The sequence below is a fragment of the Benincasa hispida genome, chromosome 8, assembly GCF_027475165.1.
Source record: "Benincasa hispida cultivar pf3 chromosome 8, pf3_genome.v1.1, whole genome shotgun sequence".
NCBI lineage: Eukaryota > Viridiplantae > Streptophyta > Magnoliopsida > Cucurbitales > Cucurbitaceae > Benincasa > Benincasa hispida.
The window spans coordinates 63,313,364-63,385,452 of NC_143485.1; the positions used below are offsets into that span (position 1 = coordinate 63,313,364).

The window sequence follows — 72,089 nt, forward strand, 5'->3', positions numbered from 1 at the left end:
TTTTTACAGGTTCTTTTCTTGATGTACCATTATTTTGCTGCTGCAGAGATATACAATGCCATACGCATGTTTATTGCTGCATATGTATGGATGACCGGATTTGGAAATTTTTCCTATTATTACATCAGAAAGGATTTTAGTGTTGCTCGCTTTGCTCAGGTTATTTTTATTTACGCTGAAAACTTTTTCCACCTCCTAAGCTTTATGAATAACTCACCCCCTGGCGCTGAAAAGAGATGGCGATCAATAACTTTTGTTAATATCTATTATTATATCCAGATGATGTGGCGGCTAAATTTCTTCGTTATCTTCTGCTGTATCATTCTCAACAATGATTATATGCTGTACTACATCTGCCCAATGCATACACTTTTCACTCTAATGGTTTATGGAGCTCTTGGTATTTTTCACAAGTATAATGAGAAAAGCTCAGTGATAGCAGCGAAGATTCTTGCGTGCTTTCTAGTTGTAATTCTCATTTGGGAAGTTCCTGGTGTTTTCAATGCATTTTGGAGTCCTTTGACATTCCTTTTAGGTAAGTACTGAATCACGCCCCTTGCTTAAAAAAAAAAAAAAAAAAAAAAGGAAAAGGGAAAAATGAGATAGAAGTTCCGATAGTTTTCTTTGTCTCTTCAAGTATTTCGATCAATCTTATGTTTTGTGGAGTAGCAAGGTCCAATTATTTTGATTTCATAAATCTAGTAATTCTTTGTTTTTGAAAATTAGTTGCCTATCTAACTGTTTAGCTTGGTTGTATGCTAAGTTTTGGCTATACTACAGGTTCAATATTACAAGTTCAAAAGTTTTGGCTTTACTACAACATACTTTATTGAAAACTTAAATACTGATGATTATTAAGACTTCAGATGATCTATTTTCTTACTGGTAAACTTTTACATAATTGGATTTCTTTAAAAACTGTAGCAACCTTTTGAACCATTTGGTTTTTTCTAATCCAAGAGTTGCATAATGATCACTTTTCCTTCACTTATGCCTTCTCTTTCTCTCTCTCTCTCTCTCTTTTTGGGATATCTACCAGGTTATACTGATCCTGCAAAACCTCAACTCCCTAAATTGCATGAATGGCATTTCAGATCTGGACTCGACCGATATATTTGGATTATCGGAATGATCTATGCCTACTTTCACCCCAATGTAAACTGATACGTTTGAATTTGTTATGATTCTTTGTTTTCTTGCTGTTAGTTTATTTTTTATTTTTTATTTTTTTTAAATATCTTTTTGTTTGCTATCCTTAAATTAAACAACTTTTTATAACCTAGGTTGAGAAATGGATGGAGAAATTAGAGGAAGCTGATACCAGGAAGAGAATCTCTATAAAGGCGTGCATAGTTACAGTTGCCTTGTCGGTAAGTTGGATGAACTTTGGATTACCAAAGTCTTTTGCGTGGCAACAATAATCTACTTTTAGTAATTGCGTTGCCTTCTTTTTTCCAGGTTGGTTATATGTGGTATGAGTGGATTTATAAGCTGGACAAAATTACATACAACAAGTATCATCCTTACACATCATGGATTCCCATAACGTATGTATTGAAGTTTTTCTTGTTTAACTGTTATCTGTTTTTCAGTATCTTATTGCTGATCTTGTTTTATTTTGATTCTAGTGTTTATATATGCCTGCGGAATTTTACCCAGCAGTTCCGAAACTACTCCTTGACACTCTTTGCGTATGTATTTCTTTTCTATGGGGTACTATGATATATTAAAGTTTTGAAATTCTTGCAATATATACTGTTGGATTTTGAACTATTTTAAATGATCAGGTGGCTTGGCAAGATTACCCTTGAAACTTACATTTCACAATTTCATATATGGCTGAGGTGAGAATTTTTTGTTTTGTTTTGTTTTATTTTAATTATTTATTTATTTTGCAACTCTTTTATTTAATCCATTCTTTTCTAATGTGATGTGATTATGAATTCAGAATAAATCACTAACTTGAACACAATGTTTTTAATTACTTCTTCCAGTATCATTTTTTCGATTATCGAAATGGGCCACCGTTGTGGAATCATGTATGTGGGATTTAAAATACGTTTTCTAATATCACATGCAAATTTTATTTTCTTGGTCCGTTTCTGCAGATCAAATGTACCAAATGGACAACCTAAGTGGCTTCTTTCTATCATTCCAGAATATCCAATGCTCAATTTCATGCTCACCACAACGATCTACATCTTTGTAAGTGAAATTTTACATGGCCCTAAGGAAGGTTCAGTATTTATAAGATTTCATTTCCTTGCATGATGATTTGTAAATTGATTCTCTTTTGCAGCTCTCTCTTCGGATATTTGAATTAACAAATACACTTAAGGTGGCTTTTATCCCCACAAAAGATGATCGACGTCTACTGCATAATTTACTTGCTGGTGGTGCAATTGGTTTATGTTTATACAGCTTCTCATTGATTTTCTTCGGTTTCTTCATTTGATGGTAAGCCCTTTTCTCAACTTGCTTTGTTGTGATAAAAACATATGAACTCAATTCGACACTTAAACCATAGTTCAATTCTCATCACTAACCTCAAATTGTATGTGTGCTAATCTACTTCTCATCTTCCTACTTTTTTTTTTCAACTTTTATTTGAGGATTACGGAGGAAGTGTCATTTTAATAGATACTTTTTTCAGTTGTAGGGCATTCCCTTCCGTTTCTTGGAATTCTAAATTGATTTCTTATGGCTTTTTAACCTGTTGAAACTTATCAGTTGATGAGTGGCTATTTCTAATTGGTGATTCAGATATTACTGTGAATGCAAAGAGCCATTTCTACACTGTTTATTTCCAGTTAGAAATGTGCAAAAGTGAAAGGGAAGTGAATTTTTTAGGTAGCATATCCAACTCGTTCGATACGCTTTCAAGCTTCAAAGACGAGGCTGTAGAAATTTGCAAGCACAGTGGTATGTTTTAAACTCCCCCACAGAAGAAGAAAAGATATATATAGCCGATTTTGGTGACGTAGCCTTATCCTTTTAATGTATTATAGTATTCAATATTGAAGTTATGCCAATTTACAAAAATGGATTTCCATTTCCATCTGTTAGAAATTATTGATATGTTCGTCGTATAATAAATTTTTCTTAGTAGTTTTGCCTCTTTTTTCTTCTTCTTGTTGATGGAATTTAACAATTGCCCTACTTTTGCTTTGCTTGCATACTTCGCCAATGAAATAATGTTAGAGGATAGAAGAGAGGTTCTTATTTTATGTGGTTTTTGCTGACTTTTTGTACACTTTTTAGTATCTTTTTAAAAAGTACACCCTGTTTTTCAACAAAGGGGATGTGAAACGTTCTGGGTAAAATTCTGATGGTGGCTGTAACAACCAACTAGTGCACTGTCATTTTCAAATTTTAGGAATGGCTTACTTGTCGGTTGTGCTAAGAATCTAATCAACACGAATAAATAAAAAGCAGGACGAGAGTAGGAAGAACCGCTCGTGTCAATTTTGTATTTAAGAAAGATAATGTTGTTTAAGATATCTAGAACTATTTAACAATCTCATTCTTATACATGTAGATGTATAAAACATAAGCAATCTTGCAGCTACTGCTGCTGGGCAAAGTAAGCCATCCAAAATTGAACATCTAAATTCAACAAGAAAATTTCTAATATTATGGTAGTATAAAAATTTTTTCCATACTACCTTAGTTTATTACTTATCGTGAAAATAGTATTTAAAAATTATATGTAAGGTCTATGGAATAAATTTAAATCATTTGATTACATGTCGAATAGTGAATGAGAATAATAGGTAGTATTAGAACATTTTCTCTAACTTAACCTCATAATAAAATTACAAAAAAAAAATTTATTTAATGACCAACAATAAGAGATCATAACTCATAATTGGGATCAACCTAGATTCAAAGGTTTGTCTGTCAAATATTAAAATAGTTGTAATTATCTGATAAATATTTGATTGAATATAAATTACTATAAGGTCCCGTTTGATAACTATTTTGTTTTTAGTTTTTTTTTTTTTGAATTAATTTTATGAACATTACTTTCACCTCCAAATTTTTCTTTTGTTACCCACTTTTCACCAATGGTTTATAACACAAAACCAAATTTTGAGAACTAAAAAAAAGTAGTTTTCAAAAAACCAAATAGTTATCAAACGGAGCCTAAGTTATGAACATGTATTTTGTTATGATTTTGTAATTTATTATATTTTTTTAGATAATATACTACGTGATACTTATTTTATTTTTAATAGAAATGAAATGAATTTTTCAATTCATAGTATTGTATCGAAGTTCTTATATTATAAATTATAATGCAATTATATATTTTAAATTTTAAATTTTCAAATTGGATTAACTGAAAAAATAAAAAATAGATGCAATTGCAAATATGTCAATTAGGCCTAAAATATTTACAAATATAGCACAATGCAAAAGAATTTGCAGATATACTAAAATTTAGACTTCATTGCTAATAGAGTTTCACCAATCATATGGTCTATCACTAATAGCCCCAGTGAGACTATATCACTAGTAGGGATTTATTAGTGATAGACCATATGATTGGTGGAACTCTATTAGCAATGAAATCTATCAATAATCGATTTTGCTATAAATGCAATTCGTTAAAAATTACACATAATTATTATCCATAAAAATATTCCTCAATGTAATTACCCTAAAATTATGGTTTTTCAAAATTTCTGCTTATCTAACTAAAATAATTTGATTAAAAAATAAAATTTGGATTGGATGCTGAATAAGCCCCAAGGTATATGTTTTCTTTTTTGGTTAAATTTACAAAATATCCATGTTGGGATATATTTAAGTTATGCCCCTAAATTTTAAAATGTTTTATTCCAACTCATGAACTTTGAAATTGTTCCCAGAAATACCCTTAAATATTTTCTCATTAAAATAATGAATGAAAAATGACACATTAAATGTATAAAAATTTAAAAATATGTTGATTTGTTTATAACATTGATCATGTAAATTGACATGACAATGATATGTAAAATTTGATTTTATAAATGATGTTGTAGATGATGTCAATGACATTTTCTGATTTAAAATGAATAATTACAACGATTTTAATCATGTATATAGTTGAAATTCAATTGTTAATGATGTTATGTATGGTTTCCAATATCTATAATCAAATGGTCATATCAATTTACGCCTTTCAATTTAATGAAAAAAGCACTCCAAGGATACATCTTAAAATAATCTCATCCCACTCAAAATCCTTCCTCTAGTTTTCATTCTTTATTTTATTAGCTTCCATAATTTTTAACTAAAGCTCTGTTTACTTAATAGAAATCAGAATGAACTAAGATCAAAATGAAAATGAAAATCACTTGAAATGAAATCAAACAAAATGGAAATGTTATATGTATTTGATGTTCTTAATTAAAAGTTGTCTTAAATCAAAATTATAAATTCATTGATGTTGGTTACTCTAATAAATGTCATATTTTCATTTTATTTGATATGGGAAGAAAGTCTCATTTCTTTTTTCATTGATTGTCTTTTCAAGTAAATATGTTTAACTCTTTTGGGATTATTTATTTAGTATTAAGCGTTTTTCTTATAATTGTTGTGGAATTCAGTTAGAACAACGAAAATTTTCTAACACAATCGAGATAATTCCTTTTATCATTAGTAAACATCATTAACAAAATATAGTGAGTCTAACAATTTTTAAGTAAATGACCCTTACTTATTTGCAATCTTTACCCTTTTCTCTCGACTATTAATTAGATTGACAACTTTTAACTAAAAAGTCATTCTAATCCATTTGCGATTATGGGAAAAAATCTAGTACTACAGTAGTACCAACATTTACAATTCATTATTTGACACATCATTAAATGATTTATTAATTTATTATCTATTTTTCATAGATTCCACATAATTTTTAAATCCTACTTTTATGACAATTAATAAATGTAGGTAGTATGAAAAAATTTCCATATTACCTTTATACTAGAAATTTTCTCATTAATTAGACACATAACATCTCTCTCAATACATGGAGGTTGCTTTTTATTATTATTATTTTTTAATTTAAATCTATATTTTTTTCATTTTGAATATTATTATAACTCGAATGTTTTGATGCCTAAAATTGTGTACAAAGTCAAAATTCCAAATTTCATTCAAATATAATTTATATCTTATCAATCAACCAAACAAATTTGTCTGTACAATTTTGGTTTATACAACGTTTGGGATAAAAATAAAACTATAAATTTAAATAATGAAGGTCCGTCTATTTCGTGATTCATTTTCGTTTTTATGGTTTCAAAAACAAAAAATACAAAGAAAACAATCCAAACAACTTTGGTATACTTATTTTAAAAATATGACAATGCTTAAAATAGCCCATTTTCAAAAAACAATAAATTGTCATTTTTTTTTATTTTCAAAATTTGTTTTAAAATATCATGAACACAAAATATACTTAACAAATTCATGTCAGACTACACAAATTACAAATTAAATAGTATAATTTTTTTCTTTAGAGTCGAGAAGGATGTTTCTATCTATAAACTGTATCCCTTATCCATTTTTAGTCGGAAGTTTTTTATCATTAAATATATGAAGAATATGCCACTCATTTAAATGATACAATATCTTATCAACATTATTTCTACAAATGTGTAGGATCTTTCTTTTAGATAAAAGATTTTTTTTTTACTTTATTGTGAGAGAAATTCTTTTTATTATTTTCTCATAAATATTTTTTTATTCTCTTACACATTTTATCACTTGTATTTCCACAAATAAAAGACTTTTCTCCATCATGGATCTCTCTCCACTACTTTTTTTCCCTTATGGACAACAAAAATTCATTATAATTAGAACAAAATGATTAAATTATTATTTTTATTTATCTAGAATAATTAATTTTACCAAAAACAAATTAATCTTCTCTCACATTTTCAAATTTACAACCAAACACAAGTTTTGAATTATTAATTCAAATTTCAAAATTTTTTGAAATTTGAATATGGAACCAAATGTGTTTCAGATATTATAAAAATAAAGAATTTGTTGTTGTTTTCTACTAATTATTTGTTTCCGAAAACTATTTTTTGGATCACAAACCAAATCGAGCCTAAAAAAACAACAAAACTTACACATCTTAATTTTGTATCACAATTTTACTCCCAGTTACCTAACAAGAACAAAATTAACTAAATAATTTAAAATTATATAACAATTAAACTTAAGTAACTCTAGAATTAAGTAAATAACTTTTCAAATTAAAAGTATTTAGCTTAACTTGATAGTTTATAAATGAATAATGAGCTCAACGTCAAAACTTATAAACTTCTTCTCGCACTACAATTGAAACAAGAACATTCTACTTTCAAACATAATGATCAACTTACCATTAACATATATTTATAAACATAACAACTACATTAAACTTTTCAAAAATAACATTTAAACCAATCCAACAAACCTCTAAATTTTTAACTTATCCAAGCTTATGAACATAAAATTAACCAAATTTACCTACATTTCTATAATTAAAAAAAAAAAAAAACAATCCCTAACCTTACACTCAAAACGACCCCTTAGGATTCATGTTCCCACCCTTATCCTCAAACTTATGAATATATCAATTAAACAAAAATTTAACTAAAACATAAACTTTTCTCTTTTTCTAAAAAAAAAAGAAAAAAAAAAAGAAAATGTATTCAAGAACCTAAACCAGAATTTCACAATGATATTTTGTGTCATAAAAATAAAGTTTCTTACATGAAGATCGGTAATATTATTACTATTTAACCAATTTTGATAAAAACCAACTCCAAAGAACTAATTTTATGATTTATTTTAGCTTTATCAATTCATACACTACAATAAATATGACTTATTATAGCTCTTAAACATAGCATTTGTAAAAATAGGCTATAGAAACATTTTTTTTAAAAAAAGAAAATGTTAAAAATCAAAATTTGAGGGTGCACTCAAAATTTCATAGTTATCCGCACACGCAAAATTTTGGGGACCGCACACTTCACCCCTTCTTCAAATGCACAAAACCCATATTTTCTTTTTCTCTATTTCTCTTCTTTCCTTTCTTGGTCTTTCCACATAAAATCTCAATCTTTTTTCTCCCAAATTTCAACTCTTATTTTCTCAAATCACAACTTCTGGTACTTGAAACCCATATCATTCTCATTCTTCTCTTTATCATTCTCAACTCCGCACCCGCATTCTACCGTCGACGGCTGATTTTCTATCGTCTCCGTTGGTTGTAGCAACTTTAGTGGGTGTGATTTTCCTCTCTTTACTCATCCTTAGATCCATTTTCATTTTCTTTTTTATTTAATTTTAGATTTTCCTTTTTGCATTTTTCTATTGACAATTGATTATTGTTTGTATCTGGTTGCTGCTCGATTATAGTTTCTACACTTGAAGGAGATTGAGCTAGCTAAATGGAATGCAATTATGTATTGGGTTTTGTTTCCTCTGATGGTTGATGATTCTGTAACCCTAGTCTAAAAATTTTATGCTAGAACTCAATCCTTGATCCGGTCCAAAACTCGATCCTCAATCCCCACTGTGAAGAACTCGATCCTCAATTGAACTCGATCCAAGTCTTGATCCGGTCCTCGATCCGATCCAGAACTCCCCCACTGTGAAGAACTCGATACTTGCCCAGATCTGTCGCAAAACAAAACCCACTCGATGCTCCCCCACTTGATGCTCCCCTACAAAAAAAATGTTTGTATAAATAGACGCAACGGTTTCTCTTATGTATTGTTATTTTACGTCTATTGTGTGTTTCTTTACCTCTTTCATTTTAATAAGTTTGTTTATTGATTACTTTGTTATCTTGTATTGTAGAATTTAGATTCTTGATTTTAACATTCTTTTCTTTCTTCTCCCTTTAGTTGAGTAGTTTTTTACAAGTCAAGATGGTGGTATACAAATGATTCTTAATTTTGAAAGAGTGAGGTCCGCGATTTGCTTTTGACTTATTAATTAAAGGAGTTTATATTTATTTAAGACAGATTTGTGCAAGTTCTTAAATTTCTCATATTCTAAATTTGATTTAAATTTGTGTATGAGTAGGTGTTGTAATTAGTTATTTAGAACATGGATTTTTTTTACTGTAGCTGATTGACCTTAATATACTATCTTTGGTTGATATTGTTACCCAAATATGTGGGAATTTTGTTGCATCTTTAATGAGTTGTTGTGGTGTTGAATTGATCAATTTTTTGCTGCTTAGTTTGTTGAAAGTAATAAATATTTCTAAACTTCTTTGTAATAGAAGTTGTGAGAAGTTGTATATTTATATATTTTTAGAACTTTGTATGAATGTTAATTAACGCATGGATTTGGAAGATTTCTTAGTAGGCAATCTATTTTAAAATGTGCATCAATCATGCCTATGCGTTCAACCTATGCTTACTAATTATACTCTTACTTCCTTTGCGAATTTTCAAATCGTAATTTTTTAAGGTAACGAAAGAGCTCTTATGGGACAACATTAACAAAAAATGTTTTTTTTGGAAGATTTTGGGATGAGAGGAATTCTAGGATTTTCAATGGAAAAGAAAGATCCCTCATAGATTTTCTTGATTTATCCATCCATTTTCAGTGCCCTTTTTTGGTGTAAAAGTCCAGAATTTGTTGATAATGGTTCTCGTGATTTCCTATTCTTAAGTTTGGTCTTAAGTTTGGTCAAATATTCCAGTAGATGATAGTGTGAGAAAGGAAGTCGTCACAAGATTGACAACGAATGTGGTTACGGATAAGGGGTTCTACACCGATTCGAACATGAGAGATTTTTAAAGTGGGTAATAACATACAAATGCTCAAATCTCGATTTAAAACATCTTTTAGAACATTTTGAATTATCGCTTTCTTATTCTTTTAGTAAAAATTCTCTTTTCTTCTCTCTTGTCCTATAGTATTTCTCTTCTCGCCTTCAATTGTTTATTACTCTGTTTTTACCATGAGTATTATTTGTAGGTTCGTAACTATAGATAAGATTGAAATCTTTTTGTCAATGAACCACAAGTAGAAAAATATTATTTTAGCATGTTTGTCATGCTTATTTTTTGCTTTTTTCTTAATGGGTAAACAAGTTACACTTTACTCTATTGTTGATTTCAATCTTATTAGAATGGTAAAACATCTCCATATTTTACATATTGTTCTGAATTTGTTTTTAACATATTTATTCATGTGCCTTTATTTCTATTTTATTACTATTTTCATATGTTTAAAGTTCATGAACATTGCTTGTATTATTATTGCTTAATTAGTGGCATTATCTCAATGATCTATGAAGTTTAATGTCAACTTATCCTTCCTGACCAATGCTTATATACATTTGTTACATTGAGAATAGCTAAAATGAATGACAGGCTCATGAATTTAGAGATAATTAAATGTTTAATAATTATGTTTATGTAACTTTGTCGATTATTAATAAACCACATATTTTTAGGTTGTTTTGAGAGCCACAATGACATTTATATACTTGTTATATAGTTTTGACATTCAATTGTGGTTTTGGGAACAATCTTATGCTAATTCACTTTTTATGTAGGTAGATGAAGATCAAAGATAGAAGCTCAATTCCATGATGCTATAATCCTCAAAACTTGACGAATTTTGTATTTTGTGAACCTTGTATGATTAAAAATTACATTTGATGTATTTTTTTGTATTATTGAATAAATTTTTTAGTTTCTAATGTAAATTGATTACTAAATTTCAATAATGAAAGGAAGTCATTGTATTTAATGCATCATTGTGAATTATTTCATATGTCTATTTAACTTAAAAACAAGTGTTTGTAATGTAAATGGACATAATTTCAATGTTGTTTGTTATAACATAAGATTAAAGCTATATATATGATATAATAGCTTTAAAAAAAGGTTATCATATATCAAATCAAGCATTAAGAAAAGGCTATTGTATAATAAAGATAAAATTGAGAGCAAACTATTATATGTTAAAGATAGCTTTAATGACTAATGCTATTGAATATTTTTATAGCCATGTATAAATGTTATATCTCCATACTCTATTATAGCATTCATTATAGTTCTACAAAAATATTATAAAAAGTCTCTGACTTTTGATAACATGAATTGTCAGGACCTTCGAAAAAGACTGTGAAAGGTCTTATAATATTTACAAATTTTAGGTTGAACTGTACCCTACGTTTTATTCTCGATTTTAGTAAACACCGAAATAAAGTTGGCTCACATTTTCTTTTATTCTTATTCCTGGATTCTTGAACACGCTTTAAATGTTCTTTCTTACTCAAATAACAGTCGGAAAAATGAAGAGTTACCTCAATATCATAAACAAATAAAGGTACTTTTCTTTCTTCTCAAAATTTTTGGTGTTTTGTAATTTACAAGCAATTGGGTCCTAATTTGTTGTCCAAGAAGATAGAAAAACAGTGTAGTCATGGAAGAAACTCAAGAAAAGTTCCCACTAATGACAGGTTAGTATTCTCTTAAAAAGAACATCAAAGAAAAATCTGGAGTAATTTTATAAGCTTTTTTATTATTATTTATTTTTTTGTATGGTTTATTTAATTTTTGAAGTGCAGAAATTTTGATGATATTAGAAGACAAATTTAAAATGTTTTACTTACAACCATATTTCTCATTTCATTCTGTTTCAGAGAAGAGAAGTAGAAGATGTGAGCTTAACTTCTTATTATGTTATTCTATTTTCATTTTTGTATTATGAGAAGTACATTAATATTAATAACTAGACTCTAAAGTGTATGAAGAGTGTTATAAATGATGAAATTGTCTTATTTCTCTCTACTTAATAATCGTTAACCATTTAGGTCCCATTAAATAATGTTTTTTTTTAAAAAAATTTATGCTTGTTTTTTTCCCTTAAATTATTATGGGTTTCATGTTTTTCGAAGAAATACTTGAATTCTGAAGTCAAATTCACAAAAAAAAAAAAAAAAAAATTTAAAACTATTTTTTTTAGTTTTCAAAATTTAGCTTTTTTTTTTAAACATCGATAGAAAGTGAATAAAAAAAAAAAAGGATATAGTGTTTATAAACTTAATTCTAAAAAACCAAACGGTTACAAAAAAAATTACCTTAATTTTTTTGTTTGAAATTTAAGTTTCTATGTCCATGCATAAGTTTCTTTATTTTATTAAACTTTTTATAAATACTTTAAGAAACCAAGTCATCTTTTAAAGTCATTTGAAGAACTTGTTTTTATTTTTAAGTTTCAAATGTTTCTTTAGAAAATGTGAAAATTGTAGCAACTAAATTGGGAGGAAACAAACGTAAATTTTAAAAACGAAAACAGACATGAAGCATTAGAAGCTTTTTAGTATAGTGATGATTAACATGATATTAGTTTATAACATTGAATGAAACCACATTGTATGGCATTGAGAAGAAGCTTATTTCATTTTTGTAAGAGGTTCACTGTTCAACAAAACCACGAAAGTGAAGATCAACTCATCAGCAGCAAGAAATGTTTTATGTTCTATAACTGTTGTTCATTTTTTGAACTGTCATCACTCAGAATCAGATCAGATAACCAAAGAAGTAGGCTCAGAATTAAATGAGATAGAGAAAGAAGGAAGCTCCTCAGAAGGAAGCTCCTCAGAATCTTCAGAACCAAAAACAAAGTACATGAAGTGGATTAAGATCTCTGTCTATATCATCTTTCTTCTTCTAGGACAGGCAATGGCAAACCTCCTTGGAAGACTCTACTTTGCAAAAGGAGGCAATAGCAAATGTATTGGAACCTTGGTGCAAGTAGTAGGCTTCCCCATCTTCCTTCCTTATTACTTCATAACAGAAACAAAAAAAAAAACAAACACACACAACATTTCACAAACAGAGCAACAACAACGTCAAACAACCTTGGAACTGGTTGTGGTTTATGTCTCATTGGGGCTGTTTTTAGCTGCAGATGACTACATGTTCTCAGTTGGCCTAATGTATCTCCCTGTCTCCACTTATTCCCTCATTTGTTCCTCACAAATAGCCTTCAATGCGATCTTCTCCTTCTTCCTCAATTCCCAAAAGTTCACTCCTGCAATAATCATCTCTCTTATTCTTCTCACCCTCTCCTCAACCCTCCTTGTCTTTCAAACCGAATCAGATGGCTCAGTCAAAGAAAAGGCCTCTAAGGCCAAATACATCATTGGCTTCGTCTGCACCATGGCTGGAGCAGCAGGCTATGGCCTACTGCTTTCTTTAACGCAGCTGTTCTTCACCAAGGTCATGAAAAGCGAGTCATTCAAGGCGATGGTCGACATGATTGTGTACCGGTCGTTGGTTGCTTCTGTAGTCATTATTTTTGGGCTTTTTATGAGTGGAGAGTGGAGGGATTTGAAGAGGGAGATGAATGAGTTTGAGTTGGGGAAAGCGTCCTATTTTATGACATTGGTTTTTATTACCTTTATATGGCAAGCTTTCACTATTGGGTGTGTTGGTTTGATATTTGAGGTTTCTTCTCTGTTTTCCAATGCTGTAAGTGTTGTGGGATTGCCTATAGTTCCTGTTGCAGCAGTGATCGTCTTTCATGATGAGATGAGTAAGCTGAAAGGTGTTTCCATGGCTTTGGCGATTGCGGGTTTCATTTCCTATGTTTATCAGCAGTATGTTGATGATTTCAAGTCCAAGAAGGATTCCAAAAGTTTATTGTGATTTGTCAAGAAAGATGAAGAAATGCGGAATATGGCACCTTCTTATTCTTCTTCTACTTCATCTACAGCAAATTTTTTCAGTTTAGCCTACTAAATTGTAACACAACAACAGATATCTTTTGGAAAATTATAAGGCATTTGAAAGTATGTATTATCCATATCCATGACTAATCGATAACATTTTGTATGTTTCGTGGATGCGCATTACAAGATATCAGATATATCAATTGGTCCTTAAATCAATATCGAATATCAATAGATATTTCAATTACACAAATGATATTGCACCAAGGATTTTGAAAATTGAATAGAGGTTAATAGGAAGGTTAGGCATATTCTTGTGACACTATATTCTACTCATGCCAATCCACATTCTTCTGGTAGGAAAAGCTATGTAACCTAATCAGGAGTGAATTCATACAAATCTTTGTATAACTTATTTTCTTCTACTTTCATTTCATTTTTATGCATAGTATAATTCATTAACCTCTGTGGGAAACCTACAAATTCCCCAAAAAAAACTCCAATAGACTTGCCAGTTATAAGTTTGATCTCGGAACATTCACATCAACGTCTAATAGTTAGTTCCTTATGTTTCAAAAGTATTTAATAAGTCACTGGATTATAAATCCATCAAATTTGACTCCAAACTTTTGGTGTGCCTAATAGGTAATAAATTCATGAATTTAGAAAGTTCTAAATAGTTCAATAGTCTATTAGACACGAAATTAAAAGTTCAATAACTTGTTAGAAATAAGATCGAAAATTCAGAGACTTGATTTAATGCATTTATAAGTTTAGAAGTCTTTGATACAAATTTGAAAGTTTAAAAACTGCAATTTAACTGGAAAAAAAATAAGAATAGGATCTACTCATTATCAAATACGAATCAAACAAAGAAAAAAAAAGCAGACGTAAAGTAAACAAGTCGTGTGTTTATTTCCACAGAATCACTATACATGTTTGACAAACATGGGCAGATCGCATTGGCACCAAGGAAAGACATCGAAATGAGCATGTAAACAGTGTACTTCACACGCAACAAAGTAAGGCCCCCACCAAATGGAGAGCAGAAGGAAAGCCTTGCTCTTAAAAAGGGAATGGACTTTCAAGCAATGAACCACACAACATATACAATATATACATCTATACATATCCTTTCGTCCTTGGATATGGGCGTCGCATTAGCATTGCGCTCCAAAGACCCACATTTCATTGGGACATTTCGTCGAACACTTGAGCTGCCCCATTGGCGTTTCGTCCAATCTTTCAGCACCACCGGCTAACACATTGTGATTCTGCCCCAAATTAAACATTAAAAAGTAGAAGATCCTTTAATCTTCGTAATGAAATGGCATGAAGTTGAGGAAAAAGCCAGTCCAAATGAAAAATGCATATTTTCTTTAAAACCAATAAATTTTGACTTTCTGTTTATGCATCATTGACAGGGTCCGAGACCTACGTCGTTAATAAACCTTGAACTTGATCAAAAGAAAATTTGTAAAATCACCGAACTACTCCTATTATTACTAAAATGTAGCAACAGTGGTAAGTGTGGGGTCGAACCACAGAGAAGTGAAGAATTAATTTCTTTTGGTTTAGATTTGACCATGGAAAAATAGTAAAAACGAGTTTTGAGTTTTGGTTTTGATATTGAAAACATGGAAAGATAAATTGTAAGGGATATACAGAACGATAATGAATTCATCTAGTTCTTGGATCAAGTAGCCATTCGATGTAAATTAAATCATTGTTTTCTGGCAAAATATCATGTATTCAAATTATGCATGCATAGTGTAACGGTCATGCTTGTCCAGGGCCTGTTGCCCATGGCCGCATGCCCAATCCAACCCCTTTCTAGCTTACTTTCACATCCTGTATTGTATTAGTGTAGTTAGCTTGCTTTCTTTACATTTTCATTGTAAGTGACCACTCGCCCTTTTGCATATGCAAGGGCGCCAGTTGGCTTTTTGTTCAGAATGCACTATATGGGGATAAGACTAACCATCATTTCCTCATACCCGGAGTAGTACTCTATAAAGCCGTTGTTGTTGCTTATTGCTTTCTAGTCTACTACAATCTTTCTTTCTTTATTCACACTCACAAATCTTCTTACGAAAACCTTTTCTCCAAACCCGTTTTCTAAAACCGTTTTCCCTAAAACGGGGGTGGAGGTTGCAAGAGGCACTCGGTGTGCCATCGGCAGTCCGTAATCGAGTTGGCTGGCTTGTTCGTGAGCGGGAACAAGTGCCGCACAATCGCTAAGAGAAGCTTCTGAAAGAGCGATTGTGACAGTTGGTATCAGAGCCAAGGTTGGCTTATAGAGAGAGATCAGTGACCATGTCGGCGACGAAGAACCTGAACAAGTCCCATGTGGACAGATTGGTAGAGATGGAAGAACAAATGCTCTACCTGAGAGAGGTCCCAGATAATGTTCGTTTCCTTGAGACTCGGCTACAAGAAGTTGCCGAGAAAGCCGATGGAATTGATGCGGTGGTAGGCCGCCTAGACGGATTACCCGTCAGAGAATTGATGATGAGGGTAGAGACCCTCGAGACCAAGACAGTACGGTCCGGCAGCTTTGAACGAGGCGATAGCTCCTCGGGCTCTGTTGCCCACATAGAGGAGCGTGTCGAAGAGCTGGACAGCTCCCAAAAAGCAATACTTCAGATGGTAACTGACTTATCTGAAGACTTTCGATCGCCCTGGATGTCGTCAGAGCCGAGATAGCGGATGTGAGTGCTAGAGTGAATCTCACCATCCGAGCGGTAGGGAACCAAGCCCCACCTGGGGGAGCAATGGCAGTGAGCCGAATAAAAATCCCAGAACCGAAACCCTTCTGTGGGGTGCGAGAAGCGAAGGCCCTGGAAAATTTTATCTTCGACCTTGAGCAATACTTCAAGGCGACGAACACAGTGACTGAAGAGTCGAAAGTCACAATAGCAACGATGCATCTAGTTGAAGATGCGAAATTGTGGTGGAGATCACGATTTACAGACATACAGGAAGGACGCTGCACTATTGATACTTGGGATAGATTGAAACAAGAACTTCGTTCGCAGTTCTTCCCTGAAAATGTCGAGATCTTGGCTCGACGAAAACTTCGAGAGCTAAAGCAAACAGGTAACATCAGGGACTATGTAAAACAGTTTGCAGGACTTATGTTAGACATACGAGATATGTCTGAAAAAGACAAGGTCTTTTGCTTTGTGGAAGGGCTGAAACCGTGGGCAAAAGCAAAACTATATGAACAGAGAGTACAGGATCTCCCCTCTGCCTACGCGGCAGCTGAACGGCTGTACGACCTTAGCACTGACTCGCAAGATGTGAGGAAACAATCAACTTCCTCCAATGGGGGAAACAGAAACAGCCGTTCCAGTCCTCCCCGACCTGGGGGAGGAGACAAGAACACAGGGGGGGACCGTAAATCATCCCAACCGAGATCAGGAAACAACTGGCGGGGGCCGCCACAACAGCATAACAATTACAATCGCCCCCTATCTTGTTTCATATGTAGAGGGCCACACAGGGCGGGCGAATGTCCAAATCGAACTGCGTTCAATGCTTTTCAAGCCACATTGGCCTCTACCTCCGAAGACAAGGCTGAACTGGAGGAGACGGTAAACGAACCAGTGGCAGAAATTGAGAATCCCAGGATGGGGGCATTGAAATTCCTATCTGCACTTCAGAAGAATATGGGAAAGGTGACGGAGCCACTAGAGAAAGGTCTCATGTATGTGGACGCTTGGGTCAACCAAAGATCGGCCAAGACCACGATGGTTGACTCTGGGGCTACCCATAACTTCATGGCTGAAAGGGAAGCTCGCCGCCTGAACTTGAATTGGGAAAGAGATGCAGGGAAGATGAAAGCTGTGAATTCCGCAGCCCTACCAATTACGGGGATAGCGAAGAGAACTCCAGTGAAGTTAGGAGATTGGAAGGGCTTCGTTGACTTCGTAATTGTCAAGATGGATGATTTCGACGTGGTACTGGGAATGGAATTTCTGCTTAAACATAAAGTCATACCAATGCCCCTTGCCAAATGCTTAGTCATTACCGAATCTACACCGACCGTAGTCCAAGCCAGTATCAAGCAGCCAAATGGGGTGAGAATGATCTCAGCCCTCCAATTGAAGAGGGGCCTGGCCCACGACGAACCCACGTTCATGGCCATCCCGATAGAATCAGTTGAGTCCACTGAAGAGGAGATCCCCCAAGACGTTCTATTTGTCTTGGAAGAGTATCGGGACGTCATGCCGAAAAGCCTGCCCAAGTCCTTACCCCCACGAAGGGGGATTGACCATGAGATTGAGTTGTTGCCAGGGGCAAAGCCGCCTGCCAAGAATGCATATCGGATGGCCCCGCCAGAATTGGCTGAGCTTCGGAAACAGTTAGACGAGTTGTTAGAGGCAGGATTTATTAGACCGGCAAAGGCTCCTTATGGAGCCCCAGTACTGTTCCAGAAGAAGAAGGATGGGAGCCTCCGGTTGTGCATCGACTATCGGGCCTTGAATAAGCTCACAGTCCGCAACAAATATCCCCTTCCTATCATCACTGACTTATTTGATCAGCTTCACGGTGCTAAGTATTTCTCGAAGCTGGACCTACGGTCTGGATATTATCAGGTTCGAATTGCTGAAGGAGACGAACCCAAGACGACCTGTGTCACGAGATATGGAGCCTTCGAATTCCTCGTGATGCCCTTTGGCCTCACCAATGCTCCAGCAACGTTCTGTACCCTAATGAACCAAGTGTTTCACGAATACCTCGACAAATTCGTCGTAGTATATCTTGATGACATTGTGGTCTATAGTGCCTCGTTGGAGGACCATCGGCGTCACCTCCAACTAGTCTTTGAAAAGCTGAGGAGAAATCAGTTGTATGTAAAGAGAGAGAAGTGCTCCTTTGCCCAAGAGCGCATAAATTTCCTCGGCCACGTGATTGAGTGTGGTCGGATTGGTATGGAAGAGGGCAAGGTGGCCGCAATTAGAGACTGGAGGGTACCATCATCCGTGACCGAACTACGATCCTTCCTCGGACTAGCCAACTACTATAGGCGGTTCGTAGAAGGATTCTCGAGAAGAACAGGGCCGTTAACCGAACTGTTGAAGAAGGATAGCCAATGGAGCTGGACTCCTGAATGTCAAGCCGCCTTTGAGGGCTTGAAGAAAGTGATGATTGAGGGGCCGGTCCTCGGAATTGCCGACGTGACCAAGCCATTTGAAGTAGAGACTGATGCTTCTGACTTCGCGTTGGGCGGTGTTCTCCTCCAAGACGGACACCCCATCGCGTATGAGAGTAGAAAACTAAATGATGCAGAACGGAGGTATGCCGCCTCCGAGAAAGAGATGTTAGCAGTAGTTCACTGCTTGAGGGCCTGGAGACAGTATCTCTTGGGGGCCAAGTTCGTGGTCAAGACCGACAATAACTCCATTTGTCACTTCTTCAACCAACCGAAGTTGTCGTCCAAACAGGCACGGTGGCAGGAATGTCTAGCGGAGTTCGACTTCCAATTCGAACATAGACCGGGGAAGAGCAACCAAGCGGCTGACGCTCTTAGCCGAAAGAGCGAACATGCGGCCCTGTGCATGTTCGCCCGCCTACAAGCAAGTACGTTGAGTGCAACAGTACGAGAAACTGTCAAAACTCACTTGACAAATGATACAGCAGCGCAGGCCATCTTACAGTTGGCCAGGGAGGGGAAGACACGCCAGTTCTGGGTGGAAGATGATCTACTATACACCAAAGGCAATCGCCTCTACATCCCCAGATCCGGGGAGTTACGAAGGTCACTGATGAAGGAGTGTCACGATACACCGTGGGCAGGACATAATGGTTGGCAGAGGACTTATGCCCTTCTGAAGCAAGGCTACTATTGGCCAAGTCTTCGAGACGATGTCATGCAATTTACCAAGACTTGCCTTGTCTGCCAACAAGATAAGGTTGAAAGGGCGAAATTAGCGGGTCTGCTGGAACCCCTACCTGTGCCCTCTAGACCGTGGGAGAGTGTGTCTCTCGACTTCATCACCCATTTGCCCAAGGTGGGAGAGTTTGAATCGGTCCTTGTTATCATCGACCGGTTCTCGAAATATGCCACGTTCGTCCCAACGCCGAAAATGTGCACAGCCGTGATGACTGCTCAGTTGTTCTTCAAACACATCGTGAAATTATGGGGTGTCCCCATGAGCATTGTTAGCGATCGGGACGGAAGATTCACTGGGACATTCTGGACAGAATTGTTCAGAATATTGGGATCATCACTGAATATCTCCTCTAGCTATCATCCCCAAACCGATGGACAGACGGAACGCTTCAACAGTATGCTCGAGGAATATCTGCGTCACTTTATCGACGCTAGGCAGAAGAACTGGGTCCAGTTGTTAGATGTGGCTCAGTTCAGCTTCAATAGCCAGCAGAGTTCCGCGACCGGAAAAACACCCTTCGAAGTCGTGTGCGGCAGACAGCCACTCATGCCACACTTGGTGGACCACCCTTATGCAGGCAAAAGTCCTCAGGCACATAACTTCACTAAAGAGTGGAGCGAAACCTCTGAGATCGCTCGCGCCTACCTAGAAAGAGCATCGAAGAGGATGAAGAAGTGGGCTGATAAGAAGCGGAGGGCCCTTGAGTTTCAAGCTGGGGACAAGGTCCTGATCAAGCTACGACCGGAACAGTTTCGTTTCCGAGGCCAGAGAGACCAACGGCTAGTAAGGAAATATGAAGGTCCAGTGGAGATAATTGAGAAGGTCGGGAGAACCTCATACAGGGTTCAGTTACCCTCATGGATGAAGATTCATCCTGTCATCCATGTGAGTATCCTGAAGCAATATCATTCCGATCCCGAGGACGAACAGCGAAACATGCTAAGACGCCCACCGGTCACGATGAAGAGTTCTGCTGAGAAAGAAGTTGCACAAATCCTGGATAAACGTACGCGCCGTATTGGAAGACCCAGACGTGAACTAACAGAGTTCTTAGTGAAATGGAAGGATCTCCCCGACGAAGAGATCAGTTGGGAGCGGGCCGAAGACTTGAAGAATGCAGCTCCAGCCATTGCAGGTTTTGAACAAGGTCGGTTGACGGGGACGTCAACCAATTAAGTGGGGGAGAATGTAACGGTCATGCTTGTCCAGGGCCTGTTGCCCATGGCCGCATGCCCAATCCAACCCCTTTCTAGCTTACTTTCACATCCTGTATTGTATTAGTGTAGTTAGCTTGCTTTCTTTACATTTTCATTGTAAGTGACCACTCGCCCTTTTGCATATGCAAGGGCGCCAGTTGGCTTTTTGTTCAGAATGCACTATATGGGGATAAGACTAACCATCATTTCCTCATACCCGGAGTAGTACTCTATAAAGCCGTTGTTGTTGCTTATTGCTTTCTAGTCTACTACAATCTTTCTTTCTTTATTCACACTCACAAATCTTCTTACGAAAACCTTTTCTCCAAACCCGTTTTCTAAAACCGTTTTCCCTAAAACGGGGGTGGAGGTTGCAAGAGGCACTCGGTGTGCCGTCGGCAGTCCGTAATCGAGTTGGCTGGCTTGTTCGTGAGCGGGAACAAGTGCCGCACAATCGCTAAGAGAAGCTTCTGAAAGAGCGATTGTGACACATAGCTACCCAATCGATGCGAATTAATTAATCTCTACAAAGGCCGAAAATCAATTAATCTGAACCAATCGAGCGTCCTAATTCGTAATTAAGGTTGGAAAGACCATGGCCTAACTAACCTACATGCTCCTAGATGCAATTGGGTCCTTAGCGGCCATAAAGAACTAGAAACACATATATTAAGAACAAGGATTCAACTATGTTAATTAAGTGTCAGGAAAGCATGTTGAAATAATCAATTTATTCTTTAAATCTGGATTAAACGTGCGATGCAAAGATTCAAGGTCAGCCTATATACCTAAGCATGCTCATCTAATCAGTGCTACAAGGGTAAATTCAAAGCATGGACGATTACAAGGATACGTGTGAGCTTGAATTTAACTAGCTAAGATATGCGATCATGATAGGGGCATCAATCCAACACACAGAAACAAATCTAAATCATGCGAGATTCAAAGAAAAACATAGTTCTAATTTAAAAGGCAAGATTGGACAGAAAATTCATCAAATCACAAGAATGCTCGATCCAAGAACTAAATGAAAGAATTACCTCATCGATTCGTAGATAAACCAATGGGATACAATCCAAAGCACATCTATAATTTGAAAATAAAATAAAAACTAACCTAAGGATACTGAAAACATAAAGGAAAAGGAAGAAGTCAAGGCCTCTCCTCAGCCCCCATTGAAGAATAATACAATTTTCAATATAATTTTGACCTAAAGATGAAGGGAAGTATTTATAGAAAACGAGGCAGCGTCGCAACGTTGAAGCATTCGATCAGGAGCATAAAGTAAGAAGTCCAACACTGGCCCTAATGTTCATTTGCGTGCGCTTCACTTCTTCATTCGTCAAAGATCGTAGCCTTGCAATGCTTGTGGGCCTTTCGGGGTGATAATAGAAATACAAATTAGATAACCAAATTCTAAGCATGCAAGACTTTAATTTCGCAAAACAATGACTTAAAGATGAACGAAAGACAAGAAAATTGTTTAAATTTGGGCTAAAAATCATGATCATTCATTCCTAACGTTTTTCATGCAAATTTCATTACAGAAAGAGTGTGTCTTAAACTATCATAATAACCACAGAGCAAACAGCAAGCAAGGCAATTAAGCACATAAGCATTGTCCGAGCACAGCGCTTAAGGACCCTAAGCTAATAAAAACTACCCAACGGGTACCCCTCCCCAAAATTAAAATAATACATTGTCCCCAATGTATTTATACTAAAGCTCAATAAGATAAAAACAAGGGATTAGAAAACCTCCCCTGATACAATGTCGCGCACGGGATGATGGTGGTCGGGCATCTCCTCTTCGCTTTATTAGGCTCTAGAGAGGCCTACAAAAAGAGAAAATAAAAGAAAACCTACAAAACAAAAAAGAATTTAGCAAAACTAAAAAGAAAGAAAAACACAAAAGGAAAAATAATTTTAAGACATGGATGCCTCCATGAAGTGCAAATTTTAATGGCAGTTGCTTGACGCGACCTGTCCTCTATCAAGGCACAAAAAAATTCTCATATTTCTCTGGTTCTTTCTTGGATGAGTCGATATGGCCAGGTAAAGCCATAAGGCTTCCCATCTTTTGAAAAGAATCAGACAAGTCGAATTTTAGATTTTTAATTTTTGAAAAAGGAAATAAAACAAAAGACTCTAAGACTGACTCTACTAAAAATAAAGACTCTGACTCGACTGACTCATGAGGTGAAGGCGAGCAAAATTCAAAAATAAGAGAAATACTGGGACAAAGAATAGGACGAGGCTTGGGAGCCTCTAACTCTTTTACCTGGGTTTTTTTCCAAATTAAGCCCATACTTATACTTAACCTCACAAACTTGTTCTTGGGATGGCGAATGATAAACATCGTCATCTGAATTGGTCCATGCGTATTCCCTAACAAGGTCAGCTTTAGTGCCACAGACGTAGGACGACTCTGAATGATTTTCTGCACACTCAAAAAAATTATTAGTATGTTTATACATTAAGAAATCCAACGTCTTACCCTGGCCAGGAATTCGAGGGACCAGTTGTTTTGCAAAATCATCGATGCAAGTATTTCCACTCCTCAACTCGGCATCCTCAAAGGATGTTGATTCTCAAGATTCCTTCAGTCTCTTGACTGATTCAGTGATCTGAGCGATGTGGTCACTCAAACTCTGAAGCTCAACTCTAACCTCTTGATCGAAATAGAAGTCATCCTGCTAGAAATTGACGGGTTCTTGATAATCTTAGGACACTACTGCATAAACTCACCAAAGCGATTAAAAGTTCCCTAACTATATCCTTTAAAGAAATACCTAGATTGGCAGACGAATATGGCATCGGTAACGATGTTTGGCTAGGCTCATCCCAAGGAGGATAATATTCGTACTCAGGATCATAACTTGAATAATAGAGGTTAGTTCAGATATTTGATCTCTAAGCTTACGGATCTCTCTTACCTCTTGTGTTTCCCATTGTTTCGCATATCTTGCTTGAAGCGCATAAATGTTCATATTTTCTGCAATTGAAAAACAAGTAGACACGAGAAAAGAAAAAAATATTTTTGGGATTTTTAGAGTTTAACAGTCAATTCTAATAAAAAGATATTAACTGGCTTGCTTCCTCAGCAACAGCGCCATTTTTGACAGAGCCCGAGCCCTACGTTATTAATAAGCCTCAAACTTGATCAAAAGAAAATTTGTAAAATTACCGAACTACTCCTATTACTACTGAAACGTAGCAACAGTGGTAAGTGCGGGGTCGAACCACAAAGAAGCAAAGAATTAATTTCTTTTGGGTTAGATTTGACTGTGGAAAAACAATAAAATGGGATTTTGGGTTTTGGTTTTGATATTGAAAACATGCAAGAAAGATAAACTGCAAGGGATATACGGAACAGTAATGGATTCATCTAGTTCTCGGATCAAGTAGCCGTTCAATGTAAATTAAATCATTGTTTTTTGCCAAAATATCATGTATTCGAATTATGCATGCATAACTACCAAATCGATGCGAATTAACTAATCTCTACAAAGGCCAAAAATCAATTAATCCGAACTAATCGGGCGTCCTAATTCATAATTAAGGCTGGAAAAACCATGCCCTAACTAACCTACATGCTCCTAGATACAATTTGGTCCTTAGCATGTTGGGGTTGATGCTCTAAACTCTCGTAAGGTCTTGTAGTTTGTAAACATCTGTATGAACAAATGCTTGTGATGTAATAATATGAGATATTTTCTTCATTATTGTCTATGAAATATGATATATTTTATTTGCATTTACCACAAACCAATAAACCAAGATCTCTGGTTGTCATAGTAACATAAGCATATATGTGAAGACATACAAGCGGATCATGCCTTGAGTGATAACCTAAATGGTCTATAGTATATGGATAAAGGAGGGAAACCTTATCCTGGTGACACTACAGATACGACCTGCTTCGTAGATGTTGCAAGTGTTGTAAAGTGCTACAGATGGTCTGATCTTGATCATTCATGTGGAGACATGCGAGCAGGGGTGTCCTATATAAAAAAGTTTGTATAAGATTGGACCACGAAGTGTTTAGTCTCGTTATATAATGCCACTCATGACAGAGACTTTCATTTCACTAGAATGACCCTAGGTAACATGACCTTAATCCTGAGTGAGTTGGGAGCTCCTGCCAATGAGGGTGGTTCTTTGATTTGCATGGGTGCGAGTGGCCAGATTTCTGACTCAAACCTACCACTTTAATGATTTGTCTGACTGGAGAGCTGGGAACTTAGTTATACAAGATGGAATTCACTCCTTCCCTGAAGCAAGGGTAAGTAGATAAATTGCTCCCTTAAGGGTTGATTTCGGGGCTTGAACGATGTGGCACCACACATCTTCTCATGGCTCGAGAGGTGTCCACTCATAGTAGGACTATGATGTATTGTTCACTAGAGAAATTAGTGGTACTTAAGAAGTTAGATGTAACTACAGAGGCAAAACGGTAAATTGGCCTAACTGTACTTACGAGCGATCTGTGAAGGGTTATCGTACTGTTGACTGGTTATATCCGATGGACACAGAAATATATCTGTGGTGAGAAGAGTGCTTGGTCTTTAGTGGAGTGTCCGACAGTTAACAGATGGTGAATCTCGTGATTAAAGAGTTTAATCAGCTATTCACATACTGGTGGAGCTTCAAGCTACAGGTTCATAAGATTCCCTTGGTAGCTCAATGGATTCAAGTTGAGAATAAGTTTTTGGATCAGTTTGAAGTGTTCAGCTTGATTATATATGATATAATTAAACATGTTCAATTATATGTGATATAATTGATATAATATATGAGATACATTAATTGGAGAATTTTGATATAAATATGATTTATATTGAATAAAGGAGAAAAGGACTATGGTTTAAATGTTACATATGATGTGATATTGAAACTATAGATTATAAATATAATATGATAAGTTAGTTATTATATTTATTTATAATTAAAACAATTATATGATAATTGTGGGTAGTTTTCTCCTTTAACTGTGCATGAAAATGGGAGGTTATGATCAGTTTTCATAACTGAAGGATAAAATGAAAAATGTTTTCATTTTGAAAGAATCGCTTCATTAAGAAAATTGCTAATCATTTTGCTTTAAGCGGGAGACTACATGATAGCCTTCAGCGGGATACTAAACGATAGCGAGAGATTTTTAAACGATCGTTTAATAGCGATATTTCTAAACGATCGTATAAACGATCTAGCAAGATTTCTAAACGATCATGTGATAGCGAGAGATTTACTAAACGATCGTGTAAATGATCAAGTGAGATTTACTAAGCAATCGTGTAGACGATTCTCACGAGAGCGAGATCTACTAAACGATCGAGTACTTTGTGTCTATGCGATAGACCTTCTCCCACTTACTTAATCGTTTAGTTCAGCCGTTGGATTCCTTCTTCCCTCTACCAAATTCACACGGAGCCCACACTTTCTGGATTTTCACTCTGAGAATACCAAGGTAACCAAGTGGTTGTGTTGAAAGGTTCTTGTTCAAGGAGAAGTTTGTTCGTGATCTAAGTGACATCAAGAGATTGGTAGGCGATCTGAGCGACATCGAGAGGTTGTTATTCCAATGATCACGAGAACAAGAGATTCACAGACAAAGGTTTCCTCAAAGGTGTATCTCTCGTTCCTTTTGTGTTTAGTGAAGAAAGCATGTTGTAATTGTTCTAAGGTGCATAACTATTCTGTATGTTTGTGAATGCTTTGAATTTTGTCACAATGGGCTTGGAAAGATCTTGCTTTCGCTCATGGTTCTCTTATTTAGAGTTCCTTCATAGCAGCCATAAAGAATTAGAAACGCATGCATTAAGAACAAGGATTCAACTATGTTGATTAAGTGTTCAGAAAGCCATGTTCAAATGATCAATTTATTCTTTAAATCTGGATTAAACGTGTGATGCAAAGATTCAAGGTCAGCCTATACACCTAAGCATGCTCATCTAATCAGTGCTACAAGGGTAAATTCAAAGCATGGTCGATTACAAGGATACGTGCAAGCCTGAATTTAACTAGCTAAGATATACGATCATGATAGGGATGTCAATCCAACACATGAAAGCAAATCTAAATCATGCGAGATTCAAAGAAAAACATAATTCTAATTTAAAACGCAAGATTGGACAGAAAACTCATCAAATCACAAGAATGTTCGATCCAAGAACTAAACGAAAGAATTACCTCATCGATTCATAGATAAACCAATGGGATACAATCCAAAACATGTCCATAATCCGAAAATAAAATAAAAACTAACCTATGGATATTGAAAACATAAAAGGAAAAGGAAGAAGTCAAGGTCTCTCCCCAGCCTCCATTGAAGAACAATACAATTTTCAACATAATTTTGACCTAAAGATGAAGGAAAGTATTTAAAGAAAACGAGCAGCGTCACAATGCTTGAAATAACATTATAACGCTAAAAGAGCAGCGTCACAATGCTTGAAATAACATTATAACGCTAAAACAGTCAATCAGGAGTGTCAAGGAAGAAGTCCAATGTTGGCCCCAACATTCACTTGCACGCGCTTCACTTCTTCATCCATCAAAGATCATAGCATTGCAACACTGATGGGTAGCGTTGCAACGCTACCCAGTCTGTCCACAAGCGTTACGGTTGGAGCTTTATGTGGGGTTGTGACAGTGGCGTTGCAAATATTTGCAGCATTGCAACACTACCCTGCACTTCAAGCTACTGTCTCCAAGCGTTAGGTGAGCGTCAGACTTTGGCAAATCACGAGCGTTATGACACACCAGTAGGGACATTTTGATCTTTTTTGCTCATTTGAAGCCCAGATGCTCAAATCGACTCCAAATTGCTTCAAATTAACCCCGATCTACTCCAAATCACCAATTCTAACTTTTGGTTGCTCGATTCCTACAAAATAGGAAAATAAACATGTAAAATCCAATAATGAGTCCGAATTAAGCTAGGAATAATAGATCTTTTTAAGAGCTGTCAATCACTGTGTGAAATTACCACTTTAGCTCTAAATGCATTCTTCTTCAGTTTTCTTTTTTTTTTTTTTGCAACATTTTTCTTTTTTTTTTTTTTTTCATTTTTTCTGAGTTTGTTCTTCTTCTTTCTTTTTGTTGCAATTTTTGTTGCATTTTTTTTTGCACTCGTTCTTATTTTTCTTCTCATTTTTTATGTTTTTCTTTGCATTGAGCATAGAACATCAAACAAAGAGTATAGAGCATTGAGAATCGAGAATCGAGTGAACTTTTGAATCGAGCATAGAGCGTAAAACATCAAACACGAGCACCAAACATCGAGTAAACTTCTGAATGAGTATAGAATGTAGAGCATAGAACATAGAGCACGTGAGCACAGAACATCGAGTGAACTTCTAAATGATGCATAGAATGTAAAGCAAGTATCAAGAACGTAGAGCATAGAGTAGCGAGTACCGAGGATCGAGGATCGAGTAGCAAGTATCTAACATAGAGCATAGAGCGTAGAGCATCAAACATCGAGCATTGAGTATAAAGTGTCGAATATTGAGTATTAAGTACAAGAAAACTTATGAATCGCAGCGCGCGGATGGTTTTCAGGGTCAAATGAATAAATTCACAAGGTGGTGATGCAAGCGGAATGTGACGTCCCAAAATTTTGAGGTAATTTTAAGTTAATTTATTTATCTCTAATTATTCGGGATGCATTTAAAATTTTTAAGACGACCTGAGTTTAATTCAATTAGTGGAAAATGAATTTAGTTTTGGAGAAAATTTAGAAAAGGTTGCATTGAGTAATGAAAAATTTGAGAATATTATTGTTGAAATTAAAAATGGAATTTAATTTTTGGGTTGAGAGAAATTCAATTTAGAAATATGGTAACTGATTTTGGAGAATGAGATTTAAGTTGTTTTGGATTTGTTTTAATATGGGATGTTTAATGAGGGAATTAGGGAGTTTTAAAAATAGGAAAATGAAAAGGTATATATTTAATTATATTTGGAATTAGAGTGTGGTTTTAAAAGTATATAAATATTCATTTAGGGCTCCTTGGTTAGTGTACAAAGTTTTTTTAAAAAAAAGAAGAAAGAAAAGAAATTCTTTTCCCTTCTTCAACCGCGCGAGCAACCCCCTTCTCTCTGCCTCTTTCCTTCACCAGTCATGACTGACTGCATCTGACCATCGGAAGAAGGCGTCGCCTGTAGACCACGCCAGCCGCGCCCGCCGTGACCACCCATCCGCACGGAGCCTTCGTCCAAGTCACCGGATTTTCGCGATGCAACTTAGTCGTCTGCATGTCTGTCGCGCCACTTCCTCCAGTCGCCATCGCTCGCCCAGCCCTGTTCACCGCCGTCGTGGGTTGTCGCCGCTAGCAGATTTTGGGTAAGATTGTGGTTTGTGAGGATTTCCTGAGTATTTGGATTGCTCATTCAATTTTGGTGATTTGTTGTTACCCGTTATGTTTCGGGTCTTTGATCGAAGTTATGACGTATCGAGGATCACTGTCTAGCAGCACAAGGATCCGATTGATGACTTTTGGTGTGTCCTGGTTCTTGTTGTTTAAGGAGTTTGGTTTATCAATAGATAGTTGGGCTAACTTTTGGTTAAATCTTAATTGTGGAGGATTAATTTGGGTTTCAGAGAGGTTTGGAGCTTTCATCCAACATTATCAAAAGGTAAGTATGTTAAGCCTTGGAATCCTTGATTTATATATGGTAGGCTCTTGCCATTGTTATTGAATTTGCTTAGAACTTTTGTTTGCGAGTTTGGAAGTGAATTCGAATCCAATCACACTTTGGTAAGTTATTAGGGTGTGTTTTGATTATTTATGGTGATTAAAATTATGTCTTAATGTTGAAATTTAAAATTGGCTAATGTTTAGGATTGATTCAAGAATTTTTTGTTCAGTATAAAGATGTTGGGTTTTATGTCCTATAACTCGTGTTTGTAAATATTAAACATATTCTATTTTACAACAAAATTGTTATTGAGGTTATTTAGTAAAAATGTTATTGAATATGTGAATTCACCTTCCAACCCTAAATCCAATAAACAAAGAACCCTTAGCTATAACATGAATAATTGAACTATATGTGGAGATATAAAAATGGATCAAGTTCGACTATATAACCAAAACGGCCTATAACATGGGATAAAGTTGGGTATATTAACTTAGGGACACTATGAATACGATTCACCTTGTATTTGATCCTGAATCGTTTATGTGGTGATATGCGAGTAGGGGCGTCCTATGTAATGAGCTTGCAAAAGAAAATACCACGAAATAGTTACTTTTACTTTATAACACTATTTACTGATAAGACTGTCTATTTCAATTTGATGACCTAGGTAACTTCATCTTAATCCTGAGCTAACTATAGGGACATAGGGTGTAAGATAGAATTCACGCCTAACCACACCCTCTCATTGGCTTGAGAGGAATCTGATTTAGAGATTAGATCATAAACCAATTGTTCATTGGAGGATCAGTAGGAACTTAAGGAAATCAGGGTAAAACAACATATTGAACCAGCCCTTATTAGTGAAGGGTCGACTTATTGGTTATGGTTAAATCATGTGGACACAAATATATCTACAGTAAGAAGAGTGCAACTATCGAGTTATAGTGATATGACTTGATAGTTAACGAATATTGATTAATTTGGTCTAAAGCCAATTAATCTTAATCGTAGGAGCTCATAATCTGTAAGTCCATAAGATCCCTCTATTAGCTCGTAAAATATGAATACCTTGAATTATTAAATTGAGTGAATTTGGATTAATATCAATTTGAATGGTTCAAATTGTATTAGGATTTGAATTTGAATAAGTTCAAAATCAAATTAGGGTTTGTTTAATTATATTCAATATAATTAACATTTAATTTATTGAAATTAAACGAAATTGAAGAGTTTATAATATTTAAATATTGATTGCAGGAATAGAATTTATGTTTAAAATTAGGTGTGTGATTAATATAATATTTGATATTAAATTATTTAATTAATTAAAAATCAAATTAATTTCCAATTTTAAATACAATTTGAGAAATTGAATTTTTTTGAAATGTTGGATTTGATTAGTTATGAATTAGATCATATTGGTTTTAATTAATTTTGAATTAATTGAAAAATTGGAAATAAATAAATTAAATTTGAAATTTGAGAAAGTGGGTTTTTCCCATTTTTCTCAAGCATGCGGTGCTTCTCAGACACAATCACACAATTCCCATTTGAATTGGGAAGTAACTACTGACCATAAATTAGATTGAGTGTGGTTGCATGATGAGATTTGATAAAAACTCTCAGATTGGAACTTTTGTTGAATTCGAGGCTCTAACCATTGTTATTGAATTTGCTTAGATTGGAACTTTTGTTTGCGAGTTTGGAAGTGAATTTGAATCCAACCACATTTTGGGTAAGTTGTTCGGGTGTGTTTTGATTATTTATGGTGATTAAAATTAGGTCCTAATGTTGAAATTTAAAATTGGCTAATGTTTATGATTGATTCAAGAATTTTTTTCTTAAGATAAAGATGTTGGGTTTTATGTCCTATAATTCGTTGTTTGTAAACATTAAGCATATTCTATTTTACAACAAAATTGTTATTGAGGTTATTCAGTAAAAATATTATTGAATATGTGAACGACACATTTTAACCCTAAATCCAATAAACAAAGAATCTCTAGCTATAACATGAATACTTGAACTATATGTGGAGTCATAAAAATGGATAGTTTGTGTGGAATGTCTATTAGACTGAAATAATGGAAGGTCTGTTAGACTAGAATATTGATAGAAAATTGTCATTTGTAACTGTAGATAATTGTAGTACAAATGACTCCATGGTTAATATGCTTGTTGATAGTTTGTGTGAAAACTTAATATTGGATGAGAGTTTATGTAGTAGTGTGTCTTTTTGAGTGCATATACAAGGAAAGAAGGAGAAATTTGAGGAAACTGCTCGTCAGTTGAATGTTTATGATGGTCAGATGTTGAGTCTTGATTGTTGTACTAGGTAGAATTCTACATATTTTATGTTAGCCACTGCATTGTTGAAGTACAAGGCTGTTTTTTATCGATTAAAACAATGAGAATCAAAGTATAAGTGTTTGCCTTTGGATCAAGATTGGGTATTAACAAAAGAGATATGTGAGAAACTAAAAATGTTTTATCATGTAAATAAAATATTTTCTGGATCCAAATATTCTACTGCTGATCTTTTTTTCCCAAAAATTTGTAAATTGAAATTGGCTATTTTTGAGTGGACGAATTCTGGCATTCAACAGATAGGAGACATGACTTCAAATATGATTCAAAATTTGATAAGTATTAGAAGAAAATTCATGGGATAATGACCATAGCTGCAGTTTTAGATCCACGTTACAAATCGAAGTTGATTGAGTTTTACTTCCCTAGAATTTATGGAGGTATTTTTTTTCTTGAGGTAGAAAGGATTAAAAAAATTTGTTCAGATTTGGAAACAGAATGAAAGTGAAGGTGATGATTATTGCTCTAAAAATTTAGATGAAACATCACAAAATATAGAATTTGATAATTTTAATGATTATGACTTGTTTGTATCAAATTCCAATAATAAAAATTAGAAGCAATAGTTTGATGCATATTTGGATGAACCTGTCTTACCTCGATCATTTAATTTTGACATTTTTAGTTGGTGCAAATTGAATGGGATCAAGTATCCCATTTTACAAGAAATTGCAAGAGACATATTAGCCATCCCGTTATCTAGTGTTGCATCAGAGTCTGTTTTTAGTACCTGTGTAGGATTGTAAGCCCATATCGTAACAAAATTCATCCAAAAGCAATAGAGGCTTTGATATGTGCTAAAAGTTGCAATTTATATATTTTAAATGTATAAGACATTTGTCTTTAATAGACTTCCTTATTCAAACTTTATTTAATTTTAAGTTGTAAACTTATTTAATGGATTTGTGAGCTTTTAAAGTATGTTTATTTCATAGATTAGTCTATTATATTTTGTTTATTTTTTTGTAGACTAGTCAAAGTTTAAATAAAATCACTTGAATTAAAAAAAAGGTCCGATAAACTTATTTAATGGATTTGTAAGCTTCTAAATTGTGTTTATTTCATAGATTAGTTATTAAATTTTGTTTATTTTTTTGTAGACTATTCAAATTTGAAACTCCGTTACATCTTACTGTAGTTACATTCAAGTGACGAGCAGTTTCCTCATTTTTTTTGTAGACTAGTCAAATTTTATGGATTTGTAAGCTTCTAAGCTGTAGTTACATCTTTCTTCTTAAGTACCACTGATCCCTCTAATGAACAATACAATATAGTTCTACTATGTGTGAACACCTCTCGGGCCATGAGAAGATGTGTGGCACCACATCGTTCAAACCCCGGGATCAGCCCTTAAGAGAGCAATCTATCTACTCACCCCTGCTTCGGGAAAGGAGTGAACTCCATCTTGGGAAGCTGAGTTTCCAACTCCCAAATCAGACGAATCCCCAAAGTAGTAGGTTTGAGTCGGTGCTCTAGCCACTCGCACCCATACAAATCAAAAGACCGCCCTCAATGGCAGGAGTTTCCAACTCACTCAAGATTGAGGTCATGTTACCTATGGTCATCTTAGTGAAGTGAAGTCTCAATCATGAATGGAGTTATATGACGAGACGTTAACACTTCGAGATCAGGTCTTATACAAACTCTTTGTATAGGATGCCTCCGCTTGCATATCCACTACATGAATGATCAGGATCAGACCATTTGTGACAAGTCACAACACTTGTAACAATTCCACAAAGCGAGCCACGTCCGTAGTGTTACCAAGATAAGGTTTCCCTCTTATATCCATATACTATAGATTATTTCGGTTGTCACTTAAGACATGATCCACTTGTATGTCACTACATACATGCTTAGGTTACATAAAGACAACTAGGGATATTAAGTTTATTGGTTTGTGGTAAAATAAAAACATCTAAATGTGCAAAGTCAAGGAGTGAAGTAAATATCACATATACTATACATCACAGACGTTCTTACAAAGTTGTTTACAAACTACAGGACACGAGACTTTAGGGCACAAACCCCAAAAATCTCCCACTTATTCTAAAGCAAAGTGGGGAGTACAAACAAACAGGTATAAAATAATAAACTAGGGCATAAAAAAACCTAGTGCAACAAAATCTCCCACTTGCCCTAGTTCAGCCGCGGGTGGTCCCGTAGACCCATGCTATAAAGGTGACCCTCAAACACTGTAGCCATGAGAGCCTTCGTAAATGAATAAGCAACGTTTTGCTCTGAGGCTATCTTCGTGTTGATCAAGTCTCCTTGATGCACTATCTTGCGGATCAGATGATACTTTCACTCTATGTGTTTGCCGTGCCTGTGACTCCTGGGCTCCTTGGAGTTCGCCACAACACCACTATTGTCACAATAGAGGGTGATGGATCTAGACATATCTGGAATAACTTCCAACTCTGTTAAGAACTTCCTGAGCTAGACGACCTTTTTAACAACTTCATAATCCACTACGTACTCGGCCTCCGTTGTGGAGTCGGTGATGTACCCCTGCTTAGTGCTCTGCCACACCATAGCTCCTCCATTAAGAGTAAATACTGACTCTAAAGTGGACTTCTAAGAGTCCTTATCAGTCTGAAAGTTAGAATCCGTGTATCCAGTAAGGATCAAATCCCTAGACCTATATACAAGCATGTAGTTCCTCATTCTCTGAAGATACTTGAGGATATTCTTAACTGCAATCTAGTGACCCTGGCCTATTCGACTGATACCTACTGACTATTCCCACAGCATAGCAGATGTCTGACCTAGTGCAAAGCATCACATACATTAAACTGCCAATAGTAGATGCATATGGGACACGTCTCATGTCCCATGTTCTAATAAATAGTCCTGGAACTCAGAATCCAAAAAGTCTCCACCTCGATCTGATCGAAGTGTTTTAATTCGTCTATCCAAAGCATTCTCAACTTCAGCCTTAAATAATTTGAACTTTTCAAAAGATTCAAACTTTCGTTGCATCAGATAGACATACCCATATCTCGAGTAATCATCAGTAAAACTGATAAAGTACTCATAGCCTCCTCGAGTTTGCACATTCATAGGACCACAAAGGTCAGAATGTACTAATTCTAGAGGTTTTTTGGCTCGATAACCTTTTCCAGTAAAAGGTCTTTTAGTCATCTTACCCTCAAGGCAATATTCGCACATTGGTAAAGAATTTTCTTCTAACTCACTTAGAATGTCATTCTTCACCAATCTCTCAATCCTATTGAGATTGATGTGCCCTAATCGAAGGTGCCAAAGTTGGGCATTTCTTTTTGAGAAACTTGTTGGCATTTAGATTCAGTTACGTTAGATTTAAACATCTCTATGTTATGGAGGGAACTTAAGGCTAACGGTCTTAGCACATACAAGTTATTTTTCAATTTAGTTGTACAAATTTCAACACCATCCTTATGAATAAACACTAAGAATGTAATTGCATTGTAACAGACACTTTACAAAAATAAGGCTCTTTTTTAGTTCAGGAACTATAAAGACATTTTTTAATATAAGAAACCTATTCTGCAAAGTTAACTGGATGCCTCCCACTGCCACAGCTGAGAGGACGTGCCCAGTGCCTACTCGCAATGTCATCTCACCAGCCTTCAACTGTCGCCAGGATCTAATCCTCTGAAAAGAAGAACATACATGATTAGTGGCGCCTGAATCAATTATCCAAGCAGAATCATCATTCTCCACTAAACAAGTTTCTAACACAAGTAAATCACATTTACCTTTTTCTACCTTGGCCTTAGCCGTGGCTGTCTTCTTTTCCTTCAGATAACAAGGACAATTCCTCTTCTAGTATCCGTCTTGGTTACAGTGGAAATATTTTCCTCTTTCAACCAACGGTGGACGCTTCTTCTGGGCAATAGGTGGTGGGTTAGCCGGCGCATTCCCTTTCCCTTTACCATCCTTGTTCTTTTTCCCCGTTCCAGTGTTAGAAGTTGAAGGTGCAGACTTTGTTCCTGAGGTCGAACCTTGATGGAACCTTTTAGAAGATGAAACAACATTTGCTTCACCTCCCTTTTTCTCCTTACTTTTCAGCAAGGATTGGTAAGTCTACAACTCGTTGAGGAGAGTGATAAGGGTATCGTTCACTTTGTTAAGAATCGTATTGCTAACAAAGTGGATGAAACTCTCTGGCAATGAATGCAGGATAATGCTAACCTGATTGCCCTCATCGATTTTAGACCCATTCATCTCCGCCACGTTAAAGTGGACCATCATATTTAGCACGTGTTCATGAATAGAGGTGCCTTCCTCCATTTTGGAACTGAAGATGTGTTTCAGAGCCTTATGCTTGAGTTATCCAGACGGCTATCCAAACATTCCCTGCAGGGACTCCATGATCTCACGTGCTAAGACCATGGACTCGTATTTCTTAGCCAACACGTCACTAAGACTGGCCAAGATATAGGCTCGACCCTTCTCATTTTCCCGTGTCCAATGCTCATGCGCCTCCTGAACATTTTGACTGACGTTCTGTGGTGGAATAGGAGGACATTCCTCCGTAAGGACAAACTTCAAATCCTCGATGATGAGTATTGTCGTGAGCATATGTTTCCAACTTGAATAGTTTCGGCCATTCAGTTTTTCGGCGCTAAGTAAACTGATAGTGGCTGTAGCCATTTAAAAACGTTGCTGAAAAACGAATAAACTTTTATAAGACTTTGCAAAAACCACGTTTTTAACCAATTAGTTTTAGCAAAATAGATTCCAAGTACCCTAAGTGATAAGACTTCTATTTTGCAATGATGCCCTAGCGAAACAGGACAAACGTCACTGGTGGGGTGATCAGATATCCCTTCACTAGGATGAGACATTCTCAACCATTAGGCAGAACTGACTCTTGGAGCTGAACCTAATAGCCACCATTTGTTCGGTCCAGAACTGTTAACCCTTAACAATTTCGCATAAGTGTAACCCCTCATTTTCGGCCCCAGAGTCCCGCCCTAATGCGCCCACCGTAGGGAATAAGCAGATTAGGACAAAAGACTAAGTAACCTTATCCTTTTACATGAGATCAAATAAAGAAATGCGTAAAACAGTCATCCTATAAGGGGATACGCTCAAGGTGCCTTGAGGCGATGCACAGAAACTTTATTTAATCTAATGAGAGAGACTGTGGGATATGTTGTCGCACTTCCCGCTCCCACTTACTATGAATATTTTCTCCATCCACCTTGATATTGACCTATCCAAACACCATCCTTTAGGAGGACACTCCCAGGGTGTCACGAGGCCGATGATAGATCTCATGGTGTGGACTATGAGGGAGAAATATGAGAGGTGTAAATGAAGCATCAAATGCCCCAAGTACCTCCTACTGAATGTTCTACCTAGGGATTTATTAACCTAGACAATCCGGGCACTGATTATAATCGGAGTCATTTATTAAGTTTGCTCAAAAACAACTTTTGTCTTTGAAATAAAACATGTCCAAATAGTCACATTAAACTCTTTAATGGAATGTCCTTAACTTGCATGCATGCATCAAATCTATCTAATTCATCTTTCCAGGTAGGTTCCCAGGTAGGGGTGTTCCGTTGCCGTCACCTCAAATACCCCAGCCTAGACAGAACCCGCATTAGACAAAAGGTCCCTTATAGATAGATTTGCTACATTTTAACCTTTTATTAATTATTTTAGTTCTAATTTCATTTTATAACCATTTATAAAATAAACAACTAAAACACATAGGCCACATAATGAAGTATTTATAACGCTTATAAATATTATGCTAAATAAATAATGCATACATAAATATAACCCTTATATTATATGATGCATGAGCATGCACTTACGTAAATTAAATCATGCTTCATTAAATCATAACATTTATAATAAAGAGAATATGCATGACCAATGCATAACCTAAGGTGGGATTTATCTATATGTGTATACCATATGACATAAAAAACATATATCACATGTATAAAACCATGGATTAATGGATCAGGACGAACCAGTACAAAAACCAGAATGAAAAAAATTATCTATTACATTATTCTGCCAGCAAACCGGTTCACAAGCGAACCGGGTCTTGAACCGCTGGGCGAAGCTCCCATCGTTTAGTAAACGCCTCCAAGTAAACGATCATGTAGTGCACACTAGAGGATAGTGCAAAAGCTAAACGATCGCATAGACAACAATGAGGCCGCGAAGCCTGATCGTCTAGATGATTGCTTAGCACGCGAAAAGTAAACGATTTACCACGCTATTCCCTGCCATCATATAATTAGTAACTAAGCGATGAGGTTTGCTGAGCTATATGATCGTTTAGTGTGCACACGCGTTAAATGACAGCCGAGCATCCGATACTCAACGATTGTCTACCTCATCGTCTATACGACACGACCAATATTTGACCGTCTTCTTCCACGAAGAACAACAACCCTTGCCCTGAACTTCATCATGAACGACTCAAGACTCAAAAGAACTTTGAATTTACAGATTCGATAGTAATTAATTGTGCCCAAAAACGCAAGGGCCTTTACAATTAACTTGAGAATACAACAAACCGAGGTTACATCTCAGAAAACTCCATTAATCCACACATCCACAAACGAATAACAATTAAAATAGAGAGTAGACATGCTGCACCCACCGTGAATGTAAATGCAATTCTTTTGCAGCAATGAATTGGAATATCAGAAACCGAGTGCTCTGATACTAATTGAAGGAACTCTTATTCATGAGTACCTATGAGTAGAAGCAGATCTTTCCAATTCATTGTGACTAAATTTCCAAAAATACATTCAAACATACTAAAATGCATTCATAATGCAAAAATATTGACATGCTCAAAAGAATAGTAAATAAGAGATCGAGAGATCATACCAGTTGAAGACTTCTTCTTCACAGAAAATCTCGCTTTTGCTGAGACGGTAAGCTATTGCTCAGCAAAACCCAATCGTCTATCTTGGATAGTCTCCACATGAACAGAAAGAAACGGAAATGACACCACCACTCAGAGCCCCCAGTATTCTTGGAGTGAGAATCCAAAGGGTGGGCTTTGTTCAGATTTGGTAGAGGGAAGTATAAAGAGAGATCGTATATAACAATCAAGAAGTAGGAGATAGGCTCATCTATCGCATAGACAAAAATGCTTGATCGTTTATGAAAAAAGTAAGCGATCATCTAAACGATCGTGTAGGAAAAGGTAAGCGATCGTCTATACAATCGTTTAGTAAATATCGGGCACTAAACATTCGCTTAGGAAAAGGTAAACGATCGTTTAGTAAATAGTGCACGCGGGTGTAATCGTTAAGCGATCGCTTAGCACTATCGTATAGGCACATATTTTCTAAGCGATGACAAACTTCAACACAATGTCCGCGCATCCCATGCTCAACACACTGTGAGCTATTTATGCATCTCAAAGTGATATTTCAATTTACTCATCCGTTATTAAAACAGAAGAGACGTCGTCCCATTACCCTTTTAACTGTCCAATTAATAGACAATGAATATGATCACATCATATTCATAATTTATGAATTAATATCATATATTAATCATAGTATTTTTCCTCCACTAGATATAAATCATATTTATATCCAATTTTCTCCAAATTAATGTATCTCATACATAAAGTTAATTATATCACATTTATAAAGTTAATCATATAATTAACTTGTTCAATTATGTCATATATAATCAAACCCCCTCTTGTCAATTTGAACATTTCAATCTGACCCAAAAACTGACTCTCAACTTGTATCCAAGCTACTAAGGGGACCTTATGGACCAATGACTCGAAGCTCCAACGGTACGTGAATAGCTGACTAAACTCTTTCGACACGATATCCACCATTCGTTAACTGCCAGGCATTCCACTAAAGACCGATAGTTGAACTCTTTTTTGCCATAGATATATTTCTATGTCCATTGTATATAACCAATCATCAGTACGATGACCCTTCACAGATGCTCGTATTACAGCAGGCCAATTTACCGTTTTGCCCCTGTAGTAACATCTTACTTCTTAAGTACCATTGATCCCTCTAATAAACAATACAACATAGCCCTACTATGTGTGAACACCTCTCGAGCCATGAAAAGGTGTGTGACGCCACATCGTTCAAGCCCCAGGATCAGCCCTTAAGAGAGCAATCTATCTACTTACCCTTGCTTCGGGGAAGGAGTGAACTCCATCTTGTGAAGTTGAGTTCCTAGCTCCCAAATCAGATGAATACCCAAAGTGGTAGGTTTGAGTCGGTGCTCTAGCCACCCGCACCCATGCAATCAAAGGATCACCCTCAATGGCAGGAGTTCCCAACTCACTCAAGATTGAGGTCATGTTACCTATGGTCATCCTAGTGAAGTCTCAGTCATGAACGGAGTTATATGACAAGACGTTAATACTTTGCGGTCAGGTCTTATACAAACTCTTTATATAGGATGCCCCCGCTCCCATGTTCGCTACACGAATGATTAGGATCAGACCATCTGTGAAGTCATAACACTTGTAACAATTTCACAAAGCAGGCCGTGTCCGTAGTGTTACCAGAAGAAGGTTTCCCTCCTATATCCATATACTACAGACTATTTCGGTTGTCATTTAAGACATGATCCACTTGTATTTCACTACATACATGCTTAGGTTACAAAAAGACAACTAGGGATATTAAGTTTATTGGTTTGTGGTAAAATAAAAATATCTAAATGTGCAAAGTCAAGAAGTGAAGTAAATATCATATATATTATACATCACAAGCATTCTTACAAAGTTGTTTACAAACTATAAAACATAAGACTTTAGGGCACAAACCCCAATAAAATGTTGGTTTAATTCTGGTATTTTGAAGGTTCAAAGCCGTCGTTCGCTAGAATTAGAAAATGATTAAGGGGAGATTTTGAAGGTGGAATCTTTGAGGTGTTTGTTGATCAAGTTTCGTTTGGGTAAGTTGATTGGTGATTGTTGGATTAAATTTTGTATGTTTTGGGTTTTGGCTTCAAAGGTTGAGATTTAAGATTGTGTTTTGATGTTAGGGGATTTAATTCAAGATTGTTTTTGTTGGAGACCATTCGCTTGGATTAATATTTGAACTTAACTTCGAGGTAAGCAATCTTAATACTGGAACCGCTTTTGTGCCGGAAGATAAGATTAAGGATAATTTTGTTGGTTCTAAGATTGAATGAACTGTTTAGAAAGAATATATGAGCATGTGATAATATGTTGAAGTATGTTGTATGTATGAGCATGATTTCGAATTTTTACGAGGTATATTAAGAGAACGATTAAGCTTGGGCCTAAAGTATGAGATAAGTGACACTACTACTGAAATTCCATAGCGCTAGACGAAAATTAGATATATGTTGATGTACATGTTTTCATGAGATTTTTTTTTGGATCTATGAATGTATGCGATGTGATTTACCATGAAATTATGAATGATCCATTTTGTGAATGTTTTAAGGAGTCTAGTGCATGAAAGTGATGTAATAGGGTCGATTCATTTTTATGAGATTATACATGCTTGTCTAAACTGATATGCATGACATTATTTACAAGATTTTATAGGACTCATGAATAGGTAAATGTTACAAGTAATATAATCTTGCACAAAACTTCTTTTTCATCTCTTTTTCCGTCTGTTGAGTGTTGCTATTTATAGACTTTAGCACTTCTTGTGTCAGTGGTTCCGCTCTGAAAAGTTAGTTTTTCCTGTCGAGGCTTGGTGGGAATGTCCGCTCTGCTCCACGTTCTATTTGTCAGGTCGTACATTAGAAAAGCTGTACAATTTCAGAAATCCCCGAGAATGCGTTGATCTTTTTGTCCACGAGTAATTGTCGCATGCGGTGATACCTGTTACCTGCAAAACAAAGGTTTGGACATCCTTTTTGCCATCGCAATGCGGTCAGCGGGTACGTTTGCGATACTTTTACAATCTTTGCGTTTCTAAGCCAATTTTACTACGTTTGACGCAACTTTTCCTTCTTGCTGCCGCATATTCTAAGTAAGATGATGTAAATAACTTGTATTTCTACCAGTTATCACACCCCCAAATTTACAAATATGCTTGTCCTCAAGCATATCCTCTACTAAGGCAATTCAGCTCAAGTCCTAATTCCTTGTTTTGCGCCGATCAGCTACTCAGAATGCTATTCCTCTACATAATTTCTCAAAATCACTTGTTCATTCTATCCTTTGAACATTTCTTCGGTATGCTCTACTTTAGTCTTACCTTAGACAAACTTTTGCTCAAAGTTCCCTTTTTGTTTCAAAAAGATGCTTTTTTTTTTCTTTTTCTTGTAAAAAAACGAAATGCACTTTTTATGTCATAGCCTAGTTTGCGTCTTATCATAGAGATCGTTGATCATGGTTACACCCTTTGTTTTGGCTTGCTCCTACGGGTGTCATGCAAACATCCAACTTCAGTTGTGTACCATGTCCCTTGGCCAAGTTTTTACTTTACTGGTTAGTGGAGTTGTCTCTTTTCTTTTATTTGTTTTGTATTGGGTCGATCCTAGCAACCTACCTTCGTTTTAGCTTACCTGCAAGGGTGTCATGCGAAGTATCCAACTTCGAGTAGGTTCCTTTCACGACTTTAACTCTTATCAAGTTGGGATTTTCCCTTGCGCTGACAGCGGAATTTTTTTTTTTTTATTAATTTTAAGATGAACGCATCTGCTTGATCGCATCTGCTCAGACCCTTCCTACCCCCAAATTTAGAAGCTCGCAAGGTTCTCATTGCGTCGTTAAAGAAAAGAAAAAATACTTAGTCAAAAGTTTGAAAAGAAGGTTTGAGCAGAGTGTTGTACTAGAGAAGGTAAAGTTGAAACCATTGCGATGAATTGTCTAAGTGTTAGGCAAAAAATGCGATATATAAAGAAATTGCATTAAGGTTACGCATAATACTCATCATAGTAGTGCAAATAAACGACGCAAAAGAAAAAAAAAAGGAAATACATCATTGAATTGACAAAGGATGATATAAACAAAGAGGCCAAGAAATAAGGAAAGATAGTCATTCTATATATATAAATGGATTTACAAGAGGAAATGAGACCAAGCCGGTAAGGTGCAGATGTTTAAGGCTCGACTGGTGGCAAAATGTTATACCCAAAGAGAGAGGGTGGACTATGAAGAAACCTTCTCTCCTATTACCATGCTAAAGTTGATTAGAATACTCTTGTTCATAGCCCATTTTTTTTTTTTAATGATTATGAGATTTGTAAAATGGATGTCAAGACTGTCTTTTGAACAAGGTTAAAAGAAAAAGGTTTGTAAGCTAAAACGATCTATTTATGGGTTGAAACAAGCATCTAGATCCTGAAATATAAGATTTGACATTGCGATCAAATCCTATGGCTTTTAACAAAATGTTGATACGTACCTTGTGTCTACAAGAAGATTGTCAACAAAACTGTAGCTTTCGTAGTATTATATGTTAAGACATCTTACTTATTGGGAATGATGTAGGATATCTGACTGGCGTGAAGTAGTGGTAGCAACAAAATTTCAAATAAAAGATTTGGTAGATGAACAATATGTTCTTGGAGTCCAAATTGTTCGGAATCACAAGAACATAACGTTAGCCCTGTCTCAAGCATCGTATATAGACAAAATGTTGTCTAGATATAAGATGCAAAATTCCAAGAGGGGTTTGTTACCTTTAAGACATGGAATTCATCTATCAAAGGAATAGTGTCCTAAGACATCTCAAGAGTTGAGGATATGAAACGTGTTCCCTATGCATTAGCGATTGGTAGTCTGATGTATGCCATGTTGTGTACACGACCTGGCATATGCCATACAGTAGGAATCGTCAGTAGGCTTTAGTCCAATCTTGGATATGATTATTGGACTATCGTTAAAAATATCCTCAAGTATCCTAGAAGAATGAGGGACTATATGCTCATGTATGGCGCTGGATCTGGTCCCTACAGGATAGGCTAACCCTGATTTTTAGACAATATAGATTCGAGGAAATCAACTTCGGGATTATTGTTCACTCTAAACGAAGGAGCTAAAGTTTGAAGGAGTATAAAGAAAAGTTTTATTGTTGACTCCACCATGGAAGTGGAGTACGTGGCTGCATGTAAAGCAGAAAAGAAAGCAGTATGGCTTAGAAAGTTCTTGATAGATTTGGAAGTGGTTCTAAATATGCATCTATCTATCACCCTCTATTGTGATAACAATGGAGCAATTGCAAATTCTAAAGAACCTAAAAACCATAAGCGTGGAAAACATATTGAGCGTAAATATCACCTTATCAGAAAGATAGTGCATCAAGGAAACATGATTGTCACGCAGATAGCCTCAGAAGACAACATCGCCGATCCGTTTACTAAGGCATCGTGGTTGAAGTGTTTGAGGTCAATACTACAAGTTATGTAAATCTAGGGCAAACGAGAGAAGTCATGAGTATGTGATGCCCTATTTTATTGTATTTATGTTTTTTCTCTCACACTCAACATTGTACGTAAGTAAACCCATTGGAGTTTTTGTCCAAGTGGGAGTTTGTTAGATTTTATATCCTAAAACTCGTGTTTTGTAAATATTAAACATATTCTATTTTACAATAAAATTGTTATTGAGGTTATTTAGTAAAAATATTATTGAATATTTGAATTGCACCTTTTAAAAGAGGCCTTTGGATTGCTATTTTGCTTAAGCTTAAATCTGAGGTAAGTGATTTACTACTAGTTCGCCCTCAAATCCCAAGTTGATGTTAAGATTGTGAGAACATTGAAAGCATGTCTCTATTGTGATGAATGATTTGACTGTTGAGATTGGTGTCCTAATTCTCCCAGAGTCTCGTAGTTTATAAACAGTTGTACACATTGTTATTAAGAAAATAAGAGTTGTTTTATTTGTATTTACTCATATCCAATAAACTAAGATCCGTGGTTATTATATGTAAACTTAAGCATGTATATGAGATATACAAGTGGATCATGCTTTAAGTAATAACCTAAAAGGTCAGTAGTATAAGGATAAAGGAGGGATACCTTATCTTGGTGACACTACGGATACGACCCGCTTTGTAGAGGTTTACAAGTGTTCTAAACTACTACAAATGGTCTGATCTTAACTATTCATATGGAGACATGCGAGCGGGGGTGTCCTATATAAAGAGTTTGTATAAGACCAAACCACGAGATGATTAATCTCTTTATATAACGCTGTTGATAATTGAGACTTACATCTCACTAAAATGACCATAGGTGACATGACCTTAATCCCGAGTGTTTTGAGAACTCCTGCCTATGAGGGCGGTTCTTTGATTAGTATGGGTGAGAGTGGCTAGATTACCAACTCAACAAGCCTACTTTTTTGGAGATTTTTCTAATTAGGGAGTTGGGAACTCAGTTACACAAGATGGAATTCATTCCTTCCCCAAAGCAGGGGTAAGTAGATAGATTACTCTTTTAAGGGCTGATTTCGGGTCTTGAACATAGTGGCCACATCCTTTCTTTGGAAGGGAGGACTCAGTCATAGTATGACTATGACTTATTGTTCATTAGAGGAATCAGTGGTACTTAAAGATTAGATGTAACTACAGGGGCAAAATGGTAAATTGGCCCAACTGTATAGAGCGATCTATGAAGGGTTATCACACTGTTGATTGGTGATATGGACACAGAAATATCTATAGTGAGAAGAGTGCAAGTGTCGATCTTTAGTGGAGTGCCCAGCAGTTAACGGATGGTGGATCCCGTGACTAAAGAGTTTAGTTGGTTATTCACATACCTTTGGAGCTTCAAGCTATAGGTCCAATAGCTCAATGGGTTCAAGTTGAGAATTAGATTTTGGTGTTGATTTGAAGTGTTCAAATTAACAAGAGAAAATTCAATTATATGTGATATAATTGGTATGACGTATAAGATACATTATTTGGAGGAATTGATATAAATATGATTTATATCAAGTACCATAAAATAGAAAAAGAAATATGGTTTATATGTTTCATGAGATGAAATATTAAAACTATAGGTTATAAATATAATATAATAAGTTGGTTATCATATTTATTTATAATATATTAATTATATGATAATTAATTTCTTTTTCTCTAATAATCGATTGAGTGGGAGGTTATTGAAAGTTTTATTGTAATCGTGAGATAAAAGGAAAATTGTCTTCCTAAAATTGGTAGTTGCCTCATTCAAAAAGTTCTCACGGTGACAAGCTATCAAGTGAAAGAGTTTCACCAAGCGATAACATTGAGAGACTACATGATCAGCTAAGCGATTGTTTACCTTTGACTATACAATAGTCATTTAGCTGATCGTTGCTACACGATCGAGTGGCTAAGTCTATACGATAGGCTGTCGTTTACTAAATGATCAAGCGCATCGTCTATGCGATAGACAGCTTCTTATTTCCCACTTGCTTGATCGTCTACACGATCGTAGACCTCCAGTCTCTTCCTCAAGCCAAGATTAAACAGAGCCCACAACTCCTAGATTCTCACATCGAGAATACCAAGGTAACCATTGTAGTGGTGTCTTCACTTAGTTCGTGGATTGAGTTAGACTCGATTGGGTTCGAGGAGCTGTTGGTTGTTCGTGTCGTTCGTGTGGTGATTGTTGCGTTCGTGTGTTGCTGTCTTTGGACGCATTGTAGATTGTTTGAGGGATTCTTGAAAAATGTTTCTTCAAAGGTATGCATCCTCTATCCCTTGTATCATCTTATAACATGCTGTAATTTCTATTTGTGCATAACCTATTAGTTTCCGGTTAGACTATATTTGTTTGTGTTCAATTCGAATGGTATTTGGAACAATCCCTTCCACTGCTCATAGAAATCCTCGTGTTTTATTTCCTTCAATTGGTATCAAATCCAAGTTTTTCTGATATTCTAAATACCATTTCTGTTTTGAACTTCTTTTATAGTCGTGATGGGTTTTAAGTTGTCTGCATTGCATTTAAGAGTTAAATGTGTTAGTGGATGTGTTCATGAATGTTTACGGGATGATTGCCTTTGTTTAAAGCTTTCTTTAAGTTTACAAAGTGTTAATTTGTAAGGGCCCCTACATTTTTGGGCATAATTAACAAGCAATTGAGTCTGTAATTCAAAGTGTCTGAAGTTGTTTGAGTAGTTTGTGATGAAGTTTCAAAGCATGGAGATGCGATTCTAATCGAGGAAGAAGACCAAAGATTGGTCGTATCGTGTAGCCTAAGGTAAACGATCGTTGAGATTTGGCTAAACGATCGTGTAGAAAAGTTCTGCCCAATCGTGTAGTATTTACAAAAGGATTGTTTAGCTAATGCTAAACGATGGGGTAAAGCGTTTACTCTATCGCGTAGCGTTGGTTGCTCGATCGCGTGGATGCTAGAGGTAAACGATCGTATAGAGCATTTGATGCCCATCGTTTAATAAAAGGCACGCGCACTAAACGATCGTGCAGTTCAACATGCCTCATCGCATAGTCATTAACTACATGATCACGCGGTATACGATACCTTGCACTTGTTCAGCGATCGTTTAGACGATCATGCTTCACCACATTGTTGTCATTTACTTGATCGCTTAAGGCTTGTATTGCACCATACGCGCTGCACGATCACGTGCCTTCATGCTTCATCACATAGTCAAAGGTACACGATCGTTGCTAAACGATTGTTTATGATCATACAACATTTCTAAACAATTGAGTAAAGACCTGGTTCAGTTGTTTGAGCTGGAGACTCATTGTTCTTTGTAATAGTTAGCTTTGTTTTTTTTTCCTTGAGGATTTAAGGCTAATTATCCCGATTCATCAACTTTTATTTAATGTACATGAGATGTATGTTATTTACATGCCATAGTTTATGACATATAGATTTAAAACCCACCTTATGTTATGCATTTTATTCATGCACCATATATTATAAGTGTTATAATGTAGTTATTTGCATGATGAAATTACAAAAAAGCATGCACCTGCATCATGAAATATAAGAGTTATATTTATGCATGCATTAAGCATAGTCATGCATCATCTTTATATTATAAGAGTTATAGTATAAGGGTGTATGGAAGCATGTATGATTGGTTCATTTCTTTCTTATATAAATGTTATATAAAAGTAGGAATGAATGAACAATGCATGGAGCATTACACTGAGACTTATTTATAAGCGTTATGAATGCCTTGTATGTGTAGCTTCGCATTGTGCTTGGTTTTGGTTGTTTCCGGTTATAAGTGTTATAATGGAAATTAGAACTAAAATCAATAAGAAAGAGTTGCATGCAAACTTAGGTGAACTCATGTTTTAAAAGGGTTTTAAAATTGTATTGAGATAGACCTAAGTTCAAGGTTCTAATACGATTAGATAACTAAGTTTAATCTTTTGAATCGGTTTAATAGGATTAAATTGATTTCCATAAAAGATTAAATTTGTATTAAATCTATCTATAAGGGACTTTTTGTCTAAGGTGGGTTCTGTCTAGGTTGGGGTACTTAAGTTGATGGAAAAGGAACACCCCTACCTGTGAACCTACCTGGAAAGGTAAATTTGATAGATTTGCAACAAGCATGCGACAATTGATCAAAGACTTCGTTAAAGAGTTTAATAAATGATGATCAAAAGTTGTTCAACTTTCCAAAGTAAGCGTTAATTTTGGGCAAACCTAAAAAGTCACTTAGTTAAAATTCTTAACCATATTTTTTCTAAGTAAACTAAACCCTAGGTTATAAAATACTCAGTGGGAGGAAGAGATATATGTGATATGTCAATGATTCCACTCACATTTCTCTCTGAATGTTCACATCGTGAGATTCATGATTGGCCTCGTGGTGCCCTGGGAGCATCCCCCTTCAGTGGCTTTTGTCCTAAACCTTTCAGTTTTACTAAACCATATTGGATGTTGTTTTTCAACGAGTATTTGCTAAAATCTAATATAGATCAATGTGTTTCTTTTTTAGCAACATGAATGTTTTTCCATTCGTTGCCTCTAATTTGACCGATTACATACACTAGAAAGTGTCCGTTAAAACATATTTCGACCTCGAGTTTGTCATGGTTGAGGAGTGACCTCAAGTTCCGACCCTTGATGCACCGCAAAATTTTCGTAATGCATATGAGGTGTGGATGAAGGCTAACTCTTTGGCCCAACTTCACATTTTGGCTAGCATACTTGATGCATTGGTCAAAAAGGTTGAGAACATGATCATTGCATGTGAGATCATGGACTCGTTGCAAGAATTATTTGAACGTCAATTCTTACTTTTTGAGCACAAAGGGATGGATGACAAAGAAACAAATAGTGTCAGTTTCCAAAAAAATCTTCAGTCTTTCTTGAATGTCAAGGAAGTAGAAGAGAAAGTAAATGTTGCTAACTCTGATGAAGTTCATCGACAAGAAGTGTTCTCCAAAATGGAACTTGGAGCTTATTTAGGTTATGATATTGATCCCACTATTCTCCAAAAGAGGAAGAAGTCTAAAGACAGTAAATGTGATTTATTTGTCTTAAAGATGTGTTTGGTAGAGAATGATGATTCTGCTTGGATACTTGATTTAGGTGTTACTAATCACGTAAGTTCTTCCTACCAAGGATTTAGTTCCTGGCAAACATTGCCAGAGGGAGAGTTGACTCTTCGAGTCGGTATTGGTGAGGTTGTTTCAGTTGTTGCTGTAGACAGGCTGAAGTTATTTTTGGACAAGGAACGTTATCTATTATTGGATAATGTTTTTATAGTTCCTCATATCAAAAGAAACTTAATCTTGGTTTCTTGTCTCATTGAACAAGGTTATACCATCTCCTTTTCTAAGAGTAAAGTGTTTATTTTCAAGAATAGTATGGAGATTGGTTTTGGTTCAATGGAAAATAACTTATATGTACTAAGGCCGTTAGTCATAGTAGCCTTGTTTAATACTAAAATGTTCACTATGGCGACAACCGCAAAAAGACCAAATGTTTCTCTTAAGTAAAACACCCATCTTTGGCATCTAAGGTTAGGTCACATCAACCTCAATAGGATTGCGCAGTTGGTGAAATGTGGACTTCTAAAGAGTTTAGAAGAAAACTCCTTGCCAGTATGTGAATCATGCCTTGAAGGCAAGATGACCAAACAACGTTTTACTGGAAAAGGTTATAGAACCAAGGAAACTTTGGAGCTTATTCATTCAGACCTCTGTGGTCCGATGAGTGTTAGAGCTCGAGGTGGGTACGAATATTTCATCTCTTTCATAGATGATTATTCAAGATACAGGTATCTATACCTAATGAAATGTAAGTCTGAAGCCCTTGACAAGTTCAAGGAGTATAAGGCTAAAGTTGAAAATTTGTTAGGTAAGAAGATAAAAACACTACGATTTGATCATGGTGGAGAGTATATGAACCTCGAATTCTAGAACTATCTGATAGAACATGGAATCACGTCCCAAATCTCGGCCCCAGGTACACCTTAGCAGAATGATGTATCAGAAAGGAGAAATAGAATCCTGTTGGACGTGGTTCAGTCTATGATGAGTTATGCTCATCTTCCAGACTCGTTTTGGGGATTTGCAGTAGAGACTGCATGTTACATTTTGAACAACGTTCCTTCGAAAAGTGTTTTTAAAACAACTTTTGAGCTGTGGAGAGGCCATAAATGTAGTTTACACCACTTCAGGATTTGGGAATGTTTGGCCCACGTGCTTGTGGCTAACCCTAAAAAGTTGGAACCGCGTTCGAAAGTTTGCCTCTTTGTAGACTACCCAGGGAGCTAATTTGATCAACCGAACTTCAAAAGGACGTGAACGGATGAAAACACCCTTGAATGGAGCGTTGCAACGCTATAAGGCAGTAGCAACCTATTTTGTGAAAAATTAGACAGAGTTGCAACACTACATGTAATTGTAGCGTTGCAAGACTACGGATTAAAGATGGAAGTGCGAGGAAGAGTAGCATACAAATTTTCATCTGTGCAACATTGCAACGCTGTGACGCTGCACTATATATATGTTTCTTCGAATTAGGTCAGAATTATTCGCCCATCTTCAGCCTCCAGCCGAATTTCCCCTATTTTTTCTCTTCCACTTTGTATTTTGGGTGTTTCTTTAGTAGTTAATCGAGTAGATGTCGGATTGTAGCTTCTCCATCTCTATAGGAAGGTAAGATTTTGGTTTCTTAGCTTAGGAATTTGAAAGAACTCAATGTTATTTTGTGAGATTTTGATTTATTGATGTATACAAACTTGTTTATGGGTTTTAATAAGAATTTACATTTATGAATTGCATGATTTTATTGTTGATTGAAACCCAATAATTTTGTTGTGTGATTCTAATGCCTTGTGATTGGCTTGTAATATGTGACATGTAATTATAAGTTAATCCAACCAAGTAGACCATTTAGATATTTTATGGTATTCATAGATGCATCCAGCAGATGGTCACACGTGTGCTTATTATCAAGTCAAAATCTTGCATTTGCAAGATTACTTGCTCAAATAATTAAGTTAAGAGCACAATTTCCTAATTATATAATTAAGACCATTCGTCTTGATAATGCTGGTGAATTTACATCCCAAGCTTTTGATAATTATTGTATGTCAATTGGGATAAGTGTTGAACATCTTATAGCTCATGTTCATACACAAAATGGTTTAGTAGAATCATTTATAAAACGTTTGCAATTAATTGCAAGACCATTACTTATGAGAGCTAAGCTTCCATCATTTGTATGGGGACATGCTATTTTGCATGCAATGTTACTTGTATGCATTAGGCTAGTAGCTTATCACAAGTACTTGCCATTACAATTAACTTATGGTCATGAGCCAAATATTTCAGAACTTTTGGATGTGCAGTTTATGTTCCAATTGCTCCACCACAACACACTAAGATGGGTCCTCAAAGGAGGTGAGGAATATATGTTGGATATGATTCTCCATCAATTATTAAATATCTTGAGCCCCTGACGAGTGATGTATTTACTACACGATTTGCTGATTGTCATTTTGATGAGACAAATTTTCTAACATTAGGGGGAAGAATTAAGAAGTTGAAAAAAGAAATCACATGGAATGTATCGTTATTGTCTCATTTAGATCCCCGTACAGATCAATGTGAACTTGATGTTAAAAAAATAATTCATTTGCAAAATATAGCAAATCAATTACCAAATGCATTTATAGATGCAAAGAAAGTAACTAAGTCACATAGACCAACTACAAATGTTCCATAAAAAATTAATATCCCAACACAACAAGTTGTCACTAATGAGTCTGAAACACGCTAGAAGCGTGGTAGACCAGTGGGTTCCAAAGATAAAAATCCTCGAAAACAAAAAAAATTAATAGTGAAAAAGACTTGGTTAAAGATGCCCATAAAAAAAATCCTCGATGACTAGTGAGGAAGGTGAAATACCTAAAGATATAGTAATGAAATTTCAGTAAACTATGTCATGATAGGAAAAAGATGGAATCGAGCTAATGTAATTATTGACAATATTTTTTTTTGTATAATGTTGCTCTTGATATTATATCTGAAAATGAGAATTTTGAACCAAAATATGTTGAAAAAATGTTGACATAAAAAAAATTGACTTTAATGGAAAGAAGCAATCGAGATAGAATTATACTCACTCTCAAAACGTCTGGTTTTTGGACCAGTAGTCCAAACACCAGAAGGTGTTAAACCCGTGGGATACAAATGGGTATTTGTAAGGAAAAGAAATAAAAATAATGAGGTCACAACATATAAACCAAGACTAGTTGCACAAGGTTCTTCATAAAGACTTGGTATTGATTTTGAGGACACGTATTGTCCAATGGTGGATGCAATTACATTAAGATATTTAATTGGCTTGACCGTGTATAAAAATCTAGACATGCATCTTATGGATATAGTCACAATATATTTATATGAATCTCTTGATAATGATATCTATATGAGAATCTCAGTAGGATTTAAGGTACCTGAAACATATACATCAAAATTCTCAGGAATGATATTCAATAAAGTTACAGAGATCACTATATGGATCGAAAAAATCAGGACGGATGTGATACAATCACTTGAGTGGATATTTATTGAAAGAAAGATATCAAAATAATTCGTGTGTTTTTATAAAGAAATCATAATCAAGATTTGCTATTATAACTATATATGTTGATAACTTGACTTGAATATAATTGGAACTCCTGAAGAGCTTTCAAAGGCAATAGAATATCTTAAGAACAAATTTAAGATGAAAGATCTCGGAAATTTTTTTTGCCTTAGTTTGAAAATTGAGCATTTAGTAGATGAAATATTTATTCATCAGTCAACTTATACAGAAAATCCCATTGAAGTTGTCTTTGTAAAACCTTCAGCAAGATAATGTTTTTTTCTTTTGTTTGATTTATATTCTAAAAAAAAAGTGGATTATTCTACGATTCATCAACTTGATCTCTCATGGCCCATCATAGCAGTGTTGTTGTAACAAGAATTGTACACTATATATTGGCACTTAATGTGCTTATCTAATTCAAAAAATGAAGACTTTACTCATATCATAATTAAAAAATAATAATAATATTTTTTTCTATCCTTTCAAGTTTTTTGGTGTCTTTGTCATTTAGAGACAACTGGGTCAAAATTTTTGTCCCAGAAGATGACAGTCTTTACTGAGAAACAAGTAGTAGGCTTCTTATAATGAGTCAATGACAAACATTTTTACTTTTTCTTCTTGTTTTATAGTGCAAAACCTTGCTTTGGCAACTGTGATATTTTTTCTTCTTCTTCTTCATAGCTGGTTCTTCTGTAATCTCTCAGAGGAAGCTCTTCACTTTCAGTCATGGGAGAAGATCAAGATAAATCCCTCCAAATTACAGGTCAGTATCCAGCAAATTATTCAGAGTAAAAAGGAACATGAAAGAAACATATTTTATTATTATTATTTTCTTCATTTAGAAGTTTTTCTTTTTTCTTTTTTTGTATAGTTTATTTTAATTTTGATAATATTTGAAGATAGATTAGAAATGTTTCTCTTGCTACCAGGCTTCTCATTCCGTTCTTTTCAGCTTAATGATTTAAGCTCCTTTCTATAACCATTTGATTTTTTCTTTTACGTTTTGGAAAAATAAGTCTATTTCTCAATTTCTTATCATAGTTTTTATATCTTAAGTAAACAAGTTGAATTCTAAACCAAATTCAAAAAACAAAAGCATGTTTTTAAAAGTTATTTTTTAATTTTCAAAAATTTGCTTCGTTTTTAAAAACATTAGTAGGAAGTAAATAATAAAGTAAGAAAATTAGAGGTGAAATTGGTGTTTATAAGCTTAATTTTCAAAAACTAAAAACGAAAAATCAATGGTTACCAAACGGGACGTTAGTTTTTAATTTTCGATTTTTGAAATTTAAAGTTAAAAATACTACTTCCACTTATAAATTTTTTTGTTTTATTTTCAACTAGTTTATACCATATTTTCAAAAATCCAGGCAGTGTCTTTCAAGAGAACAGTTCTAAACAAAATTCTAAAAACAAATAAAGATTTTTCTCAAGATTGCAGTTTTGGTAAGAAAGAAAAAAATTATTTGGACAGTTGGTAGAAATTGAAATTGAAAGGTAAGAGGATGAGAAAATAGGGCTTTGAGTTATAGTCTAATATGCATTTGTAACATTAACTAAAATTCAATGTCTATGGTGAATTGAATTAACGCCTATTCAACCTTCTATAAAGTATCTTTAGGAGACTAAGCTATTAAACCTATATGTCTATAGCTACTCTCTTCTAATCTTCTTCATTTTAATTTGTCATCACCAGAATCAGATCAGATAGCCAAAGAAGCAAACACCACAGATTTTTCAGAAACAATCATCAACCAAAGGAAAATCTCCCACAAAGCAAATTACATTAAGTGGCTTAAGATCTCTCTCTACATCATCTTTCTCCTTCTAGGACAAGCAGTGGCAACCCTCCTTGGAAGACTCTACTTTGACAAAGGAGGCAAAAGCAAATGGCTTGGAACCTTGGTCCAAGTAGCAGGCTTCCCCATCTTCCTTCCTTATTACATCATAACAGCAACCAAACAAAAAACAAACACAAACAACATTTCACAAACAGAACAACAACCAACCCTGTTGAAACTAGTTCTGGTTTATGTCTCACTGGGGCTGCTTTTAGCTGCAGATTGCTACTTATTCTCCATTGGCCTCATGTATCTCCCTGTCTCCACTTATTCCCTCATCTCTTCCTCACAATTAGCCTTCAATGCTATCTTTTCCTTCTTCCTGAACTCCCAAAAGTTCACTCCTCCCATTATTAACTCCCTTGTTCTTCTCACCATCTCCTCCACCCTCCTTGTCTTTCAAACAGAATCAGATGATTCAGCCAACAATAAGGCCTCTAAGGCCAAATACATAATTGGCTTCCTCTGCACCATTGCTGGATCAGCCGGCTACGGCCTAGTGCTTTCTTTGACGCAGCTGTTCTTCAACAAGGTCATCAAAAGTGAGTCATTCAAGGTCATTGTGGACATGATTGTGTACCGGTCGTTAGTTGCTTCTCTAGCCATTGTTGTGGGGCTTTTTGTGAGTGGAGAGTGGAGTGGTTTAGAAAGGGAGATGGATGAGTTTGAGCTGGGGAAAGTTTCCTATGTTATGACAGTGGTTTGGACTGCCATTATATGGAAAGTTTACACCGTTGGGTGTGTTGGTTTGATATTTGAAGTTTCTTCTCTGTTTTCCAATGCCGTATGTACTCTAGGATTGCCTATAGTTCCTGTTGCGGCAGTGATCTTCTTTCATGACAAAATGAGTGGGTTAAAAGGTGTTGCCATGGCTTTGGCGATTTGGGGTTTTGTTTCATATGGCTATCAGCAGTATCTTGATGATTTCAAGTCCAAGAAGAATTCCAGAAGTTCGTTGTGAAGAAAGATAGATAAATGTGGAATGTGCCTTCTCTTTTCCATTTGAAAGTTCCTTTTTCCCCCTTTTCTTTTTTTGAGTGGGGGGATCATTTGCCAAAGCAAAGCATGCTGTAAATTTTCATAATGGCATCTTAGTTATTAACTTTGTGTTCAATCACCTAAATCATGTGGGTGCAATGCATAAAATTGAAATTCTTCCTATTATTACAGCACAAAGTTCATGTCTAGCCTACTAAATAGTGTAATATAACCCAGCAAGACGCATCTTTCGGAGAATTATAAGGCAATTTGAAATTAAGTTGGTCATGAGCCAAGTTATCAATGTCAACATTGAGATTTCAATTTAACAAATATTTGTCAAAAGAATTTAGTTCAATGATAATTAGCATGACCTTTATTCTTAAAGGTTTGAGATTCAATTTTCCTATCACTACAATTATTGTACTAAAAAAAGGTTTATAAATCTTTGAGGATATATCGAACAGTAGATATTAGTATTTATAATGATGACTAACTGATTATATTTTTAATGTTTCATGGATTGTAGTACGAGATATCAAAACTATCAACGGGTCCTTAAAATCAATCATCAACCTTCCAATATATGGATATATTATATATCAACCGTTATTTTAATCCTAAATGATATTGTACTAAGAGTTCTGGAGATCAAGGAGAGATTACTAGGAAGGTTAGTCATACTCTTTATTCTACCCTTTGTAATCCACATTCTTATGGTAGAAAATGGGATGTAACCTAAGGGTGAATCCAAACAAATATCCTATTTTCCTTCCTTTTACTTCCCTTCTTTCATTTTTATTGGGTGTGTGAAAATATAATGATTTAAATATTATTTTAATCTCCATATTTTCAGTTTTATTTCATTTTAGTCTTTATAGTTTTAGAACATCCATTTTGGTCCCTTCACATTCATTTTTGTCTCATTTCTTTCACTAATCAATTTTAGAATGGAACTCTCTTCACTAAATTCTTTAAAATGTAGTCATAAATGTGCATCAAGGGTTTTTTTTTTTTTTTTTTTTGTTTGCAAATGTATTCTAATTAAAGTGTCGGATGGAGGAATCAAACTTCTAACCTCGAGGTCGATAATACGAGTACTATACCAGTTGAGCTACGCTCATATGGGCTATCAAAGGGTTTTTACAGGGTATAAATTTGTTGTCGTTTTTTTATATGCACATGGACCAAATAGATATTATTAAATAGAGATTAGATTGAAGAAAAGTTAAAAGTAAAGGAACCAAAATAACAAACACAATACTATAGAAATCAAAATAGTATGTCCAGTGTATTTTTATCAAATAAAAAATGGTAATAGAATTTACTTCCTTATCAAATACAATGTATACAAATCAATATCAATAATTTTTTAAAAAATAAAATAAAATCACACAAAGGCTAAAGCAAGCAAGTCATTTGTTATTTCAAAAGAGTGTGACATCTAAATGCGCATGTAAACTCTGCACTCCACAAGCAACAAGTCAAACCTCCCACACAAAATGGAAGGAAGAATAAAGCCTTGCTCTTGAAAAGGGAATGAACTTTCAGCAATAAACCAAACAATTTGCAGAATATGTTCCCACCACCAACACTATCGAAACCTCCCATCAAAACCCACAATACAAAAAAGGAAAAAGAAATATGCATTTATACATACCCTTTTGCCCCTGGATTTGAGTGTCGCATTAGCATGGTGCTCCAAAGCCCCACATCTCTTTGGGACATTTCGTCGAACACTTGGTCTGCCCCACTGGCGTTTCGTCCAATCCTTCGGTTGCAGTTGTAAAAGCAGAGAACTACTAGTAGACACATTATGATTCTGCCCTAAATCAAACACCAAAAAGTTAATGCCATAGGGACGATGAATCTCTAACTATCTCCACAACTTTAGGCATAAACTTTGTGGCTTTATTTTTTGTTTCAAATCTGTCCACTCTAATAAAACCATCACGACTTTACTTCTAGTTTCTACCTAAGATGTCTCATACAAAGAGAAATAGTTTTCCTCATTTATATATCATGATTCTCCTTTTATCTAACCAATATGTAACTTCGATCGCATTCCTAACAAAACGATCCTTGTGAAACTTCTATAAAGTCTTGAACTTGCTCTTACAAGAAAGTAAGTAATCTCAGGATCCGGGCATTTATCCAATGCTTATTTTTAGGCATTAATCTATTTTCGCAAGTCAGAAAGCCTGATCCATGCGCGGATCCTTCTTTGGACTTATCAACGAACGTTTGATCGCATTCCCAAAACAACTATTGATTTATGACTTTGAGCCGATGCCAAAATGTGAAAGCCAAACTTTATACGACATGGCCAAGTGACCCACCAAGCCAACCGCTTGAACTAGCCCAGCCATTAATACGAGGTTAATGGGTAAAAATAATCTAATTTCCAAATCATTTTTTTTTTTTTTTTCAAAAGTGACAATATCATTTATTTTTTATAAAGGTTTCAAAATTATCTTTAGGTTTGTTAAAATATTTGACAAAGTTTGGTGGTACATTTTGTTGGAGAAACAATGTATATAATAATTGAATAATACTAGCAAGTTGATTTTAAACAAGGTATACAATAACAATGATCAAACCTAAAAAATAAGTCTTAATGAATAACGAAAGTTATAAATAGAAATAATCACAATCTTATAAAACCTCAACACCTCGTGGATACGTAGTTGAGATATGATTTTGATCAACGCTATATTAAACACAATTATTCACTTTATACACATATTGCAAGTGTTCACACGAGATTTCAAGAGAAATTTATTTCGTGGAACTTGGACTTTGTATTTGTATTAATTTTGTAGAAAACGAATACAATCTCTAATACATAGTATTTTGATGCTTTCAAAATAAATTATAATCTTTAAGTTGGTTGATCTTCTTGAACGATCGGCCTTTGGGCTTGTTGATCTTCTTGGGTGATTGGCCTTTAGGCCTGTTGATCTTTTTGGATGTACTTGGATGATCGGCCTTTGGGTTTGTTGATCTTCTTAGATGATCAGCGTTCGCATGAGGATTCCGGAGAAACTTATTTCGTGGAGTTGAACTTGAGTTAGTGTTGATGTTGAGGTTGGTTTGATGCGATGTGGTTCGATTTCTAGTACTTGATCATCTAATTCTCTCTCGGTTGGGTGGATGTGCTTGACTTGAAGAAGAAAAGCACCGAACGTTCTTTGAAGTAGAAGTCTTGGGAGAGTCTTTGTGTCTTCAAGGGTTTTCTGTTTTCTAGGAGTGCAGCTTCAGGAGTCTTGAGAGTCTTCTGCTTGTTGATGAATTCTCTCCAGGCTTTCTGAATGTAGAATTGCTTGTATCTTCAAAAAACTTTAGTCTTCAGAAGGCTTGCATCTTCAATAGACTTCAGTCTTCAGAATGCTTGTATCTTCGAAGAACTTCAGTCTTCAGGTGTGGTCAGCTTCAAGAGTCGAGAATTCCTTATAAACTCTCTCGAGTATAGAATTGCTGACCTTTACAAATAAAAAGAACTTCTCTATTTATAGAGCTCTCACGTGGGCTTTGTGGGCTTGGGCTTATTTGGTCCTTGGGCCTAGCCCTTGGGCCCAATTATTTGGACTTGGGCTTGGTTGATCCATAGGCCTGACCCTTGGGCCCAATTTGTCGATTTTAGACTTGATTTGAAATTTGAGTCTAATTCAGCTTTTTTTTGTAGTTTGGACTTTAAACCCAAATAATAATATCAAATTAGGCCAATTTAATCTCATTTGATCTAATGGCATCAACAAAATTTGTCTTTAATTTAATTCGGGACATATGTCAATTTCTAATGAGATCCAAATTTAATGATTTAGAATTTTGTCATTAATTTAGTAAATGACATGACAACTTATGATTGGTCCAAAATTCTTCATTCAACAAATGCCCTCTTTCGAGATTCGTGCACATATATGGGTGGATGAATCTCAAAAAATATAAAGTTGGAATCAAAATCCAAATACATCTATTCTTGAATTTGACCTCAATTGATGTGTCAGTCAAACTATGAATATAGTATATAAGTTTAACTTGAGTTCGGGATCAAATTTGAGATATAGCCGAATTTACGAAAAAATTTGAGCTTTGTCCCACTTTAATTTGATTTTGGGATAAACTCAGGGATCTCAAATTCAAAAATAAAGGATTTATCCCCAATTTAATGTAATTTGGGGCTAAAAATGCGATTAACAAAATGTTCGATGCATGGCCAAAAGTTTTAGAAAATGAGGGATGGAGAAAGAATCAAAGATAAGATTTAGGTGGTAATTTTATTATTATTATTATTATTTATTATTATTATTTTCTTTTTATTTATTATTATTATTATTATTTTAACTAATAGAATCCAGATTTAACCAAATCTAAGATTTCCTAATTGGATTCTGGATTCCGTAGAGTCCCTATAAATAAGGCTCATAGCCTTCTATATTTTCATCCCCAGGTAGTCAAAGGTAGAGAAAAACTTCCCCCCTTTCTTCCTTTTTTTTTATGAGCCATCGGAGCCAAGCCAAGCCAAGCTGGAGCCGTGAGCCGTTTCCAATGCCTTCACACCGTAGCCCAGCCGAAGTCGAGTCACGAGCCGTCTTCCCTGTCGAATGAAATCGTCCGCTGAGCGTCGCCCATCGTTCACCGCTCTTCTAGCCCAGTCGCATCTGACGAACGAAGTCGCCTCGTCCGTCGTCGACCCTGCCTTGCCCGTGAACCGAGTGCCACCACGAAACACGCACGGTATGTCGCTGCCATCTGCTCCTCGTCGATTGGAAGATGGAGAGGAGGAAGTGCCCTAGTGTTCCATGCCCCCCCGCACCCCTCCCCCCCTCTTCCTCTTCTTTTTTTTTTACTCTTTCTTTTTCTTTCTTTTTTTCCTTTTTTTCCACCTTTTTTTCTTTCTTTTTTTCTTTTTTTTTCCTTTCTTTTTTTCATTATTTATTATTATTAATTTTTTTAAAAAAATTTCTTTCCCATTTTTTCTTTCTTTTGTCTTTTTCTCTTTTTTTTTCTCCTTATTTTTTTAAGAAAAAATTTTCGTTTTCTTTTTTTTTTGTCCTTTTTTTTTTACAATCATCATCACTCTTTATTTATTATTATTATTTTTTTTACCAACTTGCCCACTTGGTTTTCTTTCTTTCTTCTTCTTCTTCTTTTTTTTTTTTTTTTTGTGTAAGTTTACTAACTTGTCCCCCTTATTCTTTTGTAGGAGTTAAAACGCAACTCAAGGGAACACAACTACTTTTTTCTTAACCAACCCATCAATAACCTTGAAGGGTAAGTTTCACCTCTTATAAGCTTGGTTTTGTAACAATAACTTTTTTCTCTATTTTTTTGTTGCAGAAATGTCCGGCCGCGTGACCGAATCTTTGGCGCACATAAAGATGACCTTGGTATGGTTTATCTACTGCATGCCTATTCGTGCTTCCTAAAAGTCATGGGGACCCGTAAAGGCTTATGACCCCCTCATTCGATCATCGACTATCTTGCAGTGTCGTTCGTGCATCCTGATCGTCATGGAAAGGGCCCTGCAAGGCTTATAACTCTCCCATGCTTTCACCCTAGGGAGGATCTCGATAAGCTTTACCTTGTAGCACCATTCGCATATCCTGATCGTCATGGGAGGGGATCCACAAGGCTTACGGATATCCTATGCTTTCACTCTAGGGAGGATCTCGATAAGGTCTACCTTGTAGCACCGTTCGCATATCCTGATCGTCATGGGAGAGGCCCTGCCAAGGCTTACAGCTCTCTCATGCTTTTACTCTAGGGAGGATCACGATAAGGTCTACCTTGTAGCACCGTTCATATATCCTGATCGTCATGGGAGGGGCCCTGCCAAGGCTTACAGCTCTCCCATGCTTTCACTCTAGGGAGGATCCCGATAAGGTCTACCTTGTAACATCGTTCGTATATCCTGTTCGTCGTGGGAGGGGCCCCGCCAAGGTTTACAGCTCTACCATGCTTTCATCCTAGGGAGGATCCCAATAAGGTCTACCTTGTAGCGCCGTTCGCATATCCTGATTGTTATGGGAGGGGCCCTGTAAGGCTTACAGCTCTTCCATGCTTTCACCCTAAGGAGGATCCCGATAAGGTCTATCTTGTAGCACCGTTTGCATATCTTGATCGTCGTGGGAGGGGTCCCGCCAAGGCTTACAGCTCTTCCATGCTTTCACCCTAGGGAGAAACCCGATAATGTCTACCTTGTAGCACTGTTCGCATATCCTGATCGTCGTGGAAAGGGCCCCGCCAAAGCTTACAGCTCTCCCATGCTTTCACCCTAGGGAGGATCCCGATAAGGTCTACCTTGTAGCAACTTTCACATATCCTGATCGTCATGGGAGGGGCCCCGTCAAGGCTTACAGTTCTCTCATGTTTTCACCCTCGAGAGGATCCCGATAAGGTCTACCTTGCAGCACCGTTCGCATATCCTAATCGTCCTGGGAGGGGCCCTGTAAGGCTTACAGCTCTCCTATACTTTCACCCTAGGGAGGATCCCGAGAAGGTCTACCTTGTAGTACCATTCGCATATCCTGATCGTCGTAGGAGGGGACCCGCCAAGGCTTACAGCTCTCTCATGCTTTCACCCTAGGGAGGATCCCGATAAGGTCTACCTTGTAGCACCGTTCGCATATCCTGATCGTTATGGGAGAATCCTGATCGCCCTAGGAATAATTTGATTTTTTTGAACCCTATGGTTGAAGCTCATTCCTCTATGACCTTTTTTTTTTTTTTTTGTAGAACAATGGTTTACTTCACCAAGCACGTCTCATCTGATGAGAGGCACCTCGTGATTCTTAAAAATCGGAGTCAGCCCATGAAAGAAGGACTCAAATTTCCTGTGGCAAAATCGTTAGCTGGTCATTTCGCTGATCGCTAGCCAAGGTTAAATGACAACATGATCCTTTCCAAATTATCGACGGAAGTACCTTTGACCCGAGGAGAGCGTGCATGGATCCTACAATCTTCTATTCATGAGGAAACCCCTAACCCAGATTGAGTGCTAACTCTCAGATGTCGCATAATTGAGGGTTAGGCCTGCTGGAGCGTTGTGACAAAAGTCCCTGGAGAATTCGGCTTCATTGACTGTTATTGGGAGTGACTTGAGGATTTAGTTGGTCAAAACGAGCGATTCCTTCGTGACATTAATTTTCTTGGCACGATGATGGCCTCCCTATACATATATGATCGCAATGGTGATATAGTTCGAGTTTTCTGTGAAGCCTGGTGCCCTTCAACCAACACTCTTCATATTGCGGCGGGCGAAGCGTCAATTTCCTTATGGGACCTGTGGTTATTCAGGGGCCTTCTGATCAAAGGAAGCTTTTTACGAAGAATTGATTCCCTCCCTCAAAGAGCTAACTAGTCATCGTGACAAAGAGAAGTACTTGCCAAAATTGTGCGAACACCTTTTTTGGGCGTATTTTTTGATAGTGTGCTCGCAAAGAGAAAATCGCATGACTCCCATGAAACATGATTCCTCAGTGTCTATCAGCTTATGGATCTTTTTTTGGTTCCTTAGGGCTCGCAAATATGAAAAGCCCGTTACACGGAAGCAAAAGAAAGCCTCTCGGTCCTGGTCCACACAAAATCCTGACGGTACGCAGATCGCGTTTCGAGATTGGTCGAGCAGGAAGAACATGCTATTCGCGGAGCTAGAGGTAGGAGACGAGTTGAAGGACAAGACCTATCTGGTCGCCTTTCTATCCTGCTGGTTATGTATTTTTGTATTTCCCCAGAAGGGAGGTTATCTTCTCCTCGGGGTCTTTAGAATGGCTTGCTTGATGGCTCATGGAACTGTTTATAGTCTCGCTGTTCCAGTCCTGGCCAACATCTATCATAGCCTAGGGTTGATAGCAGAGGCTTCGAAACTCATCGGGCGTATGGACTTTCATTTCCCCATGCATTATGTCCATGGTTGGTTGGCCCATTACTTCGACACACATTACCCTATTCCTGTAGATGTTTGAGGTTCCAAGATGGCCCACTTTTCTGGCAAAGGTGGCTTGATTTACTTCGATGAGTACGAGGCACGGGAATTGATCCATAGCAGCGCAAGTATTCAGTGGCATGCAAGCATTCATAACAGGAGCAGCCATGAACGCCTAACTGATAGTAGAGATCTACCTCTCCCGAAGTCCAGTTATTTTTCCAGCATGCGATCAGGTTACTTATCCTCCCAGTGTGGGGATATCCGAATTATAGAGTCGTATAGTCCCTTTCGCTTCGGTCGACAAGTTGGCTTCCATCAAGACATTCTGAATGATATAGGGGGAATACCTCCCGCCTTTATGCCGAAAAAAATTTTATATTACTGAAGAGTGTATATGAGACGCAAGCCCTCGTCTCAGGTATTCCTATCGGCCCGTACATTGGATTCGCACACCCATGTTACCTCGCGATTCAAGGATTGGTGGTTAACAAAGCATGGGAACTACTTCGAAGATAATTGTCATCTGTTAGTGACCAGTGTTATCCCTCCCCCAGCGCCACCAAGACTACCTAAAGGTAAAGGAATCAACCATAGAGGGAAGTAGCTTTGCCTGACTGAGGGGGCGACAGCGATCACACAAAAAGAAGCTTCCAAACCAATTGAAGAGGACAGTCTTAGTAGTACCGACGACCATTATTGGAAGCGATGCTAAAAAAAAACACAGGGCATCGGATGCCAATTCTTTTGAGTGGGCTCAGAATGATCCGGTGGCTCCTAAAGCTCTCAACTCACTGGTACATTGTTATTTTTATTTTTATTTTTTTTTGTACGATTTACATTCAGTCTCCTTTTTTTTTGTAATTGCCTCTAAACCTCTCTTTCCAAGGACTTGAAGCATCATAAAGCGAAGAATCTTTAATGGGCCCTTTTGTCGTTGACTCAGCCGTTGAAGGAGTTGGTACCTCTGAAGCGCTGCTAGTGGATCCCTTGCCAAAGTCCTGTCAAACACGTGCTATCCCCGGAGACGTCCCTCATCAATGAGGCGATGGTTGTTGGGAACATTGAAACGTCAGATTTAGTAGCTAAGGAAACTAGTTGCCCCTTGGCGCCTGCGGTAGGAAAGGTTCTCCAACCCGAAGAAGCATCGAGGGTTTTGGCAAGTCCAAACGATAGTGAGCTCCCGAGGCGAGCAAATAGGGCACCACCTCCGACCATTCCCGAGATTTCTGAATTCTATGCTGCCACTGTGGTTTTCAACGTTCGATGCCACGCAGCTTCGGCCATGTGGGAGACTATGCACAAGAAGATCATGCGTACGCCTTTTGAGAAGGTTCTTAGTCTGGAGAAAGAAATACATGCGATATTCTGAGCCATTTTCGAAATTTGTGGTGCTTACCTCCCTCCTTTAAAAAAAACTTGTAGATGAGTACTTCCGAAACGTGAAGAAGTATAATTAGTTCCAGTTATCCTATTCCTCTTAGATGACCCAGACAAGTAAGGAGCAACGTTTGGAGGAGGCCAAGTATGATCTGGAGAAGATACTGTACGATGAGAGTAGTGTTTTTGCTAAACGAAAGGTGTTCCTTAAACGCGACTCTCAGGCCTTACAAGAAAAAGAGAAACTGTTAGCCAAGTTGGAGGCCATCAGGGCCGAATGGGCCAAAATATCGCGACTGATTTCTGAGAGCGAAGGCCTTTTAACTCGGCATAAGCTTGAGGCCGGAGATGCGAGGGGTGATAAATGAGCGAGACCACCCCAATCCTTTCTGACAAGGACGTCAAAGCTTTGGATGCCTTATGTCATGTGTTAGAAGCCATGCAGTAGGAGTTGGGGAGCTACAACTTAGTACCCTGACTTGACGTTGTTTGTCCTATTGGACTAAGCGTTCCTCAGTAGGCAGTGGCCTTGGAGTTTTTTTTTTAAAAAAAAAACTACTAGAATCGACTATTGTAGCACGAAAGTCTCTTATATGAAAGCTTTTTTTTTTTTTTTTTTTTTGTTATTTCCTCCTTTAAATTTCTGCTTCTCTTATTTGCTTATCTCTCATTGGACTCATGTACATGCACATATATATTTTTTTATCACGTGACTGAACTTAAATTCTTTTAAGCTACCAATGTACCCTTTATAATGATAGGGATCAAGTCATAACGTAGTTCAAAAAGAATGTTTTTTTTTGCACGACTGAACTTAAATTTCTTTAAGTTGCCTATGTACCTTTTATAATGATAGGGATCAAGTTGTAACGTAGTTCATAAAGAATGTTTTTTTTTTATGCGTAACTGAACTTAAATTTCTTTAAGTTACCTACGTATCCTTTATAATGACAGGGATCAAGTCGTAACGTAGTTTGTACAAAGGTTCTTTTTTTTGGGCACCATTCACATTTTAAGCTCATGCGGGCCAGAAGCATCATGCAGTTTAGGCTTTTGCGATAAGGAGCTTATTCATTTAAACTTCAGAAGCTCTTATTTCATCATGGATTTTATTATCCTTTTCATTTGTAGGATTCGTCTATATGATAAGTTTTGTGCTTCACTATCAAGGATCCTTCTGTACTTATGTCAACAGAATTTTTCCTCTTCATGTGTGAAGGGACATGACTGTGAATCTTTTCGTTGTTGTTTTCTTCATAGAATGGTTGCCTTCAAGGTTTTCATCCTTCCTTTATGTTGATCACTTGTTGTCTTGAGACGATCAAAAGCAGATGCTGAAGGTTGATCTTTCTTTGATGTGGATATACTTAGCCTTTTGAAGGCTGAAGTTCGTGTAGAAGTAATTGTTGGACATTGGTCTTCTTTCCTACCGTGGCCATACTCAATCTTTGAAAGACTGAAGATCGAGCACTTGAAGGCCTAATATGATCGAAGACAAAAGTTCTTTACTTCACTTCTTCTAAGTTGTTGACTTCTTCGATAATTATATGATTGTTGTCGACTTCCACTATGCTGACAGTGTGACATGCAATACCTTTTGATACTTTCTCTAGATGATTATTGAGAAAGCTTCTTGGGAGAAATTCTACCAAAGTTATTGGCCGTCAGAATTGAGAGAAGTCCTTGTCTTCTTTCTTAGCAAGCTTAGGCTTCCATGTCATCTTTTTGCTTTTCTTTTTATGAGTTTTGTTCCTTCTTCTATAGCTTCAATAGGAAATCGACTCTTTTTGGGTGGAGTTTGGCTGTTTTCTTTCTCGACGAGTCACAATTATCCATCCTTCGTTGTCATCTTCAATGAGCTCATCTTTCTTTTTGGAATTTTTTGTTTGAATCTCTTGCTGGAACCGAATGACTATAGGCTCGAAGGCTCCAAACTGGATCATGCTTTGTCTTTGAGCATGGGACACAAATAGTGATGGAACACTTGAAGTCGCCTCTACTATAGCGTGATTTGTCTGAGCTACTTCATCCAAATCTAGCTCGATCTTCTTTTCACGAGTCAACTTTAGAATTCATTCCTTCAGCACGAAGCAACTTTCAACTGGGTGACTAATGACCCGATGATACTTGCAGTAGTTAGGATCATCTACTTTTCTTGTTTGTTCTGACCGCTTGCATTCCGACAACTGAATAAGTTGCTTCTCTAGCAGTTGCTCCAACATATCTACCACATCAGAGTCAGGGAATGGATAAACCTTCTCCTGTCTTTCTTTAAGAGTTGGATGACGCTTCTCACCTTTATTGTTTGCTTTTCCTTTGGAGGAAAATTTCAGCGGGGTCACATGAATGACCATAGATTCTTTTGTGGCACTATCCACGATCTTTTCAGTGCCCTTGGATTCATTCTTGTATTTTCTCCCTTCAGGGACTAGGAAATCTTTAGTTCTTCTATTGGCGATGCTCAGCTCCATATCATAAGCGCATGTTGCCAACTTCTCAAATGTACGAGGTTTTAACCCTTGTAGGATGTAGAGAATCTCTTAGTGCGTGCCTTAAGTGCACATCTCCACTACAGATAATTCAGTGAGTCTATCTTTGCAATCCAGACTCAAAGCTCTCCATCGGTTGATGTAATCGATGACAGTCTCTCCCATCTACTGTTTGGTGTTCGACAGCTCCATCATGCTAACAGCGTGCCTTGTATTGTAGATGCGGTTCAGAAACTCTCTTTTTGGTTGTTCCCAAACTATCAATCACTTCTGGCTCCAAACCAGTATACCAACCAAAAGCATTTCCTTTCAAGGTGCGGATGAACTGCTTGACTAGCTGGTCTCCTCTGGTTCTTGCATTTTTGTAGGTTTCAATGAAATGTGCAACATGTTGTTTTGGATTGCCCTTTCCATTGAACTGATGGAACTTCGGAGGTTGATACCCAGCTGGCATACTCAGGTGGTTGATTTTCTTGGTGTACAGCTTGGAGTACATAAAGAAGAACTGTGATGGTCTTCCGTACTAAACCCGTACGGAGTTTGTAATCATATCCTACAACTGTTGAATTGACAGGGTGGCAACAAAGGTATATTGTTGCAGTTGGTCTTCCTGTAAGACAGTTTTTCCTTTGTCATTGGCTTATGTAGCTGGAGATTGACTCGACTCAGTAGTTTCTCGAGCTTGTATTTCATCTCTTAAAGCAGCGATTTCATGATCTCGCTCTTCTACCGTTTTCATTTGGAGATTTATCTTTATCTCCATCTCTGCCATTGTCGACTCAGTCGTTACGTCAGTCATCATGACAGATGCTACAATAAAATGTGATTCTTTCTCTGATATATCAGTGGTAGAAGCATAGTTTTCGAATAAGGAATTTTCTCTGATGACAATCCCGCCTTTAGGAGACTCCATCAACTGGTTCCAGATTTCCTCTGTGATGAGAGAGTTCATGTAAGTGTTGCTTGCAACGGTAGCTTTGGATGTAGCTTTCTTTGGTGCCATTTGTAGATTTGTTGACTTGGATGACGAGAGAGAGATGAGAGGTAGAGATGTCCCACTGGGCATGCCAATTTGTTTGCACGAGATTTCAAGAGAAATTTATTTCATGGAAATTGAATTTTGTATTTTTATTAATTTTGTGGAAAGCAAATACAATCTCTAATACATAGTATTTTGATGCTTTCAAAATAAGTTATAATCTTTAAGTTGGTTGATCTTCTTGAACGATCGGCCTTTGGGCTTGTTGATCTTCTTGGGTGATCAGCCTTTGGGCTTGTTGATCTTCTTGGATGATCGACCTTTAGACTTGTTGATCTTCTTAGATGATCGACCTTCGGGCTTGTTGATCTTCTTGAATGATCAACCTTTGGGCTTGTTGATCTTCTTGGATGATCAATGTTCACACAGGCTTCCGGAGAAACTTGTTTCATGGAGCTGAACTTGAGTTGATGTTGATGTTGAGGTTAGTTTGATGCGATGTGGTTTGATCTTTGGTACTTGATCCTCTTATTCTCTCTCGGTTGGGTGAATGTGCTTGACTTGAAGAAGAAAAGCACCGAACGTTCTTGAAGTAGAAGTCTTGGAAGAGTCTTTGTGTCTTCAAGGTCTTCTGTCTTCTGTCTTCTAGGAGTGCAACTTCAGAAGTCTTGAGAGTCTTCTATTTGTTGATGAATTGTCTCTAGGCTCTCTGAATGTAGAATTGCTTGTATCTTCAAAGAAATTCAGTCTTCAGAAGGCTTGCATCTTCGATGGACTTCAGTCTTCAGAATGCTTGTATCTTCCAAGGACTTCAATCTTCAGGTGTGGTCAGCTTCAGGAGTCAATGAGTCTCCTAATAGTAGAGAATTCCCTATAAGCTCTCTCGAGTATAGAATTGCTGACCTTTACAAATAAAGAGAACTTCTCTATTTATAGAGTTCTCATGTGGGCTTCGTGGGCTTGGGCTTGTTTGGTCCATGGGCCTGGCCCTTGGGCCCAATTATTTGGACTTGGGCTTGGTTGATCCATGGGCCTGACCCTTGAGCCTAATTAGTCGGTTTTGGGCCTGATTTGAAATTTGAGTCCAATTCAGCCTTTTTTTGTAGTTTAGACTTTAAACCCAAATAATAATATCAAATTGGGCCAATTTAATCTCATCTGATCCAACCGTGTGGCGTCATCAAAATTTGTCTTCAATTCAATTCGGGACATATGTCAACTTCTAATTGGATCCAAATTTAATGAAGAATTTTGTCATTAATTTAGTAAACGACATGGCAACTTGTGAAGGTGGACGGAGAGAGTGTTTATAGTAAGTGGGTGAAGGGTGTGTGTCAACACGTCCTATGGTCTTTGTCATTGGTTCACACCGTGAGATCGTTTTGTACTCCCTCGTGGCGACCTGGGAGCGTCCCCCTTCGGATGGGTTTTGTGCAGTTGGTCAAGATCAAGGTGAACTCCAGAAATGGATGGGGTCACTTTAGGTTTTGCCCCAATCGAATTTTTTCCCTTCGGATTGGCTTTTTGGGGTGGACCTCTAGGGCCTAAAATGGCGAGTCACACTTACGGGAGATTGTTAAGCAAGTTAATGATCTCTTGGCCAAATCAATGATGGCTAGTCGTTATAAGAGCAAGAGTTCTTCTGGTATTAGAGCAAGAGTTCTTTTGGTATTAATGACTAATTTCTCAATTCAGAGGAGGGATAACTGACCTCTCTGTGGCTTTTGTCCTAAACCTTTGAAGCATCATTGCGAAACTAGATGTCACATGGGGTTCATATTAGTTTTGTTGTAACCTTATTGGATGTTGTTTTATTTTACAACGGGTATTTGCTAAAACCTAACGTAAGTCAATGTGTTTTTCTTTTCAGCAATTCGTTTGTATTTCTGTTTAAATCTTTTAATATGATCGACTACTTATAGTGGAAAAAATTTGTTTGAAACGTATTTCGTGGCAAACGACCTCGATCCCACTACTCTTCAAAAGAGGAGACAAGACAGTAAATATGATTTATTGGTCTTAGAGACGTGTTTGGTAAAGAATGATGATTCTATCTGGATTCTTGATTCAGGTGCTACCATGTCAGTGTTGGATTTTATGTCCTAAAACTCGTAGTTTGTAAATTAATAAACATATTCTGTTTTGTTTTTCGATAAAGTTATTATTGAAATTGTAATCTTGAATCCAATAAACTAAGGTCCTGAGGCTATTTAATGTAGTTTGAACTTTATGGTGACATAAATGTGGATCAAGTTCAAATATATAGCCAAAATGGTCTATAGTATATGAATAAGGTTGGGCGCTTTATTCTGGGGACACTATGGATGCGGCCCACTTTATAGTTAGTACAAACGATGTGATCCTGAATCGTTCATATAGAGATATGTGAGTGGGGGCATCCTATAATGAGTTTGCATAAGATTGAACCACGAAATAGTCACTTTTTACGTTCTAAATGCCGTTTTATGTATAAAACTGACTATTTCGTTACTCGATGACCTAGGTAACTTAATCTTAATCCTGAGATAACTATAAACTCCTATTCATTCAAAATTATCCTTAGATCTGCATAGGTGAGGGCAGCTCATCATCGCTGGCCCAATAAGCCTCCCATTTCAGGGGTAAGATCGAGTGGATAGCTAGGAACGTAGGGTGTAAGATCCGTCCGCACTTCCGTTGACTGAGCCATCGAGCGTTGACTAGCCGGTCCAGACGGTCTGGACCGGTCTGTTTGACCTGGTTGAGCCAGTTTGACCGGTTCAACTTGGTTTTTGGAGTTTTTGGGCCGGTTTGAGAGTTTTTGGTCCGGTTCGAGAGTTTTTTGGTCGGTTTAATATGGTTCAAAGTGTTTGAAGCCGATTCTGGGAAGCTATTTGCTGAATTTTGTAATAAATTAGTCATTTGTTTGTTTTTAATGCCAAAATCGATCCATTGTAGTGTTGTTTACCTATTATGCATGTGATGTATAATGTTGTTTAATTATGTGTGCATATAGTATGCCATATAGTTTTAAAACCCCACCATAGGAAAAGCATGTGACATTTATTTGTTATATCTTATAAGTGTTATAAAATATATATTATGCATGCTTAGTTTTAATATAAGTGTTATATTAAAGCATGTTTGATTGAAGGAAGCATGTTATAGATGAATGCTCTAGGGTTATAATTGTTATAAAATAACCTAGACTTCTAAAATCTATAACAAAGATAAGATGCATACTCATTTAGGGTTAACCATCGAGCAATCCCAATTTTCATAGAAAATAGGTCGATATCTTGTAAAGCCAAAGTTACAAGAAAATTCACCCGGCAAGATCTTGGCAAAAAGTCAGATAAGATGACTAAGGTTGAAGGTTTTTAAGTTGACGGTTCACGGAACACCTACTACATAGAGATCAAGCCGGCATCTAAGTTAGGTTAAACCGGTTTTATGAGCATGCGTGAGCAGTAAGGTAATAAAATTTCTTTATCACCTAGACATTGAAGGTTAAAAATCCAGTATAGAATTTATACTCGGATGAATCACCTAAACTTAGGATATGTTTAGTTAGCCGAAATGTACGCTAAGCTGGAGAGAAGTAATGTACTTTTAGCTCTAGCGTCCCTAAGAGTTCACACCATGAGATTCATGCTTGGCTTTGCGCCGCCCTGGGAGCGAACTCCATTTGGAGAGTGTTTGCGTGAGTCAATACCAAGGTGAATAG

At 36.4% G+C, this 72,089-nt stretch overlaps 3 protein-coding genes and 2 long non-coding RNA genes across 9 annotated transcripts in view; 4 read left to right on the forward strand and 1 right to left on the reverse strand.

The window, feature by feature from the left end:
* Positions 1-3,118, forward strand: part of LOC120083773 (protein REDUCED WALL ACETYLATION 3-like) — a 6,792-nt gene extending 3,674 nt beyond the window's left edge. For 2 of the 3 annotated variants that reach the window (XM_039039639.2, XM_039039638.2), the window contains 10 exons: positions 10-159; positions 280-535; positions 1,040-1,155; positions 1,284-1,370; positions 1,459-1,547; positions 1,629-1,691; positions 1,788-1,844; positions 2,109-2,205; positions 2,300-2,457; positions 2,764-3,118. In XM_039039639.2, coding sequence (XP_038895567.2) covers positions 10-159; positions 280-535; positions 1,040-1,155; positions 1,284-1,370; positions 1,459-1,547; positions 1,629-1,691; positions 1,788-1,844; positions 2,109-2,205; positions 2,300-2,455 — 1,071 coding nt within the window. In that variant the 3' untranslated portion in view covers positions 2,456-2,457; positions 2,764-3,118. Of the gene's footprint in view, positions 1-9; positions 536-1,039; positions 1,156-1,283; positions 1,371-1,458; positions 1,548-1,628; positions 1,692-1,787; positions 1,845-2,108; positions 2,206-2,299; positions 2,458-2,763 lie in introns of all 3 variants that reach the window. The other variant, XM_039039637.2, reaches the window with a different exon arrangement.
* Positions 3,119-11,210: 8,092 nt separating this feature from the next.
* LOC120082481 (putative purine permease 10) lies at positions 11,211-13,914 on the forward strand. Of its 3 annotated transcripts, none has more exons than XM_039037667.2 (2): positions 11,211-11,482; positions 12,544-13,914. In XM_039037667.2, the coding sequence occupies exons 1-2, from the start codon at positions 11,446-11,448 to the stop codon at positions 13,674-13,676; spliced, it is 1,170 nt and encodes a 389-aa protein (XP_038893595.1). In that variant the 5' UTR covers positions 11,211-11,445; the 3' UTR covers positions 13,677-13,914. The 3 variants fall into 3 exon arrangements, with proteins under 3 accessions (XP_038893595.1, XP_090172134.1, XP_090172133.1); XM_090316008.1 differs by having other exon boundaries at positions 11,302-11,482; positions 12,437-13,914; XM_090316007.1 differs by having other exon boundaries at positions 11,335-11,482; positions 11,666-13,914.
* A 14,903-nt stretch (positions 13,915-28,817) lies between these two features.
* On the forward strand, positions 28,818-29,669 carry LOC150034769 (uncharacterized). The gene is made up of 2 exons (XR_016531291.1): positions 28,818-29,144; positions 29,244-29,669. It is a non-coding gene; the product is annotated as an uncharacterized LOC150034769 (long non-coding RNA).
* Positions 29,670-53,208: 23,539 nt separating this feature from the next.
* Positions 53,209-55,806, forward strand: LOC120068831 (putative purine permease 10). Its single transcript, XM_039020468.2, has 2 exons — positions 53,209-53,552; positions 54,486-55,806. Exons 1-2 carry the CDS (start codon positions 53,516-53,518, stop codon positions 55,589-55,591), a joined length of 1,143 nt encoding a protein of 380 aa, XP_038876396.2. The 5' UTR covers positions 53,209-53,515; the 3' UTR covers positions 55,592-55,806.
* Positions 54,523-58,117, reverse strand: LOC150034770 (uncharacterized). Its single transcript, XR_016531292.1, has 2 exons — positions 57,269-58,117; positions 54,523-55,698 (listed from the first exon to the last, which is right to left on the reverse strand). It is a non-coding gene; the product is annotated as an uncharacterized LOC150034770 (long non-coding RNA).
* Positions 58,118-72,089: the final 13,972 nt, after the last annotated feature.

Bases quoted from the DNA above. Each gene is read 5' to 3' on its own strand.
- LOC120082481 (XM_039037667.2), top strand. From the start codon at position 11,446: ATGGAAGAAACTCAAGAAAAGTTCCCACTAATGACAG. The intron at 11,483-12,543 runs GTTAGTATTCTC...GTCATCACTCAG, and splicing joins AAAGTTCCCACTAATGACAG to AATCAGATCAGATAACCAAA.
- LOC120068831 (XM_039020468.2), top strand. From the start codon at position 53,516: ATGGGAGAAGATCAAGATAAATCCCTCCAAATTACAG. The intron at 53,553-54,485 runs GTCAGTATCCAG...TGTCATCACCAG, and splicing joins TAAATCCCTCCAAATTACAG to AATCAGATCAGATAGCCAAA.